The 72,089-nt window shown below is 42.2% G+C and overlaps 1 protein-coding gene across 1 annotated transcript; it reads right to left on the bottom strand.

Annotated features, from left to right (window-relative positions):
• Positions 1-21,179: 21,179 nt before the first annotated feature.
• On the bottom strand, positions 21,180-58,325 carry LOC148022051 (endo-beta-1,6-galactanase-like). The gene is made up of 6 exons (XM_087697650.1): positions 57,707-58,325; positions 44,035-44,111; positions 43,500-43,819; positions 25,084-25,301; positions 22,452-22,646; positions 21,180-22,191 (listed from the first exon to the last, which is right to left on the bottom strand). The coding sequence occupies exons 1-6, from the start codon at positions 58,223-58,225 to the stop codon at positions 21,601-21,603; spliced, it is 1,920 nt and encodes a 639-aa protein (XP_087553776.1). The 5' UTR covers positions 58,226-58,325; the 3' UTR covers positions 21,180-21,600.
• Between the last annotated feature and the right edge of the window lie 13,764 nt (positions 58,326-72,089).

Raw genomic sequence — 72,089 nt, 5'->3', positions numbered from 1 at the left:
TATAAGATGTCCTTATCTTATTCCTATTGAATTTGAACATAATTTTTTAGAAAAACATGTGGTATCACCATTGGTAAAGGGTTATTATCTGCGCATGTGACTCCATTAATGACTCCCATGCTCCAACTCCAACTATTGCTTCCACGTTAGTAGGGTCATTCGCAATTTTCGCTTTTGAATTCTTTTTCTTCGGGGTCATGATGGAAATATGATTCATAGAAGAAGAAGAAGAACACGACAGTAATACCGGCTAGCAAGATGTAAAACTCACGATGATGATGATGATGGTTATTGCAGGATTCGATGATGTAGGCCTCACAGATGGTTCTTCTTGCTTCGTGGAGAGCAATACTTCTCTCTCTCACCCTTGGCAAGCAAGGGTAAGAATGAGGGAAACTCTTTCTCTAGTATAGAGCAAGCGCAAGAGAATAGGTATGATCTCTCTCTCTCTCTAATAGACGGAATAGGGACAAGAGTAGAGGTATGATAGAATAGAATAGAGTTTTTCAGTGGCTTCTCTTCACGGATTAGAGTAGAAGAGGATGAGAGATCATATCCTCTTCCTTGGGTTGAATGGAATGATGTCTCTTCGTCTTACAAAATAGAATCTCCTCCTTCTCGATCAGTGTCTCATCCTCGTCAAGATTGCTCTTGTCTCCCTCTCTTGGTATGGAGCTAGATGTCTCATGGAATTCGTGCGGGGGTTCGTGAAGTCACTTGTTGCAAGGACATGAATTTATTGTCAATCTTAAAAAATTATGTAAGAAGCTTTAAGCTCAATCTCCATAGCGACTCGTGATGTTGGAACTTCAAAGAAGGCAAGCGATAAAATCTCAACCTCAAGTCTTACACACACTTGTGATTTTGATGGCCCTTCTTCCATCCTCATCCTCCCTTTTATAGTTTTTCTTCACTCCCTCTCATGTGTGTTGTTTTCTTTGCTTTTTCATAAAAACTTAAGGCATTCACCTTTAAAGCTTATGTGTTTTTCACTATTTTCGTTTTTTGTGCCCTATGCCTGTATGCAACTTGTTTGGATCATAAGTTTGTCATATAAACTTCGAATATAGTCATTCGGGTATTCAAAACAATTGGAACATATGTGGTCGACAAGCCTTAGTGAACATAATTGCAAAAATCCATCAAGAATATGCAAAAATGATGATTTTCGTAAATCACATTATTTTTCTCCATCTTTTGTCTTTGGATGACATATTCCCTTCAAAATAAGCATAGTATATGTTTGGATCCATCTAAAGTGGGAATTTAGTCATCTAAACATAATACTAGAGATTTTTAGACTATTCTAGTAGACCAGTCTTGCTTCCTATAAATCATGTAGAGATTCTGTAGTTTTTCCATGTATGGACGTACAACACCACATATACGCACATTAAAATAAACTAAGTAATGGGGACATTACATTCTTCCCTTCTTAGAGAAATCGAGATGTCCTCATCTCGATAGAAACTGGGGGTATTCTTTCATAAGGGTTACCTCATCGACCTAAGTAGCATCCTCTTTAGGATAATCCTTCCACTAGATGAGATATTCTCTAAGGGTCCTATTCCTAAGAATTCTTTCTTTTACATCCAAGATTCTATCACGTTGAAGTTCAAGTAAACCTTAGTTCGGCATTACAACTTGTTGATGATCAAGAATATGATCAGGATTAGGTACATAAGGCTTCAAGAGATTGACATGGAAAACATCATAAACTTTTAGGGTTTCAGGAAGTTGCAGCTTATAAGCATTAGATCCAAGAGCCTTTACGATTTTGTAAGGTCCACAGTATCTTAGGCTTAGCTCCTTGAATTTCCCAAGGATAAAGAACTCCTTTTTGGGCATACATGGATAAAAACATTGTCCTCTTCTTGAAAGATTTGCTCTTTTCTCCCTTGGTCAACATAGGCTTTCTACCGATCCTTAATAGCTTGTATATCTTGCTTGATGGTTTTGACTTGTTCGTCCATCTCTTCAAGCATTTTCTTAGAAGCTTCAACCTTTAAGGTAGGATCAGAGAAGTTTAGTAGAGTTAGGCATTCTTGCCCATATAGAGCTTAAAATGGGGTTATCTAAATGCTCTAATGATAGGACGCATTGTAAGAAAATTCCACCAAAGGTAGCTATTGTATCCACCGTCTAGGTTCTTTGCAACAATATGCCATAAGTATGTCTTCAACGACCTAATTTACTAATGGGCAAACTACAAAATCCATACTAATGAATTCCCATTTCATCTGAGGAATATCAAGTGGTTGTAGCTTTCATGGCAACTTAACTCATTCGGCTTTTATTCGTTGGTAACTCAAGCATTCGGTTACATATTTAAGTACATCACTTTTGAGCTTCTGCCAATTATAGCTTTTCCTAACTACATTGAGAGTTTTGACATATCCAGGATGTCCTGAAAATGGGAAATCATAAGCTTTTCATAATATCTTCTTCTTAAGTTCTTGACTTGAAGGAATACATAATCTTGTCCTGAAGTAGACAAGTCCTTCGTCAACAGAGAACTTTGTCTTAAGCTTAGAATTTTGTTCTTTATTTTGAATTTCCTTCAACATTTGTTGATGTTTCTGATCATTAATCACCTTCTCCTTGGCTAGCTCAATGATGGGATTGCTAGGCATTGATATCATCGTAGCTAGTGTTTTAGCTCTAAGAGGTTCTCATGAGATAAGTGCATTGAGAAATGATTTGCGGCTTAAAGCATCAACAACTACATTCTCTTTGCCTAGTCTATATTTGATCTCAAAATCATATTCTTGCAAGAGTTCGATCCACCAACGTTGCCTCATATTTAGATATGTTTGAGTGAAGATCCATTTAAGGCTTTTATGGTCGGTTACTAGTGAGAATTTCTTCATGAGTAGATAATGTCTCCATAACTTAAGAGCATGGATAATTGCAAGTAATTCCAAGTCATGAGTAGCATAATTTCTCTTGTGAGTCTTCAATTTTCTAGAGGAATATGCTATTGGATGTCCTTCTTGCATGAGTACACATCCCAAAGCTAGAGAGCTCTCATTGGTCACCACTTCAAATTCTTTGCTAAGATCAGGTAGTTTGAGGATCGGGGCTGTGACTAAGCTTAGCTTAAGCCTAACAAAGCTAGACTGTTCAACTTGGGTCCATTTAATGGCAACTTGCATCTTGAGTAGGTCGATGAGGGGTATAGCAATCAAGGCATAATTCTTGATAAAGACTCGATACTATCCTGTTAAATCCAAAAAGCTACGAACTTCGCTTATAGTGGTTGGAGGTGGCCAATCTTGTACATCATTGACCTTGGCTGTTGGATCTACTGAAATTTCCTCTGTTGAAACTATAAACCCTAAATATTTGATTTGCTTCTTGAAGAATGCACACTTCTTCTTCTTAGCATACAACTTGTGAGTCCGCATTGTCTTAAGAATTGTCCACATTTGTGACTCATTACTTCCTTCATCCTTGGAATATGTTAAGATGTCATAAAAGAATACAAGAACAAAATCATCAAGATAAGGTCTGAATATATCTTGCATTTATCTATTGAAGGTAGCAGGGGCATTTGTTAATCCAAATGACATTACGATAAACTCGTAATGACTGTACCTTGTGCTAAAAGCAGTTTTTGGGATATCTTCTTGCTTGATTCTGATCTTGTAATACCCTGATCTGAGATCAATCTTGGAGAAAATCTTCACTCCTTATAGTTAATCAAGTAGTTCATCGATCTTTGGAATCGGATACTTATTCTTGATCATTATCTGATTTAGCCCTCAATAATCAATGCGGAGATAGAGAGTCCCATCCTTCTTCTTCTGAAATAACACTAGACCTCCCCAGGGTGAGTTACTGGGTCTAATGTATCCATGATCTAAGAGTTGTTTGCGTTGTTCCTTTAGTTCTATGATATGGTCGCTTTCCAAACTGGTGCAGCTCCTGGTACTAGCTTGATTTCGTGGTCGACTTCTCTCTGTGGTGAAAGTTTAGTTAATTCTTCAAGAAATATGTCAGCATATTCTCTAAGCCACGATGGTTCATCTTCGGCTTCTTTATCATGTTCAGTCTTATTTAATTTGATTAGGTATATAGGTGAGCATTTTCTTAAACCTTTAGCGATTCGAGAAGCTTTCGCTAATTGAATCTTTGGTTTTCTTGCTTCTCCTTGTGTGGTCACTTTTTGTCCTACAACATTCAAGAATGTGACTTGGCCCTTTTCACAATGAATATGAGTGACATTGGAAATTAACCAGTCCATTCCTAACAAGCACTCATAGATTCCTAGGTTCATCACTCTAAATTGCATGTTGGTCTGATTGCCACCTAGATTAAACTCCACCTTACTTATCTGTTGTGTTAAAGAAACTTCTTTTCCATCAACTAACTCAACTATCAACCCAAGTGCATGCATTGTGTCTATGCCTAGTTTTCTAGCACACCTTGGTGATATGAATGAATGTGTGCTTCCACAATCAATCAAAATTTTAAAGGGTTTATAGTTATAAGTTGATGGTGTTTGAATTACTGAGAACTGTCGATTTGGTCCCTTCTTGTTGAGAGAGGTGTGAATTCTTGCTCTCTCCATGTTGGTTTCGAAGGTGGGACCTTTATCATCTTCTAATTCCTTGAGGTTATGCCGACAACTCTTCCTCTAGCTGTGGCTGTCCGACTCTGGTCATTACGGAACTTGCTTTGTCATTCATTTTATTCCAATTTTGGGCATCGCCTTTGGATGTGGCCATGTTCGTTACAATAATAGCACCTGAAATTATCCTTATTACCACTAGTAAAATTCTCCACCACCAACTTCTTAGCCTTCTTGCTATTAGCATATTGGAATTGACCTTGGGCTCTTTTTACATATCTCCTAGTTATATTTCTATTTTGGAACTTATTATTCCAAGGCTTATTGTTTCTTGGTTTGGATTGGAGTTCATGTACAATCGGTCTTTCTCTTATTAATGTGTCTTGGTGGTCGGATGGACGCATTGCTTCAAGCCGTGTGTTCAGGGGATCATCCAAGCCATGGAAAAACTTGGATACTTGCTTCACAATATCCATAGATGAAGTGTTACATCATGATAGAGTTTTCCGAATGAACTTAAGGAATCTAACCATGGATTTCAAATATATCTACTAACTCGTAATTTTTAATTGCTAGAATGGTAACCAATTTCATATTCAATGGATAGACAAAATAATTTCTTTTGTTGAAGGGAAAAAATACACGGTTTATTTTGGCAAGGCTAGTTATTTGGGAGAGAAAATTTCCTTAATACAATCTAAGCAGGGCATTTGGATATATCCATTGGGTAATAATTGGGCTTTGAAGAATGGATATCTAAAAATCGGTACTTTAAAGGAAGATTAGGAAGTCTATCTTTGACGTAGTTGCAGTGTTTAGAGTGACCAGCAACTATAATTCAATATACATGGATGACCTTTGTCGCTTCCTCGTAAATATATCAATTCAGTTTAACCTCCCGGCCTCTTATGAATAAATTTGAATTCACTTTGACTTCATGGAATAAATAAACCTTCACAACTTTAAGGTTTTCCATCCACCTTATCCTCTTCAAATTGGTCTGAAGGAAGGTAAGATGGTTTGTGTCAATATAAAAATATCCACCACTTATCATCCACTATCTTTCCCGATATAGTGGAGAAGGATCATAGATGTGATCCAAAATCCGCATTACTTGCATTCTCCATCCATAATCTATAGAATGCATTGTTGATGTAAACATTGCTTGGAAGACTAGGAACCACTCCCAATCTTTGTCTCTCTGGGTAGGATAAAAACACATATTAGCAAGGGAAGGGAAAAACAACTCATGGGCTACAATTACCAAGTTTTTTTATTTCTTTTGGCTCTGATACCAGTTGTAACGTACCCGCCTTAATTACATGACGAGTAACGTTTTAGTAATCGCCCAGAGTTTACCTTCCAGCCGTCACCATCAGTAGTCTAACCAGAATGATTGGATTTTGTACGTGGCTAGTTAACCCTAGTTCTACTCTGCAAGGGAATCATACTGTCGTTACCCACAGAGAACCGACCTAAATGTTCTTAATTGATCTAACAATCACCTATCAAAACTAGCTCACATCCGGAGGTATCCTTCAAGAGGCTTCCTGTCCAAAAGGAGCAACTTCCATTAACCTTGGTTTATGGAGTACAACGCTTTTTTCTAGTAGGAGACTAAGGATTTATGAAATCCCTGACAGTGCTCTAGCACAGCCGTTGTACCTTTCCCCTAAGATAACTTACAATTCTGTTATAAGACCAAACCCTAGGTAAGTCAGCGAATCGACCCTTCCTAGAGTTTCTTCCTAGCATTTTTTTTTTGGGAAACCTCTCGGCTAGCTGAGACCACCCTGCCATAGGATTAGATTCGTCGAGAATCCATCTACCCTCTTCCGTTGATGGAAGTTCTTAGTTATCTAATTACCTGCCACATTACGTGAAACATATAAAAATCGCTTCATTAATTTAAACCCATTTATGCACAGTTGTTTGTTTACATAATTTACTCATGGATATGTAATCATAATAAAACAAATTCATTGATTATATTCCATAATGTGTGTTCTCCCGTCCATACAGGAGAAAATTTACAATTTCACGTGCTGCCTCATCTGCCGCATCTGCACGTCACCAAACATCAAATCCACATATAGCTAGCATTTATAGTTGTCCCAAGTAGAACTCAGGGGGCCATACAGGGGACCAAGAAGTTCCTAGGTGCATAAGGGATTTAATAGCTAGAGTCCCCTTGGCACCCTATCCACCTCCTACTTAATACGATCCCTGCTGGGAGACCTCTCACCATCGAAGCCGGTCCATGCTTCCGCGGCAGTAAAAACATCCCTCTTGGTATGGGGATTCAACACCTATCCTTGGGGTAGGTATAGGGGTCCTCAATTTTTATCTATTCCAATACTTAATTCAATCAAGATCTAATCTAGAAAATCACAAACAAGATTGATGTCTTCAAGCAGTTATGACTTCAATCAATCATGCAACCTTCAAGTAATGCTTAATCTAGTAGCAATCAACGCTTGAGTTTCACATAATGAACTCTTCCCCTTGGAATTTAACTAAGGGTATGGGGTCTCTAACTTCCCAGTTCTTATAACCAAGTTTCTTGGCCTTAAGTCTGTTTCTTCAACTTGCACTAAAAATGTGTTTCTCAGGCTATAATTTAATTATTGCGACTATTTATCATTACGGATCTGTGTTTCTTTTATGCACAGCCCTCAATCATAATGCAAACAAGATCCAATTTTTTTTTTGTTCCATATGAATTCCATTTCAACCATCAAACATAAAAAAGAAGCAAATTTCCTTTGTAAAAATGATGCATACCGCTTACTTACGTGTTGCAGGTTTTTTTATTATTTTTATGGGTTGCCAATGGACCGACAGCAAAAAATGTTCAATGCTAAACATCTCCCCTCAGCCTTCTCTTGATCTTGGAGCAATCCGGTTCATACTGCACAAGCATTCGTCATCGCATTCTCTTCTTGATTCCTCCCACATGAACCAATTGTCTTTAAAATCCTTTATTAGAGCTCCTAGATTAAAACTATATCCTTGGCTAGTTTCTTCTTGGTTTCGTTCTTAGTAAATTCGTCTCGAATTCACTAATCTTCTTTTCTATGGGGTTAACCTTAAAATTCCTCATGATTTCTCTTGAGTTCTAGGTTTTCATAGTTCCCATAACAATTTCTAGCCTATAAGCTATTCTTATCTTATTCCTATTGAATTTGAATATAAATTTTTAGAAAAACCTGTGGTATCACCGTTGGTAAAGGGTTGTTATCTGTGCATGTGACTCCATTAGTGACTCCCATGCTTGCAACTCCAACTGTTGCTTTCACGTTAGTAGGGTCATTCGCAATTTCCGTTTTTGAATTCTTTTTCTTCGGGGGCCATGATGGAAATATGATTTGTAGAAGAAGAAGAACACAACAATAATACCGACTAGCAAGGTGTAAGACTCACAATGATGATGATGGTTATTATGGGATTCGATGATGTAGGCCTCGCGGATGGTTCTTCTTGCTTCGTGGAGAGAAATACTTCTCTCTCTCACCTTGGCAAGCAAGGGTAAGAACAAGGGTAACTCTTTCTCTAGTATAGAGCAAGAGAGCGAGAGAATATGTATGATCTCTCTATCTCTAGTAGATAGAATAGGGACAAGAGTAGAGGTATGATAGAATAGGATAGAGTTCTTCAGTGTCTTCTCTTCTTGGATTAGAGTAGAGGAGGATGAGAGATCTTCAGTGTATCCTCTTCCTTGGGTTGAATGGAATGATGTCTATTCGTCTTGTGGAATAGAGTCTCCTCCTTCTCAATTAGTGTCTCGTCCTCATCAAGATTGCTCTTGTCTCCCTCTCTTGGTATGGATCTAGATGTCGCACGGATTTCGTGCGGGGGTTCGTGAAGTCGCTTGTCACAGGGATAGGAATTTTTTGTCAATCTTCAAAAATAGGCGAGAAGCTTTAAGCTCAATCTTCATAGCGACTCGCAATGCTAGAACTTCAAAGAAGGCAAGGGATAAAATCTCAACCCCAAGCCTTACACACACTTGTGATTTTGATGGCCCTTCTTCCCTCCTCGTCCTCCCTTTCATAGTTTTTTTCCATTCCCTCTCATGTGTGTTTTTTTCTTTACTTTTTCATAAAATCTTAAGGCAAAAGCCATGGATAATTACTTTTTCGCTATGTAGAAACTATCATTGCTAATTAATCCATGATTGCATGACTTTGTCTCACCACTAAAGCCAAAATTTGGTGGAAATAATGATGTTTGGATAAGAAAGTAACTAAAGCTTTCCAAACTTGGGAGAATATTAAAGTAGTGAATGGGTGATATTTGTCCCCATCTTTTGAATAGAGCAAGATGGATGAATTTTATAGCCTTTGTTAACTTTACTTATGGTAGGATAACCCTAAAGAGCACCTTGGCTTCTCTCAAGATAAGGACATTTCCATTTCTCTAAGGGTGGAGGATATAATGTCCCCATTATGTAATACAACTAAATAAAACAATAAAAGTCTCAAAAGAGTTTATTGATTTGCAAAAGAAAATGTTAGAAAGTGTTTGTTAATGAAATGTGAATACTTGTCACATTTGCACATTTACTCATTGTTAAACATAAGCGTACTTAGAAAATTTAACTCATAATGCTAAAATATTTAAAAAATCACATTTTGAATCATGCCATTTAATGTCAAAGATGGGAATAATTAATAGCATAAACATGTTTATCTCAAAAAATTAATCACTCTACAATTTTACAACATATTAATCCAACACGAAGAGCACATTAGACCTTATAAGTAAGGAATAAGGACAAAAGTGCTTTTGGGACAAGACGAAAATAAGGAGAATGAAAAAATCATTTAGAGTGAAAAAAAATCAAATTTGGCTTTTGTGCAAAAATAGACAAGCCTAAAAGAAAGGCATGTATTTTGGAGGAAAGTGCGCCCTACAAGGCTAAATAGTAAAAAAGAAAGTAAAGGGAAGAGAAAAGCATGTCATGCTCTTCTCCCCCTAAATAATTATGTAAACCTTCCATATTGGATTAAAAACCATGGATTCCAATCTCTATCAAAATTAGGCCAAGCCCTAGAGCATTCTATTCTACTCTTTGCAAGGATTATGGCCATACTATGTATGCCAAGCTTCATGCTTTTTTGCTAACAACAATCATTTGTAGCATCTCCTATTGTTGACATCATCTTTTCTAATATTTCTTTATTCCCACTACAAACATCAAGTGCTATATCATAGTTAAGTCCATTCACACTATCCTCTACCCTCTTCTTACTTACTCTAGCCCCTATTCCTGTGTGAAACAAGCTTAAAAAGTAATCAGAAGGTCGAAATGACTTTGTAAAGTGACATGAAACTCATGGGAGTTAGCTATATCCACTCTCTACTTTAAGCAACAATAGACACATGCTTGCAAATACCATTTGTGTGTGGCTATAGATATTATATTTAAAAGATAATTTCTATGCCCTTCGAAGAGACGTAGAGAGAGCATGCAACCCATCAATAATGAGGTGGATAGTGAAGCTAAGACTTAGTTGAAGGCTAAAGCACAACCTGAAGATGCCCTCAAATTTGTGCAACCTAAATATCAAGTTGAAGTTGCGGTGATTCAACACAATGATTGAGGGCTTGAAGATAATAACTTAGGTTTGGGGTAACATTATGGTTATTACAAATATTCTAAAATTATATTATGTTCCTTGGGTTGAGAGTTTGGGATCCTTACCAAAGATGTACCATACTCTTGTGCATGTTCCTTTAGGTTGTAGATAAGATCATTTGGATGGTTTGTTGATGAAGTAGCAGCAATGTTTGGTGTAAGTAGAGGTAAGCCCATCACGTGACAATGTCTCTCTTCTCCCTCCATGATGACTTCAACATATTCATCAATGGTAAGTACATACATGTTCTTGATGGGAATACCTATAATGATGTCAATAGAATTTTGCACTCCAAGAGGTTTGTGCCAATCTCTGAGAGTCTCCATGGAGATATGTCTTAGCATCAAAGAAGATAGCTCTTAAGGAGACCGTTGTGGTGATGGTGGATGAGACATCCTTTGTTTTTGCATTCTTACTTCTCTTCAACATCAAGCTTTCAAATCAAGGATAAGGCATCTCTAAGTGTACCTAGCTATGATACCATTTAAAGACATGCTTGAACAAATGTAGAGAACTCAGTGTATAACAAGAGTACCGTGAAAGCAAGAGAACTCAAGGTGAAGAGAACTGGGAATGAAGAATGCATGAGCCTCAAACATACATGTCTTGGATGGATCTGAGGATAAGGTGAGCTAGAAGAGGAGTTAGGGCCACTGATAAACAATAGCGCCAGCACATGATGTACCTCAAAAAGATCCCAAAATGTAGTAAGGATTTTTTATATCAACTAATTCAAAACACATATTAGTGTGGATTATGTGAGTTGCAATTGTCCAAATTAGGCTAAGAGTGGTGAGCTATAGTAGTAAGGCCTATTTGATAGCAAAGTACAATGTACAAATTGATTGAAAATGGTGAAAATGTAGCAAAACACGAGGCTAGAAGTGATGGTAACAACTTTTAATGATGTCCTGAAGACTAGATAGCAAATAGATGCCAAAAAGGAAAATAGATTTTATGTGAATCAATAGTCAGAGTGCTTGTGCAATCATGCAGTTTGCTACTCCCAACTCCAGGGAATAGCAAACTGGGCAAGTGATAACTACATATAGGTCACCTAACAGAAGAAGGCTGATACCAACAAGGAAAACACTCCAGAAGCCTCCAAAGAACTAGGGTATCCATGACACTAGTGGAGATGAGCAGGGTTGGTGGGTGCTAACTAAACAATGTGACTATGGTATAATGAATGCACTCATTAGGATCGTATTTATAAAGGAATGGTGATGAATTTAAACTATTTCAAAAAATAAGCCATTTAATTTAATTAATTTAGTATTAATGTGCCTTTGGTAATGGCTAAAAGTGACTTAATTATGGGCTAAATGAAATTGTACTTTTAGCAGCTTAATATGCCAAGTGTTAAGGGCTAGCTTGCTATGTGGCAATGATTCCCTTTTTAGGCCATGCAAGGCTAGAGAAGGCTATAAAGGGTAGCTTGAATTCTAAAGACATCCTTCAAACTAGGGTAGTGACTATTGTTGTACACTATTCCTTGAGAAATAAAAAACTTCTCTCTTATACTCTTATCACCCCTACCATTAATGCATGACTAGTTTAGTGGAGAAAATGCATGTTTGAAGCTTGATCTCTTGACTTGAAGTGTTGTCATTGGGATTTTGTTTTCACAAGGGCAATCTAGCCAAAAACTGGTAAACTATTGAGTTCAATTTAAAGAATATGTGTGTGTAAAACATGCTTTGGAATTAGTAAACAAGGGTTTTACCACCCTTCTCTAAAAGGAAGGTTGGTTACATGGTTCCACTATTGGGATACATAAACTCCCTTGATTAGGGCTTGTGACACCTAATTGCAAGCCATATTGCAAGCAAATTGCTAGATTTTTTCTTAGCTATCATGAAATTTGACAAGCATGTCTTCAATCAATGAAGAATCGCATTATAATGATACCTCATTGTCTAAGGAATATGAAGGTAATGGAAATAATGCATTGGTTGATTATGGAATGGGCTTCAACATGGGCAATGTGTTGAAAATGTTGGGGGAAGCAAGGATACAAAGGAAAATCACCTCTTGATGCTTTGGGACAACATGGAATGTAGAAAGTGCACGTGATGCAACATCAAAATGCATCAAGTGCATCTAATAAAAAGATGTGAATGCTTGCATGGGGATTTTGGAAATGCATGTTTTATTCCTTTGGGATAACAAGTGGGATATTTGGGATACATTGGTAGTGGATTTGTGTTTCATGCTATGGCTAGTCATTGTACTAATTCTTTTGGTATGCATAGCACAAATGTATTTGGTTCTTAATTAAGAATGCAAGGAATGCATGGACAAATGTATCCTAATACAATAGTTAGTATGCACAATGCGGTACTTGGCATGCAAACTCAGATGCTTCACTATGTTTCTAGAGTTCTTGGTATGCTTGGTATCCATGGAACTAGGGCCAAGTGTCAACGAACCCACCTCGGGTTCGTCTTGGAGTAGGGGAGACCCACCTTGTGAAGCTGGCTTCAAGGGGAATCACCCACCTATCGGCGTACCCACAAGCATGCGGAAGCGTATCTCAACACGGCATGAGGAAACAACAAGTGATATGGGGCTAAAAACAAAGGGCCCCTCTTGAGGGCCCGAGAGTATATTGATCGGCAGTACGAAGGCTCGCAAGCATAACATGGCGTGAATGCACAAGGCACAAGGTCACGGGCAAGCAGTGGGTGCTATCAACATGCTTTCCCACTCAACATGACACCGTGGGTGAGACAATGGCTTAAGAGAGGCACACATCGCTCATACACACCCCCCCTTGCTTCCACACAATGTCATATTTAATGCTAATCAAAGTGATATGATAGCAAATGCACCATTTTTGCAAACCACATGATTATGATAGCTTGGCACCAAAGAGCAAAGCTAAAGACTTTAAGGAAGAGAACCAAGTTGTAAAGCTTGATACTTTAAGTGGTACTTGGGATAAGCTAAAAGCATTGATATTTATTCACTAGTTTGATGCAACTTAGTCTTGAGGTAACTTTAGTGAGTCATCAATAGTGTAGGAGGCTACAACTTATTCTTCATGCAACTTCATTGAGTCATCCAAAGTGTAAAAATGCTACAACTTTTCTTAAGAGTAATGCTTTGCAATGGTGGATTTCTCTTTAGGTAGGGTGTAGTTGTTGTTGAGATGTTGAGCTCTACATGAGCTGGCATCCACTACGTGCCTTGGTGGTGATATGGCATGATATTATTCATTGGCATGTTAGGTGACTAATGTGAGGATGTGCCAGTGATTCTACAAATTGACTATACCCATGTAGTCCATCCTCGGTTATGGCACATTTCTTTTGCCACCTCTTCTTTCCTAGCGTGTTCACACTCAATGACCTCGTGTAAATATATTGTGATACTTTCACATTAGTCTTTTATCATGTTGCAGTCTTAGTTTTTGTTGTCTGGAAGAAGATAAATCAAAAGAAGAAGATTTCGGCCTTATCTCTCTATGTGCTCAAGTCTCCATTGTGTTTGTGTGTATGTACTCTTGGGTGCTTCACCTCTATCCCCACTTGTCTGTTTTCATGGTATTAGAGTTGTCCCACAACTGTGTGAAGCTTGATTGAAGGTTGAGATGAAGGCGTTGGAGCACGAAAGTAAGAAAACAAGCAATAGGTAAGAAGATTTTCCACCTTGCCCAATTTGCATTAGGTTATAGCTGTAGGAGGCTCTTGAGACTAGCAAGGCTATAGTCTGTGATTGCAATGAAACTTGTGAGTAGGAAGAAGAACGTATGTATTGTAGAAAAGCCTTTTATGGCTTATCCACTATAATTTTTGCCATCTGAGGTCAATTTGGTCTCCATTTTGGACCTGAAGTGGTCATGACAATAGTTTTTGGATATACTACAATTTTAATTGTGTTCGTCGTTTACAAGTGCACAGGTTATATATTTTGAATCTGTAAGGTTTCAACTATTTCCTAGGCTATAGACACAAAAGACATTTGCATACAAATTGCAGATTGCAGTTATTGTTGTGCAATCAATGAAAAATTATACGCGTTTACTTGTGGTGCACCTGGTATCAACTTGCTTGCAGATCACATGTTTTCGCAAGGTTTTCTACCTTGTCAAAATGTCTAACAACTTCAACTAGATTGTCAGTGAAGCTTGATAAGAACAATTATAAAACTAACTACTTGTTTGATGTGCTGCATGTACTAAATATTACCAAAAAAATAGTTTATATTGATTAGATGGTAGAATAGGGATTGCAAGTTTTGGTTCACATATGATGGTTGTTATGTAGAATATCTAAAAAATAATTATAAGTTGATTGCAAAAGGGAAATGTGCTAGAAAGTGCTACCATCTTTGCACAAGGTTTAGGTAATGTGGTTGATATTGAAATTTGGCATAAGAGAACTGATCATGTGAATGTGCAGTTAAAACAGATTATGGATGGCTTGCCTAAGTTTAGAGTTGATGGGATGCACAAAGAATGTGAAGCATGTCAACTTAGAAAGCAAGGAAAGCATGTGTTTTCGCATGAAAAGCATGTATGTAAAAAGCCACTTGAATTGATACATTTTGATGTATGGGGTCCTACAAAGACTGCAACTTTGAGTGGTTACATGTATTATGTTTCCTCCATTGATGATCATACTCACAAAATATAGGTTTATTTTATACATGAGAAAAGTGAGGTGTTAACACACTTTAAAAGCTTTAAGGCTTTGGTTGAGAAGGAGACAGGGTTGCATATTAAATGCCTAAGATCGGATGGAGAGAGAGAATATCCCTCTAATGAGTTTCCTAACTTTTTGCAAAAAAATGGTATATAGAGGTAGTATACATATAGATATACTCCTTAGCAAAATGGAGTTGCTGAGTAGAAAAATAGGCATATTGCAGAGGTGGCTCATGCATTGATGTCAGAAAGGAACTTGCCTCATTACTATTGGGTTGAAGCAGTTGCTATTGTTGTATACATTATGAATAGGACATCCACTACTGCTCTACATGGTATGACACTTGAAGAGAAGTTCACGGGTAGAAAGCCAAATCTATCTCATCTGAAAGTATTTGCATGTATTGCTTATGTGTATATATTTGTGATGAGTTGCATAGTAGATTGGATCCCAAAGCAAAAAAATGTGTATTTGTTGGATATTCTCTTGAGAAGAAGGGGTATAGATATTATAACCCTATTACAAGCGAGCTGAGAGTTAGCAAGGATGTTGTTTTTTATGAAATGAGTAGCTAGTACAATAATGTACATAATGTAGTTGGGGTTGATGAGCATGAGAGTGTGGCTATGCAGAAAACAAGTCAGCAATCTAGATGTTGAGTGGACCACAAGAGTCTCCTAGTCATGGTTCTGTTGATAGACCTTGGAGTGGCAGATTGAGGTCACATGTTGTACCACTAAGTAGTACATCACATATATTAAGAAAATGCAAAGAGAAAGTTGGGAACTCACATATTGTGATATAAATATCATTTGTTTATTTTATGTTGATGTTGATTTAAATGGCTCTCAGCAGAGCTTGGATGAGAAGTTTGGGATTTCATCTATTAAAACACTTGGTGTGCAGAAGAAACAAGAGGATGCTAAAGCACCTGGTAGTGATCCAAGTCCACACAAGCCAAATAGAGTGAGAAAGCCAATGCAGCGATTAACATATCATAGCTATGTAGCTCGTCACTATGCTACATGGCTAAGGTTGTGCAAGATGTGAAATCCACTAGTTTTGAGGATATAGTGGGTAATGAGTTGGGATCATGCTACGGATGAAAAAATAGCTGCACTTATGGATAATGACGCATGGAATTTAGTGCCCTTACTTGAAGGCAATAAAGTTATTGGCTACAAATGGGTTTACAAGGTCAAACATAAGGTCACAGATGGATCCATTGAGCGCTATAAAAGGCAAGTTAGTTGCCAAAGGGTGTACACAAGCTCATGGTATTGATTATGAGGAGATCTTTGCTCCAATCGCTAAAATGGACACTATAAGGGCTGTCATAGCAATGGTTGCATCAAAAGGTTGGATCATGCATCAAATGGATGTTAAGAATGCCTTCTTGCAAGGGGAGTTGCAAGAAGAAGTTTATGTGGAGCAGCCACTTGGTTATGTGAATGAGAATTATCAAGATTATGTATGCAGGCTTTGTAAGGCCTTGTATGGGTTGAAGCATGGCAAGACAGGATTGCAGAATACCTTGTCAACATTGGATTTTGTAGAGCACGGGCTGATCAATCACTCTATGTATGTGAGAGTGATGCACACTTTAAGATGAAGGGTTTGGAAGAGGTGTAGTATTTTCTTGGCATAGACATAATCAGAACTTCAGAGGGTATATGGTTATGACAGAGACAGTATGCATTGCATATATTGAAGAAGAATGGTATAGCTGATTGCACGCCTATTTCAATACATTTGGATATTAGTGCTAATCTTAGTACACATGAGGGCGACTTGATTGAGGATATCACTATGTATCGGAAGATTGTGGGCAGCCTTATCTATTTGATGGTCACTAGTGTTAGATATGATCAATGCCCCACCCTCATTAGGTGCCACCAATGATCCATGGTGCTCAAAGTTGTAAGGCCCCCATTATGAGGAGAAGCCAAATGTGAGACTAGACATTGGTTGAGTCCTAACTTGTATATCAGATGAGATCTATGTGACCGGATGGCAAAAAGGTGACCGTTGTGGGTCTAATCTTTGGGTTAGACGGAGTGGTTAAGCTGGTAGCAACTTGAGGCGCATTGCATTGAGTTGTGGTGTAAGGGAGTTAAAAGGGGCCCCTATTTTGGGGTCCAGGGGCCGTAGAAGCGGCCCCCCTGGTGGGGGTCCGAGGGCAACGCCCCCGGCCCGATGATAAAGGGAATATTCCTTGGTCGACTAGTGGAGGCTTATATGGTAGGTCAGTCAGGCCGACCTAACGGCCTTCACGGGCTATAAAAGCTAAATCCCTTCACAGCCATCGATCATTCATCTTTTACCTAGTCAGAGTTGTTGTTCCAGCTAGCCTTAAGCTCTTCATCTATCTTCTATCTAGATCGCCATCTAAGCTTCACACAGTGGAAGCGCACGGGTGGACAGAGCCATCTTTGTATCAGTTGTTTGGAGCTAAAGAATTTACTGATTCTCCTCTTATATGTTGTGTACTCTCTATCTCTTTCTCAGATTCTGTTCGCTACGCCATGTAATTTTTACAACTAGACCACACCTAAACTACACAATTAGTTTGGAGAGTCAATTTATGCAACTTCCACAGAAGCCACATTTGGATGTAGTCAATGCACATTGCACTATGTCAAGTCCACATTAGACTATATTTTATTCTATGATGCAGGTGTATCATTAGACTTGCATGGTTGCATAGATGTAGATTGGGTTGGTAGTGTTTTAGACAGGAGATCTACCAATGGTTTTATGTTTTCCTTTGAGAGTGCTATTGTTACTTGGAGCAGCAAGAAACAACTAACAGCTGCCTTGTTTAGTATAGAGGTAAGAGTACAAAGGTGCTGCAATTGCAGCATGTAAGGTAGCTTGGTTATGCAAGTTACTTGGTGATTTGGGAATACAAGTGGAAAACAAGGTTATCATCTACTATGATAGCCTTGGTTGCATTCAATTGGCTAGGAACCCAGTGTATCATGCATGGACCAAACACATAGAGATCCATTACCATTTCATTCGAGAGCATATTCTAGTAGGCGATATTGATTTAGTTTATATTAGCATAGAGAAATAAGCTGCTAATATTTTCACTAAGGTCTTGGAAGAAGCTGATAAACTTCAACACTTTAGGATTATACTTGGAGTTCATGAGCTCATCCTGAGCTTGAGGGGGAGTGTTGAGATGTTGAGCTCTACATGAGGTGGCATCCACTATGTGCCTTGGTGATGTGGCATGATATTATTCATTGGCGTGTTAAGTGATTGACATGAAGATACACCAGTGATTCTACAATTGGACTACGCCCACGTAGTTCATCCTTGGTTATGGCACATTTATTATGCCATCTCTTCTTTCCTAGTGGGTTCACACTTAGCGACCGTGTGTACATATGTTGTGGTACTTTCATATTAGGCTTTTATCATGTTGTAAACCTAGTTTTTTTTGTATGAAAGAAAAAGAAAGAAAATTTATAAGATTTTAGCTCTATCTCTCTATGTGCTCAAGTCTCCATTGGTTTTGTGTGTGTGTACTCTTGTCTATTTTCACGAGCATCATGGACTTCTTTACTTAGCTTGGTTGACAAGCACTTGTGAGGTGAATATTATGATTACTTGGCACAAATTAGATTTTTCACAATGCACTACTTTGAAAGAATATAATAAGTAGTTTTGGGAAGCATTATTATCAATCACCTCATATAGATTTGTATGCTTGCTTGAGCAAATTGATAAGTTTTGTTGTGGTTTTCTTAACAAATTAGATATTCTTGCATTAAAAAATGCAACTAGCATGTCTCAATTGCAAAGATAATGCATGTCTAGCAATTGCTTTTCTACATGGAAAGTCTATTGCCTTTAAGAATGTTAATGATAATTGAAAGGAGAAGACAATAAAGTCAGAGAAGTTGGCTAAGGCATCATATGATGCTAAAAAGAGGTGAAAACTTGGAAAGTGATACTGAATACAAAGAATAGTTTATTGCAAATAAATAGTTTGTACGTGAACATGAAGAACATATGACAAGAGATTGTCCTAACGAGAAACAATCTAAAATTTCTCAAGATATGGTTGACCTAGGGAAAAGAGCCTAGAACCTAGTATTGGTTTTAGGAAATGAAGGTTAGAGGTATAATTTTGAGGCGCTATATGTCAAAATTTTAGAATTATTCACCCATGGATGTGAAATGCATGGAGAACAATGACCTAGCGGATCATAAGTATTGCAACTTTACCTTGATGCATTTTGGTTAGAGCCAACATTAGATTGCAATCATTTGGGCTCAACAAAGTAGAGTCTCTAGAGTATTATATGATAATGTACTCAAGTATCATCCGTTGTATTGTACTGCTCATAGTATTTTTGCTTGGACGATTAGCATTGGGTATACTAGTCATTGTGGTTTGTTGTGCAAATGAGGACAGTGTTTGTACTTAGGCTCTAAAATTATAGATTTGTGCACTACACATTAGATGTATCACATGGGACACATGGGATACATGAGATCTAGGAGACATATGCAATAAACAAGGTGCATGGGATACATGTTGGATTGAGTCATTGATTACTCTTGGTTCTTGAATTGCTTTGCTTCAAAGTGGTTAGAATATATTTGGGTCTTTCACATGTTAGTTTACCACCTTTAGTTCTAATAGTAATTATAATTCATATGTGGATAGAAACTAAATTTAGGGTCTAGAATTTTCACATGCTAGGAAGATGAGCATGGTTAAGCAATAGCTACAAATAATGCTTGATTGTGATACATAATGTATTTTCAATGGTAATTGATACCTTTGTCTCACTACAATGTAAAATTGAGACCAACTACAAGGATTTCAAGGGCAGTTCTTCTGATCGGATCATGAATTTTAAACATTTTTCTCTCGTAATATTTAAGTTGCGCATGTCAAATTAAGTTGAAATGCGAGTGATGGTGACAAGCAAACTCCATTTGGACAATGGGGGACAGTGGCAAAAGTTGTATAGGTGCCAATGAATACCTAGGATAAATTTGGTTTAAAGACATTGGATACCCCCTTGGGAATGACTTTCAATATCAAAAAGGCTAGAGAATCAAATTATCTAATATAAGGTTTCTATAAGATTATCAAGTTTCAAATACTTTCGATTTCAAAGTGGAGGAATTTAAAATTGAGATTGCGAATGACTAAAACTTGGCCAAGGTGAAGTATTTTTCAATTTGTTAAATAGAAAATGACTAAAATTTTAGTTGGAGATGGTGGGATTGTATTGGCAGGTTTGCCAATTGTTAGGCGTTGACTTGCATGTGAAGCTGTTAATGGAAGAGGTGATAATGAGAAAAATCACTACAGTAGGACGAGTGTGCTCATGCACGCACTTAGAGAATGGTCTTTTTCTTCATCTATAAGACATCAACATCCATGTCAACTAGTCTCTCCATGGCCTTTCATCAGGTAGAAGGGTAGTTGCTCTTTGTAAACTTTTTGATAAAAGGATCATCATTTATACATTCCTATTCATAATTGCTTTTTTGGAAGGTCTCATTGATCTTTCACATTGTGTTTGGTATAAAGGGCACAAATCCCAAAAGCATGCTCTTCACACCTTAGTCCTTGAAACAAGGAAAGGTATTCCTCCACTCTCTTCCAAAGAGAGTGGCACATGTCCCATTTGAAGTAATCTATCCACACCACATCCGACATTTGATGTAATTTTTCTTACGAACTGTTAGGATGATCTAACCATCATGAAAGCATATGCCCTTGCAGGCAATGGCATTAACACTACAGTTCATGGAGCGTGGTACTCGATAGAAGGATTGTGATAACGAGGTTCTACAAGGATCACTGGCATCGTTTTCACTCCATTACTAGAGTAGCCCCAACACAAGACGACTCCCTTTGGTGAACAGGTTCTAACCCATTCATAAACTAATGATTCCTTGTGACAATCTCAAACCTTTGCAAATGCCTGGTGATGCAAACTAATGATTCCTTGTGACAAAACCTTTGCAAATGCCTGGTGATGCAAACTAATGATTCCTTGTGACAAAACCTTTGCAAATGCCTGGTGATGCAACAGCTACCAGTAAGTAGTCGGAAGAGAAAAAAGAGTGTGGCAATCAGTTAAGGGGCTGTCTCTCTGAATCTTCTACTAAAGTATAAGTTTCCAGCTAATGCATTTTTCTGTCTTCTCTGTTAAGTGTATTGGTACTTGCCAGGATAATCTAAATTGCACATCTGAAAGGGAATTTCAAAGAGTCATCATGCCCTTAGAGCAAGGAAAGTAAGGAATTCGTTGATTGCATCCTCGATAGAAAAAAAAATAGATTTTCAAAGCATTTGAAAGGTCCCGTTACAGAATGGAAACCAGCATTTCCAAAGAATCAGATGATGCACAAGCACGTTCTCGGTCACGAAATCCATCTAAAAAGAGGATGGAGTTAATTATGAGGAAGAAGACAACAAAATAATCATTCATTCGATTTCTTACGGGCTTCAGCCAATACAGATTAATCAAAAATTGAGTGCACCAGCCTGCCTATGACTTCTTTGCAGGCCATGAGAACCCCGGTGCAAGTTGAGCACTTTAAACTGACAGTCTGATAAATGACATGAAAGGTTTTACACTTCTCATTGCAGGTGGGTGTTCAGGAAAGTACTAGATTGTTATATCATCTTCTTTCCTCTGCCAGCACCACTCTTGTTGCAGATTGGCTGACTGCTAAGATCACTGCACTTTTGTCATTTTCTTTCCTTCGACACAACCATTGTTGTTACAGATTTGCACACTGCTCTGATCAATGCAGTTGGGTTATCAAATGTCATGTTTGGCAATTCGACATGGTCCTCGGTAGCTGATGTCCGAAATAAAGCAGCCTGAATACATTTTCCTTCTAAACTAGGTACAAGTGAAGAAATATCATAGCTGTAATCTCTATTAGCTTCTGATCCATTTGTGATTACTATCACCACAGTATTGTCCACTGGATTCAGAGCAATCACAAGACAATCAGCCAGACTTTCTGTCGGAAAGATTTTGAATCCAGGTTTGATCCACTTGGTGAATTGCATGAAAACATAATACTGTTTGCTTATGTTGACAACAGTCGCATGAGTGTCATAGCTGAATGGAGTTTGAAGAAGACCCCACAGACTTCCTGGCATCTCTAATGCTTGCCAGTAGCACCAAGCAGAAACTTGAAGCTCATTGAGATCTAGTGTAATGTGTCTTCCTAATCCTAATGCCACATCAATATCCTCGCCACACCAGTTTAAAGGACCATACTCTGACATCCAAATCTTTTTCCCACTGGTTTTGACAGCCTCTCGAACCTGATGTGAACACAGATATTAAAACAATGATATGCAAATAATCATATTCTTGTTCAGACATTCCATCCACAAGGCAAGGAGAAGCATTTGTAATGAGCTTCACCACGCAACTGGAGCAAAAGTGGGCCCCCATAACCAACAATCGTGAATATTTGACTAGACACTAAGTAGAGAATAAACTATTAAATCATGCCATGGATGCAAACACATCGCAGTAGAAAGCTTTGACGTATTTTAATTGGGAAAGAAAATCTATCTACCTGCTTGCGCTTAGCATAATCTTCTCTGGATGTGACAAACACATAAGTATGCACATTGATTTGATCAATGGCAGACAATGCTGTTTCATCCAGAGCCTTCAATACTTTGACAGTGTTTTGACTCCATGCATCGAAAGCACTAATTTTTGTTTTCAACCTTTTCTCAGCCAGTGCTTTTTTCAGCTTTGGAATCACCTGCACTAATGATAATATGTTACATAGTTGTTTGTATCGGCAAAACCCACATTTATCATAAAGAAGTCCAAGATAAACTCCCAGTTCTGTAACATCTCACAGTTTTAACACATGAAAAGTAATATAACCATGATGGAGTAAAAAGAGATCTATTTAGGAGGTGATCTGTATGTTACATGATCAGATTTCAGTGTCTTTCAGGACACACACTGCTTTTCAAAACTTTGCCTGCTACACAGGTGACAGCACAGAGACTGCTACATTGCAATGTTGATTAATTGCTTGGAAGTCCTCTTCACACAATGTCTCCTTCACCAAAATGAAGATGCCTTTTTGGAAGTCTTCCTTATCATTTACAATTGCAGTTGCAAGAGCAGATGTACAAAGCTACTACGTTGGATGGAGTTCCCATGCTCAGGTTCCTTCAGAAACAGGTTCATGAGTGACTCTCTAGTAAACTGCGACAGAAAACTTACAAAGGTGGAAATGGAAGATGATGTTGTATCTTAGTCTCAAGAAGTACTCAGCTCGGTAAATGATCCAAGAGCCAGGGCACACCTAAGCCTTCCTAAGGATGGAGATAAACAAAATGCTCAGTGGCTAGGTTTGGTGCTTTCAGCAGCAGTTCACAAAGGAAGAGAGGACTGAATACAAAAGCCAAATCATTATGAAGATACAATGCTAGAAATGCATCTAATGAAGCTATACAAAGTTTTGTAAAAGAAGGAAGAGGAGGAAAAGGAGGGTGTTTTTTGTGGTGTGGGGAGGGGGATGGGGCCATAAGTGTGTGCAGGGTGGCCCATAAGTACCTCCATAAATGCAAACCGGGCAAACTACAGGAGTAAACTGGTTTTATTGTCACATTGGCAGGTGCCATGTCAGTGATGTGCGTACATCTGCCCTACTAACCTACTATCCTGTCTGCTATTGTCCTGGCAAATTGCCACACCTTGAACCCTTCCTGGTCACACTCAAAACTGCAGCTATCTGCAGTCACAGTATGTGTAGAGTGTGTCTAAGAACCAGAAAGTGAGTAAAGTTTTCATTAATTTGCAAGGATCCGTTAAAAGGTTAAGCCATCTTAGATCTAAGGTATTACGCTTTAAAGTTCTTGAAAAATAAACGAGAGAAATAGGTAAAATTCAAAAACCTAGTCCGTTTTTGTTATTTCCTTGTTTTTGGACATCCAAAATTTGTTCTGTGGCAGATTGGTTGTCATAGGAAAAAGAGGGTGGTGGTTTATCAAGGTTGGAACTTGGCTGGCTATTTTCCTCTTCCTATCACTGTTTTCTCATCTCCTATAATTCCACCAACCTTAGTTCTTTTAAGGAAACTAAAATTCTATTCTCGAAGAAAATCCCCTGAGGTAAAGTACAAAGTACAAAGAACCCTATAAAGAATACCTCAGTACATCGTAAATACAATGATTGTATGAACAACCAATCTGGTGGGCAATGATGCCAGTCCATTTGAGCGGCTGTGTGAAAGAAGGTATCAGAGTCCTAGGTCTGCAAGAAGGAATCTCTGCTCCTCTACAATTGCACCAACCTGATTTTCTCCTTTATGAAGTGAGGGAAGACTGCTGTAACATCTCCATTTATCGTCAGTTTTCCAGCCCATAACTACTTGAATCCAGCCCTAAAATAAATTGCTTTTCAGGCCCGCCGCCCCAGTTTAATTGTTCCATGCTCATAGTTCCCATACCTTCACAATTATTGATTCCTTAGATCGCATCATTTTTCTCATGGTTTTAGTTGTGCTGATTATTGATTGTTCCGCTATTCCTTATGACAACCCTTCTTTGGCTACAATAACAGAATCCGACTTCACGTTCTGATACCACTCGTTGGAAAAATTCAGAATTATGTAGATTGATTTCAACACAACTAATATTGAGGAAATAGCAAATGATTGTGACACTAATCATAGAAAGAATCGGACATCAAGCAAATCTTCTTCTCTCATCTTCCTTCATCTCCATCTAACATGAAAGTTACATTGCACAGCTTTGTTGGGTGGTGTGCCTCTTCATGTCCTCTTATTTTTAATTAAAAAACATATCTTGTAACCTGAAAGTTACATTGCACAGCTTTGTTGGGTGGCGTGCCTCTTCATGTCCTCTTATTTTTAATTTAAAAAATCCCTATTAATCATCCTAAAGTTACTCACCCTTTGGGCGACTTTTATTAAGGTACATAATGTCAAAGCAACATGGGTATCACTCAAAAGGTCCTAACAAATACAATAAATTGCCACACATAAACATCCAAAATAATCATAACACACTATCGATGACGAAGAATACATGCAATTATTTAGTCCTTCAACTAGGCTATATTAAAAATGTATAGAAGAAAAATGAGAATTGTATTGTGTAAGGTATTGATACATAGTGCTAAGTACAAGATCTTTCTAACTAGAAAACTCGATAACTTACTCTATTGATTGACGTTAGAGTAAAATTGCATCCTTCTTGAGCAGTCTTCTTTTGACGATTTATATTCCACCATCCTTCAACAGGCTCATTGAATGGTGCTATGTAATCAAAATATAAGCCCCATTCTTCTCCAAAGTATTTCACTACTTCTGTTAAATAGTCCACAAAAGCTTCATCATAAAAAGGACTCAAATTGTCTTGGCCCCACCGAGTGTTTCCTGCAGCAACAATCAAGATGAGATTTTGTTATTGAACTAAGGAGGGATCTAGGACTCAAAATTCAATAGTCACAACTAAACTTATTGAAGAATCATTTGGCACATGTAAGATGCATTTGTTGCCCATTTTATACTGAAATAACAGATCATTGAATCCGTAAAGCAAGGACACAAAGAATAAACAAACAAAATAAAATCACCAGAGACAGCCTAGACATTTGGAAAGTGTCTATTATTTAACTAATTGCACATCTCAACTCTTGTTTGAATCAAACAAATGGCACATGCACCCCACCCTCGTTGCCATCTCATAAACTCGTCATCTTTTCTATTAAAGAGAAGTGTTGTGATAGAAACAACAAGACAACAACAGTTGTTTTATTATTGGATCATACCAAGTTCACTTTGCACATCATTTTTGCCTCTCATTTGATGAGATATCTGCAGAAATTACATGGTTTAGCGGACAAAATCTGAGCAAGGAGTAGAAAACACACAATATATATGAGAAAAATAAAAGCTACTTTAATTTCAAACGAATTGATGTAGAGATAGCTCTGTCCACCTGTGCGCTTTCGCCGTGAAGCTTAGATACTGATCCAAACAGATGACAGGTGAAGAGCTTAAGGTTAGCTAGAAGAACTCTAACTGGGTGATAGATAGATTGATGATGGCTTTGGAGGGATCTTCCTTTTATAGCTTGGTGAAGGTAGTCTAGTCGGCTTGTCCAACCATATTATGAGCCTTCCCTAGTCGGCTAGGGAATATTCCCTATATTGTTGGGCTAGGGATGCTGGCTCCGCACCCATCAAAGGGGCCATTGGTCCCCCTTGAGACCCCCTAGCAAAGGGCCGCTTCCATGGCTCTCAGACCCCAAAATAGGGGGTTCATAATAACTTCCACACCCCGCAACTCGATGCTTTGTGCCTAGAGTTACTACCACCATAACTACTCTATCTAACCCAAAGTGCTAGATCCACAAAAGTTACCTTTTTGCCATCCAATAACATAGACCTCATTTGACATATAGGTCACGACCCAACCCACGTCCATGCTCACACATGGCTTCTCCTCATAATGGGGGCCTTACGACTTGGAGCACCATGGATCATCAGTGGCACCTTATGAGAGTGGTGCATTGAGTGTATCTAACAATATCAACCAGATCACAGCATGTGTATGATCATAATGGTGCTATGCAGCTGCTCGACTGATTGTCATTGTTAAATCTTAAATATGCATATGCTGTTAGAAGTCATGTTTATTTATGCCCTTTTGTTTGTCCATCTGCTGCTTGTGAGCCTCGGTCTGAGTCAAATGGGGGCAGTTTAAGCTCTAGCACTGTTTGTTTTGGTTGTGCTTCCATCTATGTTCAGCCAGGCCTCACATCATTCAACCCCACATTATAGAGGTACAAGGTGTCCAGTGACTTTTTGTGTCTATTCATGAAGCAGTTATCACAATTGGCCAGATTTCCTACACCAATCCGACATGTATTTACGGTTGGACCAGTCCTGCATTTTCCTCATATTGATAGTCATATTGTAGGGCATTCTTCCTAAATTGGATCACAAGACATTCTTCCTCACTTTTCAGGCTTCCTCATTTTCTCTCTCTTTCTGTCATCAGTAGATTCCTTCTTCCTGTTGTCCTGTCCAGTCCCCTCACTACCCAGTCATTCAGACACATGCAGGGGCTCAGTCCATTGTATGCAGTCTATTGTGTTTGCAATACATTCAGGTTTTGTATTCTTCTCTGTGTTCCCCTGTTCTCTCTCTTATTTACGCTCTGCTTCTGCATGCATACTCAGATGCTATCATCGTCAAGGTTCCTTCTTTGAGAGATTGAAACTCCTACTACTGCAATTTTTGGGCTGCTGTTGTGTTTTCCCTGTACTGTCCCTTTACTGCCTTAATCATGCCTTTTTTGCATGGAAGCTTCTTCAGCAACATCCTTGAGGGATCGTGACCAGAAGACCATCATCCTGTTGCAATGTCTTTAGCCAATTTGAATATGTCAGATTATTAAGACAGGCAGACTACTCCTATCCTTCTTCCTCTCCCTTTCTCTCCAAGGACATCCCTTGTCTCTCTCTTCAGGTGCCATCTATATAAATGCCCATCCTTCCAAACCTTCTTGATTCCCAAATGCTCGATGGGAGTAACTACTCCCCCTGGAAGGCCATCTTTGACACCTTTAAGCTCTAGGAGTTCATCACCCTACCTATTCATGGCCACTTGTGAATCCTATTCATGGCACTTTTGTTGATCGGGCTACTCTCTAGGACCAACTCAATGTTCATGCATGTTCATTTTTCTATTTGAGCTATACTGATGTGGTTTTCGTGCATATATAGCATCTACAAAATGCCTATGAGATCTGGACATGTTTTGGCATAACTTGGGAAGACTATTTCATCAAAGAACATGGCATTGACTCTTTTGCCCCATCTTCCATCACCCAAGTATGTTTTTTTCTATACTTATCTCCTCCTCTCTTGGCTATAGGAAGCCATTTACAATCTTCAAGAAAAAGGCCTAGCACAAGAAGATAGATAGAGTGGGTCTACTGTGGAGTGATGCTAGGGTTCACACTAAGAAAATCCAAGATGTACAAACATGATTAAAGCGCAAGAATTCAGACAAGAACGCAATAAATGCAAAACACAGAAAACACAAACACAAAAGAAAGAGAACTCTAAAGAGACTAAATCAATGTTGTAGATGAATGTAAGAATGTACAAAATGCTCAAGGGGAGAGTAGTGGGAGTAGTCGGAGAGTGATAGCCACTAGAGACAGATCCCAAGGTTTGTGATCAACACTTGGTGTTGAAATAATGTTGTGTGCGGAAAGGCCGCAAGGTGCATGTCATGAGGACATGTAGTTTTGAAACAATTTGGTGCCAATTGTTGGCCTAGGTCATTCATTTGGCCATAAGTGTCAGTTGTTGGTGACATTAGAGAAGTGGCGTTTAATGGTACCTAATGTCAATCTAATGGTCAAAGATGGCGCAGAGACACTTGGGAATGGAAGTTGCCTAGCCAATTTAATTATTGGCTAGTCAAATTATTTTTCTAGACACCAAAATAATTATTAGATTAATTTTTAGTATTCAAAGACTGACAATTAATATTTAATTATGAATAGATAAGAACATGTCTTCTACACCTTCGGGACAGCAAGGTGCACTAATAATAATGCCAAACCCTTCATTTGAAGCTTCCAAAGATGGTAATGAAGTGAAATAGTTCATATCTATGGGACAAGAAATGCAAATGCAAGGCCATCACGGAAGTGCCAATCCAATGGATTTTGGATAGCGGGGCATAAGCATGCTATGATGGGACAACTAGGATATTTTGGTAGAAGTACGATTTTTCCTGCTATGGTTGAACAAGGAACACATACGAGAATGTATGGCATAAATCCCTATGGTATACAACAACCAATGCATGGTGTGCAAAGCCCAATGTATCTAGGTATGGCTGGAAATATGCAAAACCCTATGTATGGAAATATTGGCTTGATGCATGGGGAACAAAGTAGCATGTTTGGTACTACATCTGTACCCCCGAATGCTTATGGGGCTCAAGGAATGAATGCTGGTCATGCAAATGCTCCGTTTGGCATTGGTTTTGATGTAAATATAGAAAATGTACCCTTTTCGTAGTAGCCAGTGTAGACAACTTGACACCCAAAGGGGCAACAAAAGACTATGATGAGAGTGGAAAAGGAGGAATGTTTGAGCCCTTCAGTGGTGCACACGACAGGCTGAAAGCTTTGACTTTCATTCAGCAATTTGATGTAGCCTATTCAAGGAGAAACTTCACCAAGTCCTCAAAGATTCAAAAGGTAGCCACTTTCTTGAAAGGGAATGTATTACAGTGGTGGTCCACTCTTTTGATGCAAGGTAGAGCATCATCAACCTGGGTACAATTCAAGCAAATGTTTTCATGGAATTGGTTGACAAGTACCTTTGAGGTGGATGTCATGACAACTTGGAATAAGCTAGATGCTAAGGAATGTAAGAATTTGGAGTAATATAATAAAAGTTTTGGGATGCATTGCCGCCTATTACTTCTTATCGCCCCATACCTCTTCATGAGTAAGTAGAAAAATATGTTTGTGGGCTGTCCAAAGGAAACAAGGATTTTTTTCATTAAATTCACCATGTCTAGCATGTCTTAGCTTATAGAGATTGCTGCTACAGCCAATGCTTTGCTGCCTTGGAAGGATTCAGACTTCCTAGAGAGTGGGGAGAAGCCCAATAAAAAGTTGTTCAAGGCTCAGAAAAGGGACAGATCTGAAAATCAGCCTGAAAGAAGGCCGAAACAGTAAAGAAAGGGCTCGAAAACATTGGCACAAAGTAGAAAATTGATGGCAACACATAAATGTTTTATTTGTGAATAGGAAGGTCACATTGCAAGGGACTATCCCAATAGGTAGTAAGTTGGAAAATCAAAAAATCAGGGAAATTCTAAAGAAAAGAAGCCCAAAACATCAGTGGCATTGGTGCTCAATGTTATTAGTTGTAGAGGCGAGTACCGGTAGCTCCACAATTCGAGATGCGAGCTCAAGCATCCTCAAGCCTTTATCTCCAAGCTCCATTTTCCATAGCTGTGCGCGAGACAAGAGAAGACAAGAAGAGAGGAGATGGTGGAGAGCTTCACCTCCAAGATCCCTCACCCTCACACTCTCACACTCCCTCTCTCAAGCACACACAAGCAAGCAAGAAGAGAAGAGAAGAGAAGAAGAAAAGAATATGAGTCCACTTTGCCACATACCAAAGAATGAGCTCCTCATTCACTTTTTAACTTTATTTACAAAACCCTAAATCCCTTTTGGGTGGTCATCCCCTTATCCCCTTTTTTACAGGGCCCGTGGCCTAGGCCCTCTTTCCCATTGTCCTCCTATCTTATTAGCTTCTTTTCTACGGCCCATCTACTTTTACAATTTGCATAGGAGGGAGCTTGGCACTCTTTTACAAAAAGTTTTGGAAGCGCCTCGCATTTAAAAATGTGATTTTGCCTTTGCCTTAGCTTTTGAGGCCGCTCTTGCGCTTTCGGCCGTTTCCCTTCCTGCTTTTTCCGTTGTGTCCGATTTCCTTCTGGGCTGCCTCTTTTCACTCCCGACTTGCGCCTTTCCATTTTTTCCATTTTTTCTTGTGTTGAGGTTAGCATTATTCCCCTCCTAGACTAGTGCCACTCCCATGGCACTAATGGGTAGTAGTTGGAAGGTAGGATGAGTGTGGCCAGATGGATTTTTTGAGTTTATATACAAGCCCTTGCAAGGGATGGTATTGGATGGATCGGCCCTTAACATTGAATATGGTGTTGGGGCTGATCCCTCCTTGACACTGACGGTGGGTGGATTGGTCCTTTGAAATTGTAGATGGTATTGGACGGATCCCTCTGGGAGGTTGGCACGTGGCCGGATCTGTCTTTGAAATTTAAGATGGTGTTGGACAGATCCCCCTGGGAGATTGGCACGTGGGCGGATCTGTCTTTGAAATTTAAGATGATATCGGACAGATCCCCTTGGGAGATTGGCGGGTGGGTGGACTTGTCCTTGAAATTGACGATGGTGTTGGACGGATCTCCCGCCTTGCGAGGCTGCGAACGATGTGAGCCTAACATGGCTTGTCCCTATTCCCTTCAAGTTGCCTTATCCCTTCACCTATGTTCATGCAGACTTTACCACTTGTACAGGAGGAAACCTCACACTTCTTACAAAATGAATTACATTGTGCCTCACACTTTCCTTGTGAGAGCCTTGGAAGATTCTCCCTTGTCCTAGAGAGAGCCTTGCTAGAATCTTCGGGGCTTTCCGTCATCCTAGAGAGAACATCCTTCATCCTTGACAGGACCTTCCTCTCAAGTCCTCATCCTTAAGAGGACCTCGATAAAGTAGTCGGAGCTCCTTCACGTTTTTTCTGAGGTTGCCATCTTCTGTACTGTTCCAAATGAGCTTCTTCATTCACTTTTTGACTTGGGCTTCCTTGGCCTTCCTCTGCTTCGTTTTGGCTGCATGGTGACGTATTGTGCAACAACGGTAATGTAGGTTGATGACGATGTGGTTGTGTGAGGATTGGTCTTTGGAAGAAACTAATCAAGGGGTTGAAGTGGTGGGGCCCGAGGATGAATTGAGGGAATGATGGGGCCTCCAAAGTTGGTGGATTGCAGCATTTGGATTTACCTGAAAAGAAAAGAAGGTGTACTATCTAGGGGTGTGGTTACCTGACTGTGGGGTGCATTGTGCTCATGCTAGTGAAACTGGGAGTTGGATCAAACCACAAGCAAGCATGGGTGTTGTCCCACACTTGAGAACCCAATTCGTGCATCGTTACTGGTGCAGTGCATGCCCTTGAGGTGCCCTACGCGTGAAGTGGGAAATGAAAATGGGCTAGGGGGTTAGGTACGGAGCCGGCTAACCGAAGCCACCGGGCATTTCTAACTTGAAGACCCCTAGGTACAGTGATTGCGACTTCTTTTTTTTGCCACACACGAATCTAGCCATAGCATAGATATCTTTGCCGGCATTTGACATAAAAAAAAAAGTGGTGGGGGGTGGCATCCTTGTCGTAAAAACCTCCCACTAAGGAGCCACGACTTACTGCCCCCTTTCAAAAATTGGCCCTGCGTGTTTAGTTGGCCTTCGCTTCTCTTGCTCTACGTCTATGGTCCCTTAAATTTGTGTTTGGACGTATAGCCCATGCTTTAGAGCCCTGCGGGTGATCTCTATTGCAAAGACTATTCGGAGCTAAGAGTGAAGGTACAAAGAGTGGAGACCAATAGAGTGAGAGAGTGAGAACGACACTTGATGTTCAATACAAAGACTTGTGTACCACATTTTAGGTTTTGAATATATATAAAGTACAACAAGTGAAAGGGTGTGTTGACATCCAAACACAGTAAAAGGCACGGTGAGCCTTTATTCCCAACAACCTCCCACCTTTTTTTTGCAAGTAAAATGTGGCTGATTATATTACTAAAAAATTTTTATTACAACGGAATGTTCATGCTCAACAGACAAGCTCGAGCTGATGTAAAGTCACAAATACATCATGTATACAAGCCTCTCAAGGCGGTCTGGGGGGGATGGGGGCAAGAAGCCATATGGGGGGGGGATGATGCGGTATCGCCAACTGGGGCTGCCTGCTTGCATCACGAAAAACAAGTCCTGGCAGCCCCAAGTGCGCATGAAATGACAACGGAGCTCCTGACGAGCCCTGGACTTGCCCTGCACTTGATCCCATCGGCCGCGGAGGGAGTGGATGATGGAGGTCAAGAGCTCTCCTAAGGTCGCTTGTACTGATAGTCTCTCTCCACCAAAAGCCTCCTGACACCGCGCCTTCTAGATCTGCCATCCAATAAGGCTCCCTATGATATCCCATACCTCTGAGCGGTCTGCTGTGGACTCCAGTACCTGTCGGATGGGTAGAGCCTCCAAACCAACCACTGCGCACGACCCTGCCTCGATAATGAATATCGTGTCCTATATCTCCGCCTCATACAGAAGGTGATGGCCCTGGCTGACTGCCTGCCAACAGAAAGCTCCCCATGAGATACATCCAAGGCTGGGTGCTATATGGCCGAAGGATGCGGCAAGCTCCTCTCCACATGAGTTGCGCCTCCTCACATGACCAAAGGCAGTGCTTTGGGATTTCCAGAGGTTGCTGTGTGCAGCACTTACAACCTCCCTCCTTCTGCACCTAGGCAAGCCAACTTCCCACCGCCAAGTCTCCATGTGCAACCAACCATAAGAAATATGGCACCCTCCTCGGCCTCCAGCTATCCCATAGGCTACGCCAAAAGGTCCGTCAGAAAGGCTCCATGATGCTGTGCTCCGCCCAGTGCTTGCTACATGACAGTGCCCAATCCATATCCTCCTGCATCAGTACGTGTCTGCCAATCCTGACAGTGTACTCTATGAACCTGGGTGGCTTCTTGGAAACCGCCGTGGCCGGCCATAGCTACTCTCCTTGATCCCACTCCAGCTCATCAAGTGGTCTGCCCTCCCAAATCCAAAGGCGCCACTCCCTGAGCTCCTCCCAGAAGACATAGGGATCCAATCGCCATGTCTTCCCCTGAAGGCCCACCACCCGAATCCTTCTCCACAAGAGGGCGGCTATCCCCTCATCCTGCTGCCCTCTGTCAAGGGCCAAACGTCCCCCCTCATGCACTGCGAAGAACGTCCCGTGTGGGGCGCCGCCCACTCTACTTGCCACCTGTAGGGGGATGCCTGCTGGTGAGAACCTAGCTACCCATACCTCCCAAGGCTCTATAGGCTCTTCTATCGGGGAAGCAATCCACTCCAAAGGTATTGCTACGTCTATCTCCCTTTTCCTCAACTCCACTCCCCTCTTGCAGCCTGATCCTCGTTGTAGCACCTCCTCATCCGACATCCTGTATACCTCCCGCCATGTCCTGATGGTACGAGTCGGGCCGGCCTCCCAACCAGCCCACTAGATGTGGGGGCACTCGCCGATCTGTGCTCCTTCTCGATCTTTGATATGGGGGTTCCAAATCACCGGCTGACGGTCTATTTCCTCCTGGCAGTCTGGGGGGCTCTGTATTAGGGCCTTACAGAGGCCTTGCCACACGCGGAGTAGGCTACGTAGGAAAGGTGATCTGGGGGGGGGGGGGTCTGGGCTGACGTAAAGATCCATCTCAAGGACGGCCTCCACTCATCGCCAAGCCTCGGTCTACAGTTCTGAAGGCCCTCTTGCAATAGAACCTTCCAGGTCTGCCCGCCTGGTGTGAGACCGCAGACAACTAGCTTGCCCAAGAGAGCCATACTCTGATATTCTGGGTCTATGATCCTGAGCCCTCCCTCTGACCGATGCTGTATGATGGTCGCCTACGCCACCTTGGCCCTGGAGTCCCTGGAACCATCTGACCCTGACCAGAGGAAGTTCCGCACTAGGCAACGGAGCTGCGCTACGCAAGATGAGGAGAAGCACCAACACGAGGTGATGTACCAGGCCGTCGCTAGGAGTACCCGGTTGACCACCAGGGCTCGGCTGGCTAGTGAGAGGTGAGCCGTGCTCCAGTAGGTCAGTTTCCTCCGAATAGAATCAAGGACAGGAAGAAACTGCTGGGCAAGAGTGATGTCGAGTCCCACCTAGAACCCAAGGTACCGGGCAGTCTGCCCTCTGCTCACCCATCTAAATCCCAGGTGGACGCCCCACTCCGTGCTAGAGTCTGGGTCTGTGGGGAAACCAACCGACTTTCGCCAGTTGATTTTCGCTCTTGCTACAGAACAGAACACGTCAAGAGCCAACCTCACTCTCTCCAGCATCAACTCATCGTCCTCTACGTAGTGTTATGTCATCTACATACTCTGAGACTAACAACTCAGTCTCCTCTCTCACTGGAAGTTGGAGGCCGCGTAGTCCGCTCACACGTGACCTGAAAAAGTGAGACATCGCCTCTGCAAAGAGTAGAAACAGGTATGGGGCTAGGGGGCAGCCCTGTCAAACCGATCGCTCTAGCCGAAACTCCTCCCCTCGCCTTCCACCTATGAGAACCCTGCTGGTCGCCGATCTGTAAAGGACGGAGACCCCACGAATCCAAACCTGAGGGAATCCTAACCTCACCATGGTGTCCTCTAGGAAATCCCAGTCCACCCTGTCATAAGCTTTCTCGAAATCCACGAGTAGTATGGCTAGTCTCTCCCCACTGTGCTGAGCCCACTCTGTCGTCTCAAAGAAGGTAAATGCATTGTCAAGGATGCTCCTATCCTGGACAAAGCCTGTCTGTGTGTCATGGATGATGTCTAGAAGCACAGGGCGTAGTCGCCTACCAATCATCTTTGCCAGTGCTTTATAGGACACTGACAATAAGGTGTTTGGTCTCCACTGGGAAAGCTCCAACCGGTCTCCCCCTTTGGGCAGAAGACTGATAAGGCCTGCCAAGAGACTCCCTAGCATCCATCCAGAAATGAAAATCTCCTGGAAGGCCATCAGTAGGGGATCCTTCACCACTTCCCAGTAGGTAGTGAAGAAGGCTTTAGAGAGGCCATTCTCCCCCGAGCATTTCTGCCCATCCTATGTATGGAAAGCCTCCTCTAGTTCCTTCTCTATGAAGGGGGCTAGGAAGGAGCGTCCCATCTCCTCTGTGACGAGGGACGGGATGTGATCCCAGACCTGCTGTCTACATCTTTGTCCTCTAGCTGAGGCTCTCTCCTGTTGGAAGAGGCGCGTGTAGTAGTCGGTGGCAATCTCCATCACCTCGTCTAGGCTAGAACGAGTCCTCCTATACTGATCCCGAAGGCTGCGTATCTGCTCTCTTGCAGTGCGAGGCTGGTGCACCCAGAAGAACTCCCTGCACATCGTGTCCCCCTTTCGCGCCCAAAAGGCTGCTGAGGTTTGGAAAGAGAACTCCAAGCGCTTGTCTTCTAGGCCAACAATGGCTCCTCGCGCGTGCACCTCTTGCACGTAGAGGGTGGGATCCCTTGGTGCCTCCTATAACAATCTTTACGTGGCTGCAAGGTCCTGCCAGAGTGCTCTCTCCTCCTCCCAGCTCTGCTGCATGGCCTGTATGGCTGCCTCTTGGCAAATTCTGCTTGACTCGACTAGGGCCTCTGCAACCTCCTTTGCTATCCGGTCCCTCCCGCCCCTCTCTGGTCCAAATCCACTCTATCTGTCTTGTCACCTCCTCCCTCCTATAGATCGAGTCAGGGATCCGACAGGAGCGTGTGTCTAGGGCGGATGCTGGGGAATCAAGTGTCAGGAGGACCGAGCAACGATCGGACAATGTGGTACCTGCCAACTGCTCAATCTGGCCTCCACGAGAGCCTCTCCACTCTCCCACATAGAACCTATCCAACCGCTCTAGCAAGACTCCTCTTAGCTGCCTATATCCCCAAGAGAAATCCAACAACCTCTCCCTCCTGTGGAAAGCAGGGTATCTCCAGGCGTCACATGCTCCTACTGCTAGCAGAAAGACCTCCCATGCCTTCTGCTCCTCCCCAGCCATGCCCTGGTAGTTTCTGCCTATGCCCTGCTAGTCCTCCAAAGCCTCCAGGTTGTTAAAGTCTCCTCCAACAATCCAGGAGTCCACCTCTGGGAGTCCATCCGTGATCTCCACCCAGAACCTGCTGCGTGCCCTAACCTCCGTAGGGGCATAGACATTGAGGACTCCAAGGCACGAGTCCCCAATATCCAATCTGATCCAAAGAACCCTCCCTGCCACTGTCGTCCCGTGGTCTCATACACAGGCAATGAGACTCGGGCCAATAGAGGTACATACGCCTCCACTCCTACCGTGGGCACCTATAGTGTGCTCCCAGTAAGTGTGCGAGCTGCCAGGAAGTACCTTTCCTACCTGCTGGGCCTAGGTGGGGGTGAGTTTGTGCTCTTGTAGAAGTAGGATGTTGATCCGTCCGGCAAGGGTAGACTGCACCTCCTGCCGAACAATCAACTTCTTGAAACCACATGCCCCACTGCAGTGGAGACTATTCACATTCCAAGATGCAAGGTGTAGGCTCATAGGGAAACCTGTTAGACTGACCGAACAGGCATATGTTTGGTGTGGAGGCTGCTGATGAGGAGGAGACATTGTGAGGCATGCAAGTATGGTTTGCTACCCGGTCTAGACGAGCTCCAGTCCCCCATGGTGGTCCTCAGCCGGCGGACCATGGGGGTGATAGATGCTCCAGGTGGTACTATCAATGTATCTATCAGTCATGCTGAGAGTCGTGACTCTGTACACTGGTAGAATCGGGCCGCCTGTACTAGGGACCACTCGATCACATCCTTCTGAGCTCTCCACTATGGAGGGGCTCGAAAGATGATGCTCAAGTGTGGGACCTCGTCGCCAGCCCACCAGTTAATGTCCATCATGCAACCAAGCCACTGCTGTGCAAACAATGCTAATTCTTCTTCTCCCATCCACTAGGAGATGTGGTCCGCCACCTGGCTCTTCAACTCCTCCTCTACCTGTGTAGTCGTCCACTGCCCTGAGTGAGAGGACCAAAGAAAAAAGTCATAGTTTGGTCCTTCCAGTGGTGCTAGTAGATGGACCTTGCCCCTCCTTGACTTACAAACCACGAAGATCCCCACCTCTAGCGGCAGTTGGAACTCTCCACGCTCCGCAACTCTCAAGTAGGACCATGGGCCACTGCCGAAGAACTCCTACGACAGCAATTGCGCCTATCTCGGAAAATTGTGCTGGGCGACAGGGGTGGATGAGCTGGTAGCTATATAGGCGGGGAAAGACTGCTGGTGCGAGGAGGACGTAGCCGTGTGTGGCTCATCACCACCTGTGGGAGGAGGGGGAGTGGGTCTGGGGGGAACCACCTGAACCGGGTGTGGGTTAGGGGGAGTGCTCAGTAGGGGAGGTAGTGGGGGAGAGGAGGATCGAGTGATGATGGGATGGACAGCAGTGTATGGCGGGTGTGGAGGGTGACTGGTGGCCCTGAAAAGGAGGGGCTATGGGCCAGGGTCAGTTGGGGGGGGGGGGGGGGGGAAGAGAGGTGGGTATGGGGGGTTGTGGGACCTCAAGCGAGGTAGTCTGTGGTGCAGGTGGTGGATATGGGGGGGTGTGGTTCTGCCGGGTAGGGCGGGTAGGGAAGGGTTGAGTGCTCTACCAAGGGGGCGTCGCACACCCACCTGCTCCCTACTGCCGAGGCTAGGTCTGAGGGGCTAGCTGCGCCCCCCTGCCGTCTCCCTCTCTGTCATCTCTGAACCCGTGTGAAGCCGTTAGTATCCACCTGCGGGCCTGTCGGCGGAGCCGCCTTGGCACCAAAGCGCATACAAACTGTTGCATGATGCCCAAAGTTGTGGCAGCGCAGGCACTGCCCTGGTTGCCCAGTCACGATGACCTGTTGCCTAAAGGAGTGCCCGCTCGCCTCAATCTCTAGGACCTGTGGGATATTCTTGACCTCTTTCACTGCCACCCATACCTTTGGGACTCCTACTGATGTCACTGCATCCGCAAAAAACGCGGAAAGGACAGTGCCGAAAAGACGTCCAAAGTCTTCCACGAGCTGGCCATACTCTATCGCCAGGGCAGGGAAAGGAAGGGTGACCGAGTGCCGAAGAAATCTGTTATGGAGTCCAAATGCCTCCACAGTAAAGCCACTGTACCAGGGGACCATGTATATGACCCCCTTCATGGATGCATATGGTGAACTAGCAAGTAACTCGCAAGCTGTGTCTGTCGAACTAAGCCGGACCATGAAAATCCCTTGGCCCATTAGGACCGCCTCCACGATCTACGCTGTGCCGATGCGCGGCGTGGAGTGAAGCCAGTCTCGAAGCTGAGCCCTGGCTGGAGAATGTCCTACTACCTGACCATAAATCATTGTTTCCTTTAGCTCCAGCTCCTTAGCTCGGACAGCTAAGAGCTGCTCCTCAGAGAGGACGACGCGCAAGGTGTTTGACTGGGGGACACTCGCTGAGTGCGCCGGCGTCTAACCAGAGGTTTCCATTGTGTGTCCCTTTTGCGAGAACAACCAATCACGTCGCGGTGCTGCCGGGGGGAAGTTGCTGCAGATAGAGGAAACAACTGGAGGGTGGGGGGATCAATGGCGAGATTGCAAAAGGCCAGGCGGGACGGACCGGTTAGGGGGAAACGGCCAGGCAGGGGGAAACGACAGACGAGGGCAGTTGCGAATTGTCGGGGCAGGGGGCTCTCAGTGTAACGAGCCGCTGATGGTGCGTTTGGTCTGGGAAGGTGGCCACGATCAGGCGAAGTGAGGGAGGGGTAACAACCTCCCACCTAAAGGCAACGTGTCTAAAGGAAGAGGAAAGAATCAGCTAAGTCTATGTATATACAAAGCTGAGAGACACATATACTATCCAATCCCCATCATCTCGTGGCAATGAGCAAACCGCTCGCCTGAAAGACCCTTCATAAGAAGGTCTGCGAGATTATCATCTGTATATACCTTGACAAGCTCAATGCCTTTACTGTCAAGTACATCCCTGATAAAGTGATACTTTACTTCTATGTGCTTTGTTTTTGCCTGAAAGACAAGATTCCGTGCTAGCATGATAGCACTCTGACTATCACAGTGGAGAATAGGAATCTCTGTAATCCCAAGCTCTCTCACCAGACATGAAAGCCATAAAGCTTCTTTGCATGCCTCTGTGGCAGCCACATATTCTGCCTCTGTAGTAGACAATGCAACACACTTTTGCAGCCTAGAAATCCAAGAGACTGCTCCTCCTGTGAACATAAGCACATATCCCGAAGTAGACTTCTTGCAGTCAGGATGGCCAGCATAGTCTGCATCCATGAAACCGACAACATATGACTTCTACTTACCAAAGTAGATACACAAATCCTTTGTACCCTTAAGGTATCTCATGATACCCTTCACTGCTTCCCAATGCTTTTTACCAGGATATGCCATGTATCTACTAACCACTCCCACCACAAATGCAATGTCAGGATGTGTAGCAACCATAGCATACATCAAGCTACCAATAGCTGAAGCATAGGGTATCTTGGCCATTTCAGCCTTTCCATCATCTAATGTAGGGCTATCGTCTGCACTAAGTTTTACATATGGAGGCAATGGTACACCGATAGCTTTCCCCCCTCCAAGGTTGCAAAACTTTCGTAATATACTCCTACTCTAACAGATAAAGAAGACCCTTTGATCTGTCTCTGAGTATACACATGCCAAGAATGCGATTTGCCTCACCAAGATCTTTCATATCAAAGCTATTGTGTAGACTCTACTTCAAGGAGTCATGAACATCCTTGCCTGCAATTAGCATGTCATCCACATATAAAACCAAGAGAATAAGGTTGCCATTTGCTGCCTTCTTGGTGTATAAGCAATGATCAACTTGAGAACAAATAAATCCCTAAGATTGCATGAATGTATCAAATTTGTGATACCATTCTTGTGGTAGCTGCTTCAGCCATACAGACTTTTGTTGAGTTTACATACCATGTGCTCTTTTCCCTTTGCAACAAAACCGTTAGGCTGCTGCATATAGATTTCCTAATGCAGATCACCGTGTAAGAATGCCGTTTTTACATCCATCTGTATGAGTTCCATATCCTCAGATGCAACCAAGCCCAAGATGGTTTATAGAGTAGTCATTTTGACTACAGGAGAAAAGATTTCATCAAAATCAATTCCATATTCTTGGTTGTACCCTTTAGCGACCGAGCGTATCTTGTACTTTGGCAAAGAACCAGAAGTGACTTTCATTTTGTAAACCCATTTGCAAGGTAGCACTTTTTGTCCTTTTGGTAAATGTACCAAATCCCAATTGTCATTCTTCATGAGAGATTCCATTTCTGATAGCATTTCTTTTTGCCATTTTTTACTATCTTGTCTATCCATTGCTTCCTGGAAGCATGACGGTTCACCACAATCTATTAACATGGTATAATCAGCCACATAATTTACTCTAGGAACAAATCTATTTGGTTGTTTTTGCACTCTGGTCAACCTACGAACCTAGTGGTTAATATTTGCTGGCTATTCAGAAAATCTGCATTAACTGCTTGCTGTCCTACAGGTTCAACATGCTGTATAGCTCATTCATGTTGTTCCAGGTGCACGTGTTCTTGCTGAATTTGTGGGACATCATGGGCCAGACCCTGCGGATCATTTTCAGCATCATTCCCTGCATTTTTAGGGACATTTACAGCAGGTACTTGCTGCTATCTAATGGGCTATTGGTACATCCTCCCGGAATACAACCCTTCTGACCTCCTCTGTTCTTTCGGGCTGTTTGTGCATGCGATCTTCCCGGAAGATGACGCCATTGTTGCGTACTACTTTTCTTTTCTCGAGATCCCATAATCTATACCCCATCTCACCTTCATCACCATATCCTAGGAAAATACATTTACAGGACTTTGGTTCAAGTTTGTTGCATTCTTCCTTGCGTATGTGTACAAATGCCTCACAACCAAACACTTTCAAGTGTACATACAAAGATGGCTAGCCCGACCACGCTTCTTGAGGGACTCCCCCTCCCTCCCAAAGACCTGTTTAGTGACCGATTAATCAAGTGTACAGCTGTCATAACAGCCTCTGCCCAAAAACCATGGGGTAAAGCAGCATGTGACAGCATTGTACGGACCTTGTCTTGAATGGTCCTATTCATACGCTCTGCAACACCATTTTAGGATGGATTATGAGGAGTAGTAAGCTCCCTTTTTAATCCCTTTGCTGTCACAAAAGTCTTGAAAGGCTTTGGACACATATTTCCCACCATTGTCAAAGCGAATGCATTTTAACATCTTGCTGGTCTGATTTTCATCAAGTGCCAGGAATTTTTCAAATTTATCCAAGGCCTAAGGATCTCTGTCCACCTTGAACCAATCAAGGTAAAGTAGAATGCACTGAATCATAGCAATAATTGAGAAACAAGAGTTATCGCCATGTCCTCCGAGGTAATCACCTTCCCTGCATTTTGGACCTACATCTGCAATTGCCAAAGCTTATTGATATGCTCTTGCATAGAAGAAGACTTTTTGTAGGACTTAAAGTCCTCATCTGAACCTCCAAAGATACCTACTTCATCACAGTCATCCAATTGCGTTAGCTTGTCTATGTTAGTCATGTCAGTCTATCATCTCTTGGTTGTGAGGTCTTGTCTATGTTAGTCATGTCAATCTATCATCTCTTGGTTGTGAGCTCTTGTTAGAGTCTGACAGATACATAGGAACTCTAGTAGTTTTCGGTGCATTTCCTTTAGTTGTTGGCTTCTTGTGTGCATTCCTAGGTCAGTTTTTACTTTTTTTCCTATCTGCCTTTACCTGCTAAACATTGTCCCGCCATCCGGGATTTTTCTGTGGCCTCTTGGTAATTTTCTGGCATTTCTTCTTCCTTCATGGTCTCAAGAGATCACATCACAACCCCAATCTTTATTTTTTGGCTGGTGATGGTCTCATTGTGCTCATCATTTTGTTTATTGAGGATTTGATACTTACAAGCAGCTATCTAAAGCATATTGTTTATACACAAGATCTTGAGCTAGAAGTTTGATATGATGGATCAGTGGCTTCTCCACATCTTTCAAGATCTTGAGATTTATCAATTACCCCAAGGAATATTCATTTTGTCAGTGCTACATTACTAAAGTCTAAGACATGGCTACTTCCAAGCCAATTTCATCCTATTGGACCTTGAGTCTTAAGTTATTTCAAGAGGGAAATTCTGAGTACCCTCTCTTCTTCCTGCAGCAATCAGAGTTTTCTAGTCATAGCCAAGAACCCACATTTCATGCTCCCCTGAATTACATCAAGGTTCAGTATCATTATGTTCAGGAGTGCATCTTGGACGGCGAGCTGGAGCTTGAATATTCCCCAATATTGCTGATATCTCCAAAAAGGCTCTTCCTTTGCCTTCTATACTTCATCATGTATGCGTTTGGGGCCTTCCGCCACTCCCAATATCTGAAAGGGGGTGTTAGTAGTCACGTTTATTATTTTCCTTTCTCTACATCTATCTCCAGGTTGTGAGTCATGTTTATTATTTATATTTCTATACATCTATCTCCTAGTTGTGAGCAGCCATCTAAGTTAAACACAATGACGTTTGGACCTCTGGCACTGTCTGTTTCAGTCATCTTTTGCAATCTATGTCCAGCCAAGCCTAACACAATTCAGTCCTTACATTATTGAGGTATCCGACTAGTTTTGGTGAGGACTTATGAGGCATTTTTTGCCATCAGCCAGATTTCCTACACTGGTCTGTACTGGTACAATCTGCACTTATGGTCGCAACTCGGACTACTCATACATTTTCCTCCTATTTTATTAGGTACTCTTTCTCACTTTTCAGTCTTCCTCTTCATTGTTTTTCCACTCTCCTTCCACTCATCAGCAGTTTTCTTCATCCTGTTGTGCTACCCAGTGGCCTCACTGCTGTGTCCTTCAGACACACATGCACGGGCTCAATCCAGTATGTAGTCCTCCATTTTCTGCACTGGATTTGGGTTTTGTTTTCTTATCTCTCTATCCTCTTTCTTTCTTTCTTTCTTTTTTCGTAAAGAGTTTGTATAGTAGTTGTCCTCTTTCTTTCTCTCACTTGTACTCCTTCTGAATGCCCACTCACATATGCTACAAGTCAAAGGGGAAAATATGCACTATTGGAAAAGTCTACTAATTTTACCCTTTTCTGTCATAAAAGAAAGTGACAAGCCTCATATTAAAAAACACACTCATCAGTGATTAAACAAGTGCAATCTTTTGTACCGGATAATAAATTAATACTTACCCGTAACAGACCCACTCAGAGTCATCCAATATGGAGGGGAATTACAGAACGCTTCAAATATGTTAGCTCCTCTGTCACGAGCCCCAAAAAGAATGGTCTTTTGCCTTACATCAGAATCCCAATCATAAGGAGCATTTGGTCCAGATTTGAATCCAGGAACGTGACCAAATGGCCGTAGATATTCATTAACTTCAGGATTAGCTCCACCCCCAATATTATATCGTGCAATATTCAAACCAAGTCCTTTCAGTGGATCATATAAAAGATCCAATATGTAATCTCGTGTATCAACCTCCAATCCTCCTGCAAAATTTGCCCACCTGTAGCATTCATTACTCTAGTCTCTGAAGGCAAATTACAATGCATAAGGACAATGTAGAACCACACTGTTTAAGCACCATAAACACCAATACAAAAATTTTGACTGCTAAATGAATAATCAGCAATAAATTACAAAAAAGTAGTCAATTGAATGAATAATAAACAATAAAATTAGATATTTCCTAGTAAATTTGGTGTCTGGAGAACATCTTACCAACAAAGGGAGGTACCCCATCCTTCCCAATCAAAACTTACAGCAGAAATCTGAGGTGGAACAATAATAAACTCTTCCTGTAAAACAGCATATGTAATGCTTCAATCATTGGATTAAAATTGAGTCAACGTTATGGACTCTTTCGAATAATTTTCCAAAACCAGAAGAAATAAACCTAACTTCAGGAGGATAAGGTATGTTACAGTCATTTGTGAAAATATATGATGATCTATTTATTTATTACTCCCCAAAAATAAAGATGTGTGAATACCAAGTTCTGAGATAGGCAATTCTTCTGAAAATCCGTGTTACATATTCAGGAAAAAACCCACTTTGCTTTCATCCAAGTGGTTGACTAACATGTTCCATACAAGGAATAAAAAGGCATTGGTAGAGACACTACTCCATTTATGAGGAGTTTTTTGTTGTTCTGGCATTTTCTTTGGTTTTTTCTTTTCTTGTAGGGGTTTTGCTTGATATAAGAACTTTGACACCACACCATGAACACAAAAGAACTTGCTCAAGCAATGTCGGATAAAGAGATCTAGGGCCCAAATGCATGAAGCTGCCAAACATTTGTGAGACATGAGTACAATGTGCCACATGTTAATTAAACCAGAGAGGTCCCTAAAACCATCGACACTTGCAGCTTTCAGGAAACTAAAAGATACAATTGCAATCATGTCATGAGTCCCCTACATGAAACTTAAAAGTGAGATGTAAACACCCATATTTTGCAATCTTGTTTTTTTTTTCAGGGAAAGGAAAATTTTGATAGTACCTTGGAGAAAATCCCCTTGAGATAACTTATAAATGACAAAGAATGGGCTACAATGCAAACCATTTGAAGGGCTAGGTGACAGGAAGTGCGAGAATCCCAAGTTCACAAGAAGGCATCTCTCCTCATCCTCTCAGAGCCACCTTGAAGCCTCTCGCATCTCCCATGAAGAATATGGATGATCTCTATCCAAATCTTGAAAAAGTCTATGCAGTGGAGACACCCTGGAGATCTATAGCATGGCTACACCTTGCAGTCCAAATGTACCAGGTAATAATGCTAGCAATCAAGTGTCCTTGGGTCCACTGTGCCTGCAAGTAGTATAGAGCAGGGATCCTGCTCAAATATTGGCCGATGAAAACAAAGGTGTAGCTCCCCTGAAAATCCTCATATCGCTGGCCCTTTGACTGTGAACCAAGATACAGTCCCCCAGTCGCAACCATGGTCTCGATTGTGCCATGAAAGACCATCCTGAGGGCTCTCCTCCATAGCTCTTGACCTTTGAGACATTTCCATTCCTCTGGCTCAACACATCTCACACATTGCCATCAGGACCGTTGAGGGACTCCCTCTGTCACACAGTTTTTATTGAAACTCTAGCAGGTTCCATATTTTGCAATCTCTACTCTATGTGAGATGTATATTTCTAGTCTACCATTTATTATTCACAAAATCAAATGCTGAATATAGATTCACACACCACACAAAATTTACACTGGACATGGTCCAGACTCCACCCAGTATGCAACATACATATATTAATCATATGACCACAATAATCACTATTTTAGTATGGCATGGTTTGAGGTCCTCTACTGTTTTAGAGAGACCTTTGGCCAAGTTGATGTGCATAAGGTAAGACTTCCCCTTCCCTCTGGAATGTAGCTATGGCAGGCGTAATTTTCATACAGTATCAAAACATCCACTTTGAGACGCTAATGCTCTCCATCACAAATGTTTCAATCTCTATTGCAAGAATTGTTGAGCTCTCAACATCACCAAGACCAGCCAACCATGAGAAATGAGGAGAGTTGCTGTTAGAATAACAAACGATTTGCCCAACGTGGGGAGCAAGCAGAATTGCCACTCTATAACAAGAAGGTATGAGTTGTTGTGTGACAAACAAAATGCCTAAAGAAGGCCCTGGCATGGGGAGAAAGAAGAGTGGTCTACCTACTAAGAAGAGACCCTAAGTTGTTATGTGACAAATGAAATGTCTGAAAAGGGCCCGTCTCTGTTTGCAATTGTTGTTGCAAGCAGAGATTCAATTCAGGCAAAATAATCTTAAGTGTTGTCAAGATGGCAAGCAATGAAACCAACCTTCCTTCTTGGAGAGGGTGGTAGTGACCTGATTAATCAGTAATTTACAGCAAGAACCAAATTCATATGAAATGAAATACACACTTTACAACTTAATCTTGGACAAGCAACACTCAATTGGCCTCAAAACTTGGCGCCCCTTGCGGTATTTCTTCAACTTGTATTACAAATGGATGGAGTACAACTAAGATTCTTCAACCTCCACTAATCCAAGTGCCTTTTGCTATCATAAATGACAAGCAAGCCTTCAAATCAAATTTCCCCTTGATTTGCTAGGGGATTGGCCTTCATCCATGCTCCTTGGGAAATAAATTAGCCCCAAATTCAATGTTAGCTGGCTGGTTGGCCTCTTGAATCCTTCTAAGCTACATTGATTTCAGTTCTAAAAATTCAAGTTCAAAGCCTTCAAATCTCAACACACTTCCCAAGGCGGCTGTCAAACCCTAATTTCAGCCGCAAAGATTCACCAAAATCTTGACCTCCAATGGTTGGATTGTTGTAAAACTTAGAGCAACACTAGGAAATGGTTAGAGAAAGAAAGAAAATTCAGAGATTTGTCCTGAGAATTTTGTGAAATTAAGCTAATGACCTGGCTTTCTAGTGCCAATTGGATTCACAATAGCAAAGGCAACATCAGAGGCTGTAATCTTAGAAGAAATTGCATCAATCACAATCGCTAGCTTCCCCTGCTCAAGGATATGCAATTCCTTCACTTAGTACATGGTCAAATGGCCCCAAAAGCAAGCAGCACTAGTCCAATATCTCTTCTTAACAGCTCCAAAATGCAAAAACGAGATTTCCTTCTCCCTTCAGCCTCAATTCAACTTTCCCAAACTTGCATGGCCAAGTTTTGCCAAGTGGCAACATTTTAAATTGAATTTTCAGCAATATCTAGCCGATTAAATTAATACTTTTGTAACCAAAAAAATAATCTAACTGGCCAACAATTAAAGTGGCTGGGCCAGTTTATTTACTCAAGTGATCCTCAGCACTCTTTAGCCTGAAACTAGCATTAATTATTTATTTATTTATTTCATTCATTCATTAATACCAATTTCATAGTGTCATCACTGCTAACACTAATGGATAATTAAATGTTCTAGGCCAAGTTCTAACACTAGGTACCACCTAGTACGTGTCATGCATAATGTATTTCAAATTTTACCTTTGGCAACAACTGATAGATCAAGGTCCTAGGTCCCACATTGCAAAATAATGAGCTTGCACCTCACATGTGCAAGTCACATTTCCACATTTGATTAATTTTTAATCAAATGCTAAGCACAACACTAAAATTCCACGTCCTCATGACAAACCACCCCCTTGAAATCCTTGCAATCATCCTCGATTGCAAACAGTGTACCAAAGCAAAGCATAAGACACTTGAATTTCCCAAAAAGGCATCGTAGTCGAAACAAAATTGACCACTGTTGTTTAACCATGCTAAAGCCAAACACTTGCTGAAAATTTCCAGCTAGCATAAATAAGATACTCATAAAAATCCAAAATTGCTACCAAAAACGCATAGAATGCATTTCTCATTAGCATATCTCAACTATTCTAGCCAAACAACCATAGCAAAGCGTAAACTAAGCACAAACCATGGCTAAACCTTCAATTGTTAGGCTGCCTTATTTTGTCAGTCTGTCATCTCCTAGTTGTAAGTCCTAGTAAAAGTCTAACAGGGACATTTGGAGCTTTGACTATGTTTTCTTCTCAATTTTGTGTGTCTGTCAACCTGTGTTGCCTTGCCAGGTGATAGCCAGCCCAAGCCTGCCAGTGATTTTCTCCAAAGTACTTATGATTTCCACATTAGTACTTTGTGGCTACATTAAATGCAATCAGCTGGTGTTTTTTATTTTCTATTATCTAAAGCAGTTGGTAACAATGGACAGATCAATTCATTCTATCTCTTGTAGGTGCTTTGTCAGGTGGTTGCAATCTTCTCCATCTCCATCGTTTCATCGGATATTTTTTTTAACCTTTCTATTATATATAGCAATTGGCAATAGTAGGAAGATCACTTAATTTTGTCTCTTACAAGTGCTCCGTGTCATAAGGACGTGTATTTTTACAAGCCCCACTTAACATGTGGATTAATTTTTAATCACATGTTTCAATAAATGTTAGACATGTAAGGTTCAACTGAGGTTAGAACAAATAAATGAGCACGGGACCCAAGGGAATTAGTGGATGTCAAAGACAAGAGTTGGAGTTAGTTATGTCACACAGATACGAAGTGGTATCTGGTGCCAATTATTGGTGTAAGTCATTTATTCAGCCATAAGTATCAATCGATGGCACTAGAGATGTGGCATTTAATCGTACTTAACGCCGATCTAAAGGTCAAAAATGGCACAAGGACACTCGGGAGATGAATTGGCCTAGCTAACTTAATTACTAGCTAGTCAAACTATTCTTTTGGGCACCAAAAAAATTATTATATTAATTATTAGTAATTTTGGATTGAAAATTAAATAATAATGTGGATAATGCTGGAAATTCAGTTTCTAAGGCTGTCACTTGGCAGAACTTGCCCATGCAAGTTTGGGAAAGCCGAATTGGGGCTGAAGGGAGAAGAAAATCTCATTTTCGCATTTTGGAGCTGGTGGATAGAGAGGTTGGGCTATTACTACCTGCTTTTTGGGGCCATTTCTCAGCCACTGGAGACCATTTTGCTGAAGATGATTGCATATTCCTGACCAAGGGAAGCTCATGATCACAGTAGATGCACTTTCTTCTAAAGATTATAGCCTTTGATGCTCCCTTTGCTGTTGACGAATCCATTTGGGGCTGAAAAGCTGGGTTAGCAGCTCAATTTCACTAAATTCTCACAACAAATCTCTAAATTTTCTCTCTCTACATCATTCTCTCTCTTTCTCCAACCATTTCTCAAGTTTTCTCCAAGTTTAATAGCAATCTAGGCATTGGAGGTGGAGATTTTTGGTGAAATTCTATTGTAAACCTTAATTTACAGCAAAAATTGGGGTTTAGCAATTACCTCGAGAAGCGTGCCAGACACTGAAGACTCCAAGATCCGAATTATTCAAGGCTAAAGGTGATTTTTCAGCTGAAATCGGGTGGAGGACCACACAGCCATAAAATTTGGGGCATTTCCACTCTTCTCGAGGTGGTTGAAGGCCAATTGATTGCCCAAATCAAGGAGCAAATCAGATAGAAGACTTGTCGGTGACTTTGGACAGCAAGGGGAGTTTGGATTGCGAAGGGGATTAGGAGAATCCCATTGTAATTCAACTTCTACTTCAATAAAGATAAAGAAATACTAAAAGGGGCACCATTTTTGGGGCCAACCGGATGTCCATTCTGCAAAGTTTAGCATGTAAATTTGTATTTCACTTTTGCAATAAATGCTTAGTGTTGTAAATAAGTTGTAATCAAGGAATCACCACCCATCCATTGAAAGAAGGCTGGTTTCATGGTTCCATCGTCGGTATACCATCAAATACTTTCAATTGGTGGGGCCGTGGCACTTGATTGTAACTTGGAATCATTGCAAACTTGTTGAAATTGCTCTCAACAGTAATTTATAGCAAGCATGTCTTCACACAGTGATATGGGAACAAGTGGAGAGGATGCATCACTCCTGGTCATTCACGTGGTGAAGGGAGAATGCAACGACCGATGTTGGACATGGTTCTTAACATGGAAAGCAAGCTGAGAATTTATTAATGAAATAAAAGGTGTTAATTTTGTAATAAATGGGAAATGACCCAAATGTTGACACTCCATGCATTAAGTGGCTAATGATCAACAAGAGACTGAAAGATTCAATGATAGCTTCAAGGATCGGATGTGGAACAACAGCAAAACTCTTTGCTGAATTGACAAAGGATCCCCAGTTTACTTGATTCTTGAACACTCCAAGTGTCACGAGGATGTCAAAATTTTATGCTTTGCTTATGTTTAATTGGCATTTGATTAAAGGATTAATCAAATATGCAATTAAAAGATGCACATGTGTTGCATATGTGAGGTGCAAGCTACTTTTTCACAGTTGAAGGCCCAAGGACCCTGTGAAAAAGATGGGTGTCAAAGGTAAAAGTTGTAACAAGTTACACTTGTTAGATTCTAGGTGAATTTTGGTGTCAGTTTGCCCCTAGGACTATTAGCTGGCCATTAAGTGTCGATGGTAACACTAGGGACTAGGCATTAATTAATGGATTAATGCTTGTCCAAGGGTCAATTAATGCATGGGACCACTTTGGGTTGCAAATGGCCTAGCCAATTAATTTTTGGATGGGCAAGGTCAATTTTTTGAGCGTGGATTAAGAGTTGAAATAATTTTCAGAATTAATTAATTCTGAAAATTAATTAAATGGCTGAAATTTGCTAAAAATGGATTAAGAAATCTGCCACTTGGCAAAACTTTCCCATGCAAGTGGGGGAAAGGCTAAATAGGGCTGAAGGGAGAGGGAAATCTCGTTTTTTCATTTTGTAGCTGTTGAAAAGAGGTATTGGATTGTTGCTGCCAGCTTTTGGGGCCATTTCCCAGCCATTGGAGACCATTTTGGTGATGGAGATTGCATATTCTTAACCTTGGGAAGCTGGCGATTACTGCTGATGCACTTTCTCCTGAAGATCACAGTATCTGATGCTCCTATTGTTGTTGGTGCATCCGTTTGGGGCTGGTACAGCAAGGCAACAGCTGATTTTGATCAGTTCTTCGCGACAAATCTCAAATTTTCTCTCTCTACAGCATTCTCTCATCTCCTTCAGCCTATGCTCAGCCATTCTCAGCAATTCTCAGCCATTCGAAGGAGATCTCAGCCATTTTTGGTGGGCTGATCTATAATTTCTGCAGTAAACCCTAATTTACAGCAGAAATTAAGGTTTAGCAACCACCTTGGGATCCGTGCCAGAGATTGAAGGCTCAAGGGACTAAAATCAGCAGCTGATAATTGAAGATTATCAAGGGATTTCAGGAGCCAGCCCATCCCGAATTGATTTGGAGCAGCATTTGGCCAACCAAGGGTCAAATTGGAGAAGAAGTCCTGGGTGAAACAAGGGGCAAATGACCCAAAAGGCTTGCTGGACATTTATGACCGCAAGAGCAATTGGTTAGGAGGAGGAGATTGAAGAATCTCAAGTTGTACTCCTTCCAATTGGATGAAAGCTAAAGAAATACCACAAGGAGCGCCAATTTTGGGGCCAACAGGGTGTCTATTGTCCAAGAATGTTATGGTAAAGTGTGTATTTCATTTTATGAGCATTTATTTATTCCTGTAATTAACCCTTAAATCAGGTTATCACCACCCATTCCAAGAAGGAAGGCTGGTTTCACCAAGGAAGGACAGCAAAGGCAAAGAGAAGAAGACCTCTTCTAAAGCTTGGGACAACCGGAAGAACCAAAGGAGATACCTAAGCCTTCTTTGGAAGAGCCCAAAAAGTTTGATGAGCATAAACAGTTGGTATCCATGGGGCAACAAGTGCAAATGCATGGCCAACTTGGTAGTGCCAATCCATGGGAGTATGGACAATAAGGTATTCATGCAAATGTAAGCATGTGGTAGCAAGGATTCTTTGGTGCAAGTACCATTTTTCATGCTATGGTTGGATAGGCACCGCCTGTGAGAATGTATGGCACAAATCCCTATGGTATGCAGTAGCCAATACATGCCTCACAACACCCAATGTATCCGGGTAATGCAAGAGGAATGCATAACCCCATGTATGGCAGCATAGGCATGATATCTGGGGCACAAAGTGAGCCATATGGACTTGTATTTGCATCCCCAAGGACTTTTCGAGCACAAGGATTTGGCACTGGTCATGTAAGTGCATCTAATAGTGCTGGTTTTCATGCAAATACAACAAATGCACCTCTTTAATTTGACATCCATAGGACCACCAAAGGACTATGATGAAGGTGGAAAAAGTGTGAAGTTTAAGCCTTTCAATGGTGCATAAGATAGGCCAAAAGCACTTACTTTTATTCAGCAGTTTGATGCAGCCTATTCTGGAGGCAACTTCACAGAGGCATCTAAGATATGCAAGGAAGCCACATTCTTGAAGGGAAATGCATTGCAATAGTGGTCTACACTTCTCATTCAGGGAAAGGCACCTAATGTCAAAAGTGGTGCATTAATGGAAGCATAGATAAGTGCTGAAATAAATTGTTGAACACAAGATAGAAGGAAAAGAAAGAAAACTAAAGAACACTACGAAAAAAGAGAGCTCAGAGATGTGCTCGAGAAATTGAATCCATATACCAAACACGAGAATGACACGAACAACAATGAGTCACTGGCTGCATGGGCACGGGCATTGGTTCCTCTCTCCAATAGGAGGACCACCTAAAGAATGATGATGATTGAATGAGAGAAGAGGCCACTGATACATAGGCCCAAAATATGCTAGATATGGTAGCTGCTCGGCCAACACCAACCGGCATAAAATGCCAAAAATGCCACACAAAAATCACTAAAATAATGCCTAAAATACGGACTAAAATGCATTGCCCATCTGGCATGCATAGACTCACACATGAGCTAACAATCTTGCTAACACCCTCTCTCAAATCATGGGTTTCCTCGATCTAAAGAAGCGGACCCCTTTCGTGCCTTGGACTTCCCCTTGGCCAAAGAAACAGAGTCGGAGTCTGAGGAAGATGATAACTCGTTGGAAGAGTTCGCATCCCGCTTCTTCTACTTCTGTGAGGCTGCTAATTTCTTGTGGTCCTTCCGAAAGTGTCCTTTCTTACCACAGTTATAATACTAGGCCTACGACTTCCTCTTTCTGTTGCCCCTCTTTGAAGCTATAAAGGTCTCACTGGAACCTCAAAAATGAGATGGAAGCCTCCCCTGTAAATGCATAGATACTTCATGCTCAAGCAGCATCGAGGACATATGTGTAAAGCTCACAGGTGTAAAGAATATATGTGCCTGCAAAGCATTAGCCACTCCGTTAAACTCCGAGGGGAGCTTGTAGAGCATTGTTCCCACTAGATGTGCCTTTGAAAGGGTAGACTATATGTGTCGAAGCTGGTTTTGTACCTACGTAACATGGAGCAAAAATAACTAAATGGTGTCCATCGGCTAAAACTTCATCTATTGAAGCTGTCCATAAAGGGTCACAACACACATGGGGGAAGGTGCCTCGTACAACATCTGAAGCTTCAACCATATTTCTAGGGATGGCCTGCAAGAGGTCACTACTAGTAGAACTTATTTAGAGATACACAGAAGCAATGCAGAATATGTATATGCATCGTCTGAATCCCATGTAAGCACAACTTCCTCATAGTTATCCTCATCAAAATCATCGAGAAGAGGAAAAGGATGCTGAGGCTGAGAAATAGCTCCACTAACAATGTATCAAATCTGCTTTTGCACAAACCAAGCTTTCATCACAGCACTACATGTAAGATAGTCAGGTCCATGTAACTTATCATTTATAGAAGTGCACGTGTAGTGACGGGTTGGGCAAGGAGATCGAGACAGACAGTCGTTACGCATAGTGAGAGACAGAGAGAGTGAGATAGAGCAAAGTAGAGAGAGCACGTTTTTTAGATACAATGACCAGAGAGTACCTTTAGGTTTTAAGATAGATATATATGTGTAAGTACAAGTGTAAAGGTGTGTTCACACCCGAACACATTTAAAGGCACGAGGCCTTTATTCCCAACAACCTCCCACCTAAAGGCAATGTGCCTGAAGAGGAGAAAAGAATCAGCTAAGTCTAGGTATGTACAAAGCTGAAATAGATATATCTATCCAACTCCCATCATCTATCGGCAATGAGCAAACCTCTCTACTGAAAGACCCTTCGTGAGAAGGTTTGCAAGATTATCATCTGTATGCACTTTGACAAGCTCAATGCTCTTGCTGTCAAGTACATCCCTAATGAAGTGGTACTTCACCTGTATGTGCTTTGTCTTTGCATGAAAGGCAGGATTCCGTGCTAACATGATAGCACTCTGACTATCACAATGGAGAACAGGTAACTCTGAGATGCCAAGCTCTCCCACCAAACGTGAAAGCCATAAAGCCTCCTTGCATGCCTCAGTGGCAGCCACATACTCTGCCTCTGTAGTAGACAATGTAACACACTTTTGTAGTCTGGAGATCCAAGAGACTGCTCCTCCTGTGAAAGTAAACACATACCCAAAAGTGGACTTCCTGCTGTTGAGCTAAAATATGCATTACTTGCTAATTAGCCTCTTAAATAGCCCCAAAACACACTAAAAATACTCTTTTAGAGCAAAACCCTAAAACGGAGAGCGGTTCGAGAGAGTACAGTGGAAACCCTAAAATCGGGAGCGGTTCGAGAGAGTTTAGTGGAAACCCTAATTTTTGGGGCGCCCTTCCACATCTATAAATAGATAGGCTCCCCCCATTTAGCGATCATCCTTGTTTGCAGGTTACACCAGCCCACGCACCCTCAGGTGTTGTTGGTGCCCAGTTTCTAGCCTGTAGCCTGCCTCCATCTACTATCCAGCCATCATCGACTGCAGCCACATTATCTTCAACCTGTCCATTGCTATAGGCGACAGCTCTGAGCTGCTGGCAACTGCTCCAGACTGTCCCCCAGACTGCTGTTCAGCCTGCTGTCCATCATCTCCAGGGTCAACAAACCTGGGTCTTCAGCATTGCACGCCCTAATACTCTCAGACACTATTTCAGCCTGCTGTTTACAGCAAACTATGCACAATTTCCAACCTCCGATCGGTGGTACACTGCTGCGTTTACCAGTTTCCAGCCTCCAGACTATTGCATTTTGGTGACCAACCTGCTGCCATTCACTATTCAGCACTCCTACACTCCAATTAGTGGTCACAGACTTAGGATCCGTCTTCGGTGGACGTCACACTTCGACATTGCTCTGCCCTTGAGCACACTATACACTCTTACATTCATTTACAGCATTCATTTACTTCAGAGTTGTATTCTCTCTCTCCCTTCTTCTGTTTGTGTTTGAGTTTTGTGTTTAGGGTTTGAGTCTTGCCCTCTGTGTCTGTGTCTATCTCTTTGTGTTTCTATCGTGGTCGTACACTTTGTGTGTCCTCAGTGCAAACCCTAGCAGTTTCCTTCACATGGTATCAGATCCGGTGCTCTTGTAAAGAGTATTCTGCAGATATTGTGGAGAGCTAGTCTTTGAGCAAGGCATACAATACGACTCGTAACAAAATCACAATGTCCCAGACATCTTCTTCTCCAGTTCCTATGATGTCTTATCAGGCTTCTCCATCATTGGAGGCCCTGAGACCGCATTATGGACTCGGTGAGGAGGATGACACTCCACCTTCACCAGATTTCACTAACATGACAGAGAACTTTGAGGAGTACTATCACAACAAGTATGGTGATGTTTACACCCCTCCTACCAGTTTTGCTACCACATCCGGACCGGTTGGTGAGGCTAGCCACCTCTCCGATCATGGAGGACATACGGCATTCGGAACATCTGGCAATCCATCTTCATCATCTCAGTCAGGTCCAATGTCAGGTTTATACAATTCTTCTGTATTGCATGAATCAAAACCCTCGCCTGTTTCTTCTTTTGAGGTACAGGTTCCGGATGGCTTTGCATATGTGAACTTCAATAGAGGGGCCTCACGAAGCAAACAAAATTCAGGTACATCTATAGCTTCTATTTCATTTGAGCATATCACACACACTTCTCACTTCCCTCCCATTCCACCCTCTTCTATATCACACCTCTCATCATCTTTCCAAAATCTTGGATTACACTCCACATCTGCATCACACACCCTAGGGGTTGGATCTTCCATCTCCGCTCCTAGCACCTTTTCCTTCTCCACCCCATTCTCTACCTCTTTGCACCATGGTACTTCGTTAGGGGAAATGCCACCCTTTAACACAGTGCCTCTCACCTTTAAGCACATGAGCACACCCATAACTCCTGGGACGACTGTGATGGGCATCCCCCTCACTATCCCCAGCTTCACATCTCTGAGCACTACCACTCCTATTGTCACGGCCAAGAATGCCTTCATGGATAAGACACGTTTTAAGGGGTCAAATTTCACCACTTGGTCTAATTTCATGCAACAAGTACTTGAGTCTCAGGGTCTTTGGGACCTCGTCATTGGTCAACCCCAAATTACCAACGCTTTCACCAAACTGCTTGCCATTGTCATGTCAGCATTTTGCAGCTGCATTAAATATAGTCAAACTGCATTTAATGCAGCTGGCTAGTTTTTTCAGTTTTCTACTATATATAGCAGTTGACAGTAGTGGGCAGATCAGTTCATTCGATCTCTTGCAGGTGCTTCATCAGACAGCTCCAATCTTCTCCGTTTCCATCATGAACAACGGGCTGCACACTCTCCGTCTCCATCTCTATCACTATCACCATCTCCATCACTGTCACAGGTGCTGTCATCATTATTCAGCCTGATCCAGTGCCCTCACTGATGCTTTGGGTTGCAGGCAAGGACTAATTAGTTCTTCTTAAAACAACCTCAAAAGGCATTAAATGCTAATTACAAAGAGTGAATGGCTTTACTTTTTAGCAATAGGACAAATGCATTAGAATCCTATAAATAGAGTCAATTGTGGACATCCCTTCATCCCACTTGATCATTCATCATTTGGTCTTCAGCTTTCAGCCGCCTGCCCGTATATTGCTACCCATACACCATTCAGAGCTGTTGCTGGCATGTTCTCAGCATGTCACAATCTGTGGCCTGCAGGCTGCTACTGCCCATCGGGAGGACACTGCCATGATTGAAGGCCACCTTGCTGCTGGCATGTTCTCAGCATGTCACCATCTCCAGCCTGCCACTGCCCATCTGGAGGACATCGCCATGCGTGGAGGAGGCCACCTAGCTGCCTCTCTGCCTGTCCACATCATCACCAACCTGCTGCCCTCCCTCCATCATCATTCCGAGCACCTTGCTGCTGCATTTTGGGCAGCTCTGCTGTCACCTACGCCCACAACCTGACTGCATCACCATCTGAATGCTGATGTCATCATTGGCACTCTGACAGCTGTCTTTCACTGCCACTTTCCTTTGCTGTCATCATCATTCTCAGTATCAGATTGACTAGGAAGGACTGCATTCTGCTCCCTTGGTCATAAACATCATCATCAGCATGGTGGACTGCTGCTGCTGTGATTCATGATCTGTCACAAGTGTGACACACTCTTAGGGCTGTTCCTGGCCTCTCTAACACCACTCTCAGGTCACCTCATGCCACGTCCTTGAGAGATGAAGGTTTGATCGCCCTATCATATCAGATTCAACATCTTCATTCGTTTACTCATTCACTTGAGCATTCTACAGCTTGTGTTTTGCTTTTGTGCTTTCTGTGTTAACATACTATAAAAGCTAGGTGCTCATATCGATACCTAGCCTTGACAGGAAAGTAGCTGCATATTCACAACCGTGAGACTTGGATGTACTTCTTAACAAAAGCTCCAAAGAGGTTCGGTGCTACATACGTTGTCATGTTTGCACGTTTAAGGTGTGTGCCCTTTCTGAACTGCACAACAAGTATAATTACTTGCCCTGTCTAATCGAGCAATTATTTCATAAAAGGCATGTAAATCAGAACACAAAAATCTGATTGAATGACCAGATATAAGTACCTTGGTGGGAAGTGCAGGCCAGATTGGGAACCAGGACCACCATTGCCTCAAGGCACCATTCTCGCCTGATCGCCTGAAGGTGTCCGGGGAGCTCTTGGAGTCAACATCGATGGCAGTGCAATCCGGCTCATCGTGAATGTGCGCAGCACCGGGAGCACAATCGAGAGCGTCCCGAGCCCGGGAGTTATCTTCATGCAGGACGCCTGCGTCACCAGGAATGCCAGAAGGCTCGCCGCCGCCATGGACGTGCACTTGCATGCCAGGGTTGCTGTGGCTGGCAGAGGGCTCACGGCCGCCATGGGCGTGCACTTGCACTTGCATGCCAGGGTTCCTGTTGCTGGAGGGGCTGTCTGAGGAACGGAATCTCGTGAATCCAGACGGTTTAAGAGGGAGGAGGAGGAGGAGGAGCGAGGGGAATGTGCGGCAGGCATCCGGGGGGAAGGCGGGCAGCATGACCGGGTTTGCTGGTGCTGATGAAGATGACAATGCCGCTGCTGCGGATGCAGCATGTCGATCCATATGTGCGATGGGGCTGGTCTTGGTCAGTGGCGAAGGGAGGGTGATTCCTCCTCCTCCTCCTCCTCCTCCTCCTCACGTTCGCCTCGTCTCACAAGCCTCCACGCAATCATATTCCACGCGTCCATCGTGCAATAAACCACATGGCAGTCAAATGTTCTCCACGAAAGCGATACAAATACCGAACTTCCAAGTTCTCTTTTAGGCACGTTACACACCGGTCCGCGGCCGCCCACAAATACTAAATCCGGCCAATGAGAAGGCCGGATTTCTAAAAGAGAGCGCCCCCCTCTTACACACACATGGCGCCCGGCACGTCGTCTTCAATGCTCCCCCCCGTCCCCTTTTTGCGTTCCGCAGGGCGGGGGAGCTCCCCCGTCCTGTTCCGTCCTCGCCTTCTCTGGTCCATCGCGATTGGCCAGAGCTCCTCTGTTGGTCCCATGGTGGGCTCCAGGACAGAGTGGGCTCCAGGAACCATCCCCGTTGTGCTGTAGGAGCCCGTTCCCGTTGCAGCAGCCCGTTTCCGTTGCTGCCGCCATGCTCATCTGACAGAGAGCTCTCTCTGTTTTCTGCCGTGGGCATGGGCTCCAGGTAGGTGCACCCTGTGGCCATTGACACACAGGGAGCCGTTGATACACAGGAGCTTCCCTGTGTTGCCCGTTTCACCACATGCATAAATGTATACATCGTGAAGGTTCATCTCTCTATATTTTTCTGGATTCATCATCCCTCTCTTCGCATGAAAATGTTCACATCGTGAAGGTGGGAAGGCATATTTCAATCTGATGCATCCAGCCAGGTCTCTCTCTCTTCCAGAAACCAGTTCAGGGTTTAATCATGGCCAGTTGCTTGCATGTAATTTAACCAGTTCAGAGTTTGATCATGGCCAATTTCTTGCATGTAATTTGTAGGCTTCGCAGGTGATTCGCAAGCTTCAACCGAGGGTTTTCTCATATCTCTGGCTCGAAGGCAGAGGTCTTTATCATATCGGTACTTCACAACATTCACAGGTATGCTCTCTCTCTCTCTCTCTCTCTTTGATTGCCCTGGTAATCATTAGTTATGATAAGAGCATTAGTTATAAGGAAGGTATGATATATAAAAAATAAAACAAGGCACAAGGAATCTGTAGATTGTGTAAGTCGGATGTTGAAAATGCCTTTGACATATCCATTTTGTCTATAAGATAGCACTTAGGGCTTTTAAGAAAATATGAACTACCTTGAAGGCTGAGGACATCTTTACACACATAATGTTTTGTAACACTCGAGAAGTAGAACTTAAGATTTGATGAATACATGCCTTCTCATTGGCCGGATTTAGTATTCGTGGGCGGCCGCGGACCGGTGTGTAACGGGCCTAAGATTTGATGAATACATACCTTCAACACTCAACCCATACTCAAACCACTAGGCTATAACCCCATTGGCTCTCTTGTCCTTGAGAACCACTAGGTTACAACCCCATTTACAATCTTAAGTGTAAAAGGGTATGGGCTTGAATGGGGTACACACTAGTTATCCATATATAAAAGGGTATACTTTAAGTGCATGTGGCTCTCGGGTTAAGAGTATCTATATGAAGTCTCGAGTGATCGTCACTCGAGTCAAGAGCTATCCTAGTATTTTGGTGGACTTGAGTTGAGCACTTTAGAGATGTTCACTTGAGCACATGACTTGATTGTGTTGTGGCTCCTCTTATCTATGGTAGTACTCACACCCTACAAGAAAAATGTGCTCTCTTCTTGCCTTTTGCTTGATTGGTCTATGTGTGCGAAGAGGAAGAAACATTAATTTCTTTTGGATTTTATGCCATTGCACGTAATGGGTGTAATTAAACTTTAAGTTAAATTACTCGAGCAGCAAATTTGATGGTGATTGTGCAAAGGTTGTGATTATACGGACAAGTAGTGGTTGTATGGCCTTAATTATTCTTTATTGGAAGTAGTGACTGTTATTGGGTTGAAACATGATTCACTAGGTACTTGGGCTAAATTACTTGGCCTTAATTACATTGCGATGAATCCTTTCTTAGTTCCGCTATATATGTTTGGCATCTATTATAGGTTGACAATGGCTAAAACATCTTGTCTATTTGTACATCCCATCATTTTGTTTGAATCAATGTATATGTATAACGTTTCCTTTTCTTTATTGTTCTTTAACCATATTGTTTGATATATGTTCATCGTTGCAACGAATCCTTTTTTAGTTCCGCTATATATGTTTGGCATCTATTACAGGTTGACAATGGCTAAAACATCTTGTCTATACATACATCCCATCATTTTGTTTGAATCAATGTATGTGTATAACATTTCCTTTTCTTTATTGTTCTTTAACCATATTGTTTGATATATGTTCATCATTGCAATAAATCCTTTCTTAGTTCCGCTATATATGTTTGGCATCTGTTACAGGTTGACAATGGCTAAAACTTCTTGTCTATACATACATCCCATCATTTTGTTTGAGTCAGTGTATATGTATAACATTTCATTTTCTTTATTGAAATCAATTATTGAAATGTAAATTAAAAAAAATGGAGTGCATTATGTGAAGAACAATAAACTTGTCTATACCTCACAATCAATTATTGAAATGTAAATTTAAAAAATGGAGTGCATTATGTAAAGAACAATAAACTTGTTTGTCCATTCACATAGTGTAAATGATGAATCAATTTTCATGCGTAAGGTGGACGATTGGAATGGATTCTCAAGAGAGCACTCCCATGGAAGAGTATCACCAGTTCGTGTCTCAAATGAGCCAAGATGCAATATCCAATAATGACTTCATGTACTTTTCGAGCCAAAGTGTGGGTGTTCCAAACCACATGCAAAGCCACACCGCCATTGGCAATATCCCTGTAAATGTGTTTCCAAACCGCCCTCCTTTGATCAATCCTCGTCCTCCTCAATTCGTACCTTTCCAACGACCAAGACAATTAGGTATAGAGAGACCCGCAACAGTACACAATAATGTATTTCTTCGTCCAGTTGCACATAGTCCTCAACATGGTCTCTCAGCACCACGACAACAAGAACCACAAGCAATAAGTTCTTGTGATGCCAACCAAGACTCATGTGAAGAGGTTGACTTGGTTCAGGCTCAAGAACCAATGGTTCCATCTTCCGAGAATGCCACCAAACAACGTCCACGACGAACATCATCGGAGTCTGATGCTCCTAAACCTCCTAAACCAAAGAGGGCGCGGAAAGGAAAGAATCAAAACGACGGTCTTGAGACACGAGATCATACAATAGCCACAAAAAAACCATTTGCGCAATGGAAGGATGCATGGACAGTACAACTCATTCACATCCGAGGATCCATGAGCGTGGAGTTCTCAAAGCCACCGAAGCAAGGAGTGGATATATGGTCCAAGGTTGCCACCCAGCTAGCATCGCTATTTCCAGAGTTTGACAAAGATGGTGAGGCATGCAGAAAACGTTGGGGACGCGTTTATGAGTCATACAGAAAGGATAAGGCCCACAATGCCATATCAAGCAATGATCGCAGAATCATTTGTCAGTGGTATGATATTGTGGATGAATATATGTGGAATCGTGCCAATGTTGTTAGCGATGCACATGCCTCTTCTGTTGGTGGGTTGTCTTCGTCAGAAGACAACAATACATCAGTCTCCAATGATCAAGGTGACCACACCCAAGAAGACATTGGCTCCAATGAGCCTTCGAAGATCGTGCATGATCAAACAACCAACCAAGGAGCACGCAATAAAAAGGGTAGAAAGATAGAGGAGTCTCTCAGTGACATGGCTACCACCGCCCGATCAATGTTAGCCAACCAAAAATCAAACCTTGAGGAAAAAAAAACATTTGAAGAGCACAAGCTCGTTATCATGGACACACTTGCCTCCTCAGTATCTGGTCTATTAGATGTAATCAAAAGTCTTAAAAAGGAATGATGAATTCAACTGTAGATGAATTTCGAACTTTTTAAAAAACAAGTTTTTTATTCTGCCTTCACATCTCTCTTCAAGTGTCTCATAAGGTTTCGTCTAATATTTTGACAGGTGAATGGACGACGAAAGTCTTTTGATAATGTGTGTCATCGGTGTTGTAGTCGCTGTCATAGCAATGTTTCAACTTTTGTTGAGTGATTTGGATGACGGGGACGATGATAGCATGCTATTGCATACTTTGATGGAGTGCATGGCTCGAGGTTACGTTGCACGTTGAGCCAGGATAGGTCAGCGAAGGCACGATCGACGGTCATGTTGGGCTTATCAAAGACCACAAACTTTTATGGAGCAGGGGCTTATGGGGAGTTATACAAACCGAATGTTTAAAAGCAGGTTACGAGTTAGCAAGAGTACATTTGAATATCTCGTCGCGAAATTAGCACCACAAATGCGACGCAAGAATATGAACTATAGAAGGGCAGTACCTGTGGAGAAGCGGGTCTGTGTCGCTCTGCATCGCTTGGCAAGCAGCTCAAGTTTGGGACTAATAGCCGATTTATACGGAGTCTCAACTTCGTTTACACAACTGGCTGTTTTGGACTTTTGCGATGCACTGGGTGCTTCTGGGTTGCATAGTATGTATGTAAAGTGGCCTTCCCCACAACAAATGCAAAAATATGCTGGTGCATTTCAAGCCCTTCGAGGCATACCATATGTTATTGGTGCAGTAGATGGTAGTCATATACCCATAATTGCCCCAAGGGAGAACCATGAAGATTATTTTAATAGGAAGGGCTTCTACTCTATTATTCTACAGATAAGCGTGGCTGCCAATTGTGTTGTTTGGGACTATGACGTTGGCTGGGCAGGTTCTATGCACGATTGGAATGTTTTTCAACGTTCAGAACTAGGAAAACGATGCACAAACAAAGCTCTGGGACAATACTGTCTACTAGGCGATTGTGCTTATCCTGCACGCTTTTGGATGCTTCCTCCTTTCAAGGGTAGTAAGGATGGGCTATCTCTAGAACGTTATTATTGGAATTACATACAATCAAGTACTCGTATGCCAGTTGAAAGGGCATTTGGCATCCTTAAAGCGCGGTTTCGTATATTGTTAAAGAGATGTGACATGCTTTTACAAAATGTCCCAAAGATGGTGGCAGCATGCATTGTTCTACATAATATATGCATTGTGCATGGAGATGGTTTTGATGATGCATGGATACATGAAGCGACAGCAGAACTTGATAGAGAAAGTAATGCGGCTCATCAAGACATGGACCAGCAAAATAGTTTGAGGAATGGATTAGCGGAGGTTGCTATGCTAACTAACACAGGTACCACACAAGCAATACAAAGAGCTCAAGCAGCAGAGCCAACACAAGAGGCAATCCATCTTGGGGGGGCATCTCGAAGAGATAACATTGCTCGAGCCATGTATCAAGAGAGGGAGAGCGCAAATGTGAGAACAATATTTGGTGATTCTGACTCTGCGTAGGAGATGGACGACGAAGACAATGGTGAGGAAACACAATCACATCCAAGTAAGTAATTTTCAGCCATCCTTGCATGTTTTTTTTAAGTTTTCGTCATCCTTGCATCTGCAGCGCAGATGGAAAGGTGGAAAGAGGGGTGGTGTGCTAAAAAAATTTCCCTCTTTCCACCTTTCCGCAGAGAGCTCGGTAGAGCCATGCCTCAACAACATGGCGAAGGGGTTCAACTCCCCTACTCTCTTGGAAGCGAGTGAGCTTCCAAAAACATGAATAGTAGTCACCATAGAAACAAATATATTGGCGCAGAAAGCAACGACGCAATAAGGTCATAATCTTGGAGTTCTTTGGTAGGAAAAACCTCAGATTCATGTTTTCAGTTTTTTTGGTGACTTTTTTTAAAGGCTTATTAGTCGATTTAAAGTGTTTAATCAAGCATTCTAAAAATAATTATTATGAGAATGATGATCAACATTTGTAGCACCCCTTCATTCTCACATACAATTCAGGAAGTGTCCGCTGGTAGGTGGTGGTCGGTGTGTAAACTATTGTGGACGGAAGATGGACGGACACTTATTGATAACGAAAAGTGTCCACTGCCCAGTGTGTAAGCAGGTGGCGGACAGGTGACCGCCCAAGTCAAATTTTCCTGTGCCCACAAACTGGGCACAGATTGGGCGGGCAATGGCGGTGTGTAACCACCCTTAAATTATTAACTAGGTTGACACGATCAGCTAAGAGGAAATAGGAACGAAAACACTAGATTTTCCAAGGTAATATTTGAGCAGGATGAGTTTCTTATAGGTAAGTCGTCCGTCTTAAACGTTGCTTTTTTTTTACAAGACAATTATTATTTCATAATACAATGCATGTGAACTTGTATTGATCAGCTCTATGGAATGTCTGTCGTCGGCTTAGCTGAGCTATATTGTCAAGCAAATTGTAATCTCTTTCATTCTCGTGTTCTGCTTGGAGCATTGGGTCAAATAGACAACTTTCACGATGGAGCTCTAGAATCCTTTCGATGGATTGCCTACTGAGGATGCAAAGCCTTGTCCTTGGATGTGGATGTTCTGATATAGCTATGTACTTATGGATCAGTGGATTATGTAGCATGTTGAAAGCAAACACATCCACAAGATTAAGATGTAGTCAAGTCAATTCTAATAGATGATTGTGAAAGCGATCCATCATTCCAAGAGACTAGAGGGTTGTCGAGAATAAATCGGCAGTGTAAGGTTTCGTTCGTAATTGCTCTTCTCATTTTGGAGACCGAGATGGATGTATCAATGATGCTCAATAGTCAAAGTTGTAATGTCTTTGCATTGAGAATTTATTTGGTGATGCTTAATAGTTGAAGTAGTTTGAAGTTGTAACAATTTTGCATTAAGAATTCGTTTTGTGTAGTCTTGGTAACAATGAAACCACGTATTTGTTTCTATCTTTGTTTGCAAGACATGGTCAGCATTTCGTTATCATCATGTTGACTCATTATTGATGGCATACAAGTATGAGAATAGTGCTTGACAAAGTTATTGTTACTTGTATTTCTTCTATAGATGGTTCGTTCTTTTGCGATATGACAGCATGATGTTGCATTGTGACTATACCATAGGATACACACATTGTTTGTCTTCCAATGATGCTTTCACATTTTGTTGCCCAAAATGATTCGAATTTGTCTATATTGTACCAAGTTGTAGCAAAGGGTTTTAATTATGTTTTCCTACAAGCCACACTACAATGATATATTGGAATAGCAACGGGCAGTTCTGACGCAAATTAGCAGTATCGCTATTTGCGCCGCAAATAGCGACGGTACTAAGACAAAAAAACTGGCATCGAGGGGGAAAGAGAGGAAATTAGATAAGAAATGAGAGAGGGCGGAGATTGTGGTGCATCGAGGGAGAACGATAGGAAATGAGAAAGAGAGAAGAAGAAGAAAGGAAAAGGAATAGAGAATGAGAGAGAGAGAGAGAGAGAGAGAGAGAGAGAGAGAGAGAGAGAGAAAGAGAATAAACATGAAAGATAACAAAGAAATAGGGAAAGAGAGAGAGAGAGAGAGGGAGGGAGAGAGAGAGAAGAATGAGTGAGGAAACATAAGGGGTGGAGAGAAACAAAGAGAGGAGCAACAAAGAAAGAGAGAGAGAGAAAGAAAGATAGAAAATGGGGTAGGGAGAAGAAGAGAGAAATGGCCGTCGTATCTGCTATACTCTCGTACTCTGAAACTTTTGAGCAATATATGAAAGGTGGGATGGTGGCTGTAGTAGTAGTAGTAGTAGCAGTAGCATATAGCAATAGCAGTAGCAGTAGTAGAAAGAGAGAGAGAGGTTTTGTTAAATGTGTACCTTAGGTGTGTTTGACACTTCGGAAAGGCACGGAAGGCCTATGTCTCTAGGCCCAGTAAAGCGAAAGAGAGATTGGACTTAGAGGTGAATAGATGGTTTTCTTAACATGCTTTGCGCTACCTCCTCCTACGCTCTGCATATCCAGTCATACATAAAGGAAAAAAGGTAGCGAGGTCCGTGCAATACCACAGGATGAGGAATACTCCAATGTAGGGTATCTAGTCCCTCGCCCCCATGCATAGCATATTAAACTTTACATACTATAGGCCCGCCCGTACGGGGATGGAGAGAAACAAAGAGAGGGGCAACAAAGAAAGAGAGAGAAAGAAAGATAGAAAATAAGAAAGGGAGAAGAAGAAAGGAAGAGGAAGAGAGAACGAGAAAGAGAGAATAAACATGAAAGAGAAATAGGAGAGAACATAAAACGAAAAGCACAAAGAAAGGTGCAAAGAAAGGGGAAGAAAACCAAGACTTTAGTTGACATTAATTTTGTTGAGTTACAAGAGAAGAAATCCCTTCTCAAACAATTCAAGAAAGAAAAAGAGAATGAGAACAAAAACAAATTGTTTGTCGTAACGTAGACCAAATGGAAAACGATGAAGGTCGTGATGTTTAATATCGCGAGGCGTATTTTAATCAGCGTGTCCCGTGTCCTTGCTCTCAATGCAAGCTGGCAATTAGACGAAAACGTAGATTGTCTATAGAACACGTACAACACTTCGGCGAGTTTCAATCAGAGATCATTGATCAAACAATCTCAAACTTTGAGAAAATGGTAATAAGAGTGTATATCAATCATGCATTGTATTCGCAAACTAATTGAATATCATATACAAAAACATTGGATGTGGTCGTAAAATTTATTACAGGGAGATGACGTCTCATCCTAAGGAGGAGTGCACCTATTGTGGCCAATTAGAAGAGTTCATGGGCATCCGATGGATGGAGTGCCTAAGCCAATCCACCACTTGGAAAGCACTACCCAATCTATACCGTCATTACCAGAGGAGACAGGCAGCCTTTCAGACTTTCCTACAATCTTGGAGCCTGAGATGGAGGCAATGATCGATGCATTGATGCCCATGGATGCCGAGGCATCTGATCCGCTTAGAGAGGAAGCATTCATACCATTATATGTGTTAACCCTCAAACGAACGAAGGTGGAAAATCCGAAAAAGCTAAAACAAAAGACAAAGATAAAGGCTAAGGCAAAGAGAAATGGAAGACAAAGACGCACAAGGCGAAAAGTCCTAAATAAGGGAGAAATGCGCGCAAGGAAAAGCGCAAGTCAATACTTTAGTAAAAGAGTGCAAACGCATCATGGTTTAATTCAAGGAGCGTCGGGCTCTCACCCATGCAATTTGTAAATGTAGACGGGCAGTGGAAAGGAAGCTAGGAAGATAGAAGGACAATGGGAAAAAGGGCCTAGGCCACGGCCGGCCATGTAAAAAAGGGAAAAAGGAGATGACCGCCCAAAAGAAATTTAGGGTTTTGTACATAAAGTTGAAAAGTGAATGAGAAGCTCATTCTTGTGTGTAGCCAAAAGTAGCTCTCCTCTTCTTCTTCTTGTTCTTCTTCTTCTTCTTCTTGCTTGCCTGAGCTTGTGCTTGAGAGAGAGTGTGTGAGAGTGTGAGGGAGTGAGTGTGTGAGGGTGAGGAACCGGGAAGGAGAAGCTCTCCATCTTCTCCTCTCTTCTTCTCTTCTCTTCTATTCTCTTGTCTTGCTCACGGCAATGGAGCTTGGAGCGTGGAGCTTGAGGATGGAGCTTGCTTGAAGCTTGCACTTGGATCATGGAGCTACCGGAGTGCGCGAGAGAGAAGGTAACTCGATCGGCATGGAGGTAAGCTCACTATACCCGTAGATATGGATGGTGCGTCGGCTATGTGAGAGGTAGCCATTAGTGCTCGGCTTGGAACGCTTGAAACAATAAGCGGTCCGTGGGTCTTGGCGGTTGAGCGAAGGCTCCCACATTTTGGTTCCGTTGCCGGGACAAATGGATTCAAGCCTTGAGCGCTTACGCGCTTCGAATCGAGCATTGGAGTAGGGTTTTCCCCGAACCGGTGCTTGAGATAGATAGGTAGGAAGTGAGGAAGTTTGAAGAGGTATTCAATCTCCTTAGCAAGCAGGTTTTTGATTTGATATTGAATATTAGAGTAGGACCGTTCATCTCCATCTCTGGTTTTGATTTTTGTTGATTAGGGTAAGGTTAGGATAGGAAAAAGAAGGAAAATAGCAGGGTTTTCTATTGCTGTATAACAGGCTGAAGCAGGGAAATAGGGGCACAGATCCAGATTTTTGGCTGGAAGGGTATGAGGGACTAACCTCTGAGGTCACAATAGGCTGGAATGGGGCAATAAGAGGCCCAGGAAACTAGGACAGGCCACATTTGACATTCTGCCCTCTAAGAAGAGAGTGAGCTTAAGAGCCAAGGAGAGAGAGAGAGAGACCTAGAGGGAGATCGTCAACGTGCTGGTCGATTCGAGCGCCACACCATTTCCAGCTACTCCAAGTGTTTCCCTATGTGGCTTTGCATTTAATTAGGCGGCTCGACGCAATTTGGTGAAGTAGACGTCAGTCTAAAGCGTCGCGTGCAAGTCGCGGTCCGTCGGCTGCACAGTCGGACCGGTTCGTCCGAGTTCCTAAATAGGATTGCCCTATCTCTGGATTCGGACCGTCCGAATCCAAAAATCTGACCTCTCCAGTAACCGTCCGACTTCGAAAATCGAACCACCCTTCCTATCCGATTCTCAGAATCGGACCAGTCAGAATTGGACCAGTCCAGAATCGGACCACCTTTGTCCGACTGATTGGATGCTCGCCCGTTCGATTTTGAAAATTGGACACTCGGACCTTGGAAATCAGACACAAGGAATCGGACCACAGAATTGGACGCCTGTTAAAATCGGACGTCCAATTCCAGAAATTGAACATGACCAGAATCGGACCACTGGGCCGATCGGACCAACCCAAAATCGGACGTCCGATTCTGATAATCGGACTCCTGAAAATCGGGCAGGTATCTAGAACACAAATATTGATGCATCTAAACCCCGAAATTGACCCCAAAGGCGAAGTAGAGCTAAAGGCACATCACAGATCCATCACTGGGATGAAACTTAAAGCAACTAGTTCAAATTTTGACTATAAATTGTCTTCCAAATTGTGCATGGTGTTTACCGTAATAGCCCTATAGGCCGGGGGGGACTGCCCCCCTCGAACCCCCGTAGAGGGGGCTGCCCCCTCTGCACCTCCCCCAAGTAGGTTGGAGAGAAAACGCGCGTCGTGACAGGTCCTCCAAATTGGACCCTAGTGTAGTGATGGCTCTACACAAGTATGGATTCTCACTTGCAAAAGAGCAACCAAAAGCTCATACCACCCAAACAGAGAGAAATAGAGACCCTAGAACATCAATGGGCCAATCTAGCCATCAAGGGAAAAAAGGCCACACCACGAGAACACAAAGACATTGTGTTTAGACCATGTCTAGTCAGAGCGAAATGCAATATCAGCAAGCTACAAATGCCAAGATGACTAGACATGACACTCTTGACGAGAGATGTACCTTGAGCAACACTGCATAGATGACCCAAGACATTGATGGAGAATCCACGTTCGGTCATGCAATTGGGGACTCAAGTGCATCTGTCAGAAGGCTTAAATTTACAAGCCAAGACCCGGAAGATGAAGACATAGTACCACCTGCTTATCTTAGGGTCAAACTCACAGCAAAAAGAGAGCATACTATCGATGCTCTGATTGATGAAGGAGCAGACTTTAATATCTTGACCTATGAATCATGGACCCTACTAGGCCAACCAGAGCTCACACCGACTAGTGCAACTCTTAGCCCTTATAGGGGACACCCACAAGCACTTATAGGGAAGTGCAAAATCCTTGCGACAATTGAAACAGGAAGCTTGCCTATCCTATTTCATGTACCTCCAAATAGTGCTAGCTGCGGGAAAGAAACCCTCCTAGGAAGACCCTTCAAAAGGGCGACCAATGGTCAACGGTCTGCCAATATACGAGTCATTCTCATGTGGACCATGCAAGACTTTTTTGGATTCAGGGAGTGCTCAAGTAAGTAGGCTTCCATTCTCGTTGGTAATATCTATCATAGCTCATTCAAGTTTGCATTCATAGGATAGAGGTGTTGGGACATGTTTGGTTACCTTAGGTTATCATGCATGTCCATTGTGTGGGCCACAGTTAGACTCCCGAAGGTCACGAACCATGAAGAAGATGGTATATCAAGGATACGCCGCTTTCTTGCCAGAGGTTCATGAACTGAGGGAAGGTTTTCTTGGACGACCTCCAACAGAATGAATGCCCAAGCTGGTATGAGCTGAAAATGGTCTATACAGAGTCGCATCCAAACGGAATGTGATAGTTCTTAGTTTTTTACGAGTTGTTGTATTGGACCCACTTGCAAATCAACCACTTGTTGGATCCCATGCATATTTTTAAGAATATGGGTAGCTTACTATGGTACCACATCATAAGAAAGAGAGACATTGCAGGGGCATGAATGGATTTAAAGAAGATAGGCAAGATGGAGGCGCTTTGGAGTGCTGATGGTCGCGTGCAACTCCTTGGGTTTTGTCCACTAAAGAAGAGCGCCTTGTGAAGAAAATTATCAAGTCTATCCGCACTTCGAAGCGTATGATGCATTCTCTCATATCCACGTTTTCTAAAGACGATCAATTATCACAGCTAAAATCTCATGATTGGCATAAGATATATCAAGTTTGTACTATGAATGGATTGTAAGTGGTCTATTTATTTTGCTATTTGGAGTGTAGTCGTTGTTCGTAATGCTTCTTCATTTATAGCAGTTTGTACTACTAATCGCGATCGCAAGATGCCTCACTCCAGAAATACGCGAGGTGATTTACAGGTTGTCAAATTTAGTGCAATGGATCTCACAAAAGGAGATCAAGACATCCTCTATTGAATCCACAATGCGAGGAGCAGTGGAGATGGTCTTTGAGAAGTACCTGCCCACCAACATGCTCACGATACAAACCCACCTCCTAGTGCATCTTATAGATGAAGTGGAGATTGTGGGACCTGTCTATATGCAATGGATGTTCTTCTTGAAGCGCTTCATGAAAACCCTTAAAAGGCTTTGTGCGACAATAAGCTCGGCCAGAAGGTAGCATGGCTGAAGGTTGGTTGGTGTTCGAGACGTTAGTGCATATCTCACATTAACTACCAACGGTGGATTCAAACAACAGTATGCTATGGTCGTTGAATGACAATGATAGATGAACTGGAGATGTGGTGGTTGAAAATGGGATAGAAAAAATGATGAATGTTGCAATGGAGGAGAAAGTGAATCGTTTTTGTATATTTCACCATGCTTCCATGGAGATGTGGCTCGCTAGGTATGAGCAAGCTAGGAAAGCTCGGAAAGAAGAACGATTCAAATTTTGATGTAGTCCATTGACCTATTTGATATCCCGAGGTGTGGGAGCTTTCACTCAACCGCCAAGACCCTCGGACCGCTTATTGTTTCAAGCGTTCCAAGCCGAGTACTAATGGCTACCTCTCACATAGCCGATGTGCCATCCATATCTACGGGTGTAGTGAGCTTACCTTGATGCCGTTCGAGTTACCTCCTCTCCCGCACACTTCGGTAGCTCCACAATTCAAGTGCAAGCTTCAAGCAAGCTCGATCCTCCCGCTCCAAGCTCTAAGCTCCATTGCCGCGAGCAAGACAAGAGAAGAGAAGAGAAGAGAAGAAGAGAGGAGAAGATGGAGAGCTTCTCCTCCTCGGTCCCTCACCCTCACATACTCACTCCCTCACACTCTCACACTCCCTCTCTCAAGCACAAGCTCAAGCAAGCAAGAACAAGAAGAAGAAGAAGAAGAGGAGAGCTATTTTTGGCCACACACAAGAATGAGCTTCTCATTCACTTTTCAACTTTATATACAAAACCCTAAATCCCTTTTGGGCGGTCATCCCCTTTTTCCCTTTTTACATGGCCGGCCATAGCCTAGGCCCTTTTTTCCATTGTCCTTCTATCTTCTTAGCTTCCTTTCCACCGCCCGTCTACCTTTACAAATTGCACGAGTGAGAGCCCGGCGCTCTTTTAC

This window comes from Lygodium microphyllum, chromosome 17 (genome assembly GCF_053477565.2).
Source record: "Lygodium microphyllum isolate KBCC chromosome 17, Lygodium_microphyllum_v1.1.10, whole genome shotgun sequence".
In the NCBI taxonomy this organism is placed as follows: Eukaryota; Viridiplantae; Streptophyta; class Polypodiopsida; order Schizaeales; family Lygodiaceae; genus Lygodium; species Lygodium microphyllum.
The sequence above is the reverse complement of the archived record's forward strand: the minus strand, read 5'-3'. Positions and strand labels throughout refer to the sequence as shown.

Coding starts and splice junctions, on each gene's coding strand:
- LOC148022051 (XM_087697650.1), bottom strand. CDS start 58,225: ATGGATCGACATGCTGCATCCGCAGCAGCGGCATTGTCATCTTCATCA. Junction 22,647..25,083: donor CTCTAACGTCAATCAATAGA/GTAAGTTATCGA, acceptor TCATTAGTGCAG/GTGATTCCAAAGCTGAAAAA. Junction 22,192..22,451: donor ATTATGCTAAGCGCAAGCAG/GTAGATAGATTT, acceptor TGTTCACATCAG/GTTCGAGAGGCTGTCAAAAC.